Here is a 70,874-nt window from a genome sequence, read left to right as displayed (position 1 = left end):
GTAAAATGAAAACTGTATTAATATAGTTAAGTGTCTCTTAATCTATCTTTGTAAATGCTGACTTAACTATAAACTAATACTAAACATGTAAATGAATTCTTATCTATCTTATCTTGTAACTCTCTTTGATTACTTCTACAGCTGATTAGTCTGCGGAATAAATAGACATAATGGTCTATACCTATTTATGGATAAGAATTCAGGATATTACTATATAAAGTAATATCCTCCAAATCTACCTTTTAGATAATATATTAATTAACAACCTTTAAGTGTTAATTTCATGTAACGATGCACCCCGTTACACATATTAAATGTTATCGATAGATATAACATTTTAATTGGTAAAAATAGGTATTTGTGTTTAATTCTATCAAATATAAATCAGTCTGAAAACTACTTCCTACTTGGTAAGTGCGCACAAGGAGACGGATTACCGGTCCCCTGACGACACTTAACCAGAGTACTTAGTGTGTTGGGTGAGGTCGCTTGCGCGCCCACCACAACTACCTCACCGCACGCAAGAGAAGCAGGTTTAACCGCTTCCTCGCTGTGATAGGGTGTGTGTCTAAGTAGAGCGTGGCCGCATTACGACGTGCCCGCCTACATATAATGGCCTATACCTATATATGGATAAGATTTCTGAGCATTACTATTTAAAGAAATATCCTCCAAATGTTATCTACCTTTTCGATAATATATTTATTAGCAACCTTTAAGTGTTAATTTCATGTAACGATACACCCCGTTACAACACTAGTACGTGCAGAGGAAGACTCTCTTTAAAACACTTGCTTTACAGAGGGTTAAAAGTAAACTGTATTTAGTATAATTAAGTTCTTTTGATTCTATCTGTTTTATACTAACTTAATTAAATACTAATACAAAACATGTAAGAAAGTCTTATCTGTCTCTCTCTTTGCGCGCGTCCAGTGCTGACTGAACCGCGAAGCTAGTAGATATAATGGCTTATATCTACCAATGGATAAGCTTTCCGAATATTACTATGTAAAGTAATATCCTCCAGATAATATCTACCTTTTAGATGATATATTAATTAACAACCTTTAAGTGTTGATTTCAGGTAACGATACACCCCGTTACAGCGTATACTTATGTTTTTTACGATGCATTTAACAAGATTTCACGGACCGATGAGGTATTTGTTGCTTTAACTTGTGAAAACGGGTACTTGTAGGTGCATCTCAAGCTCAAACTCCGGTAACCTTAGAACTAAAAAAAGCTTGTTTTCTCTCCTAACAGATGTGTCCAGCGGATAGCGTTTGCCATATTGCGAGACGCGTCATTTAACAAAAGAAAGACATTTTGTCACGTCGCTTCGAAAATCCATAGAAGTTTTCATAAAACGTATTTATTTTCCGGAAGAAAATATGCAGCAAACCAGTACCACTTACTCATTGCGCAAACTTTACATTTAGAAGGCGAGGCAACCTCGTTTGGCTTTTAGTACGAGGACATCTTTTGTATTGCACAGGCTCACCTGTAGGTCATCAACGTCGCAATCGCAGCAAAACGGCCCGCTACAATTCATTTCGAAATACCATAATGGCGGTTACGTGGGTAAAAACGGCGAGGCGCTCTGAGCGGAAACGTAGAGTCAAAGTGTGAGTCTCGCCTGATCTCTACGCATAAGAACGGGTAGAGATGGCGCATGAATAACATTATGATTATAAGCTCTGCACGAGCCTTAATATGCTGGCACGGCTATAATTCTCAGCCCTAAGAACGCCACTGCTCCTTTCCCAAATGGTAACAGATACAAATTTTGTGTCGCCTTAGCGTCCAGCGATCTTCAGAATCCCTATGATTTGTAGTAGTGCAGATAACAAAAATCTTCTGTAAAGCGGTTGTGAACGTGGCAAAGCCAGCAGGTAAATGTAAACCACTATCGTTGCTCCTGCTGGCGTCCAAAAAGGTGCACTTGCTGCATAAAATTTTTCGACTGAAAACCTTGTGTCTTCAGTCATCTGGTAAGCAGTCTCCACGGCTGGACAATCGCAACACGACTTGGCACGCCAGCTCTAACCGATACTGTGCAGCGGACATCTGGCACGCTGGCGTGCTGGAAGTCAAAGTATGAAGCGCTATGCTTTGTGTTCTCAGCTGCCTTGACATAATCGTGCGGTGGCCCCGCATTGGAATGCCACGTCTTAATGCCGTGGTGTGGTATAATGTTGATATTTTTAATCGTAAGGGATCGGTTTATATGCTACAAGACTGTTTCGGTATAGTAAATGTGCCCCCACGCCGGGAGCCAACTTGCCACTCAAGTCTTGAACCGGCTCTTTAACCAGATGCTTACAAGCGGCTGGCAATTTGGCATCGCCTGGCGACCGTACTGGAAACTCTCTCCCCAAACAATGGCAGTGCGACAGGCAAATTATATGATATCGATACAGTAGGCCGTGGTTTTTAGAGATTGGGTATTACGATTCTTTCAACCTGACAACGACGGACCAACCAACCGAGCCAGAGAGCATAACCAGCAGCACGCAGCGCAGAGCACAGCCTTCCCATCATTACATAATTTCTTTTGCACGCCGCGTGTAACGTGCCGCGTCCCGAACACTTTGATACCAACAGCACTTGCTTAACTTCAGCATCAAACGCGTCTACGTTCGGTTACTGCGAAAAAATTTAAAACTTGACGCGCTCCCAAGGTATTCAACCACGCAACGTATAATCCGCGACAGCTCCGTCTAGCCGCCGTTTGATCAATAACAAGCACGCAATCGCTTAGACCGCGTGCACAAGCTCCTTTGGCCTTTTCCCGTCCGACGAGCAATTAGCTAAGCTATGTCTATGGGCCTCCATTCTGCGCGCGAAGAGTTGGGACTGCCTAATGTGTCTTCTAGTCTCGGCATGAATCCATCTGGCTACCTGAACAGTGACATTGGACACCCACTCGCCGGTCTTCCCAAGCCCATGAGTCTGAGCCCGCGGACCTTTGGTATGGAAGACTTTCGTGATTTCTGCGGTCCCGTTGGCACGTTCAAGACGGGACTAACGCCTCGTGTCTTTAGCACGGGCCTCACTCCTCGGACAGGCTTCACGCCTCGTTTCACGACGGGCTTTACACCTCGCATAAATATATCTGGACTCAGCCAAGGGTCAAATGCCCCACCTACTGAAAGTTCGAGTGCTTACTTAAACAGACATGGCGGTGTCTATTCACCACGCAGTGCGATTGACGCGAAGAATAACAAGATCTCGCCTTCAGGCTACACTCCAAAAGACGTTTCTGGCGCAAAGGTGCCTATGCGCTTTCCTGGAGCTTTCTCCGGCAACAGTCCACCAAAAATGTCCATGACGGACCATTTTAAGCAAGAGCAGCAGGCTTCTCATCAGTCGCACATGCAACACATGGAACAGATGCACCACCAAATGAACCATGGCCCCCATCATCCAGTCCAAATGTCCCACCCCGGATTGTCAAATATGAACATGAATATGTACGACTACATGAATCGACCAACGATGCAGCTGCCGACGAACACACGTTTAAGTGCGACGGCAAGCTCAGAGCATGGCTCAGACCAGGAAGATATGGACGAGCGTCGGCGTATGAAAAACCGCGAGCGTGTGCGCAAGTGCCGCAAACGCAAGCAAGACCGTCTCAATTTTCTTGAGGACCGCACAGCGGAGCTTGAGAAGGAAAATGGGTTGCTGAAGACCAAGATGGCCCGCACGGATTCCGGCCTGAAAAACGACCCGTATACAGAGTCGCAAGTGAACGACATGCGCAAGATTCAAAACATGACATTGTCCGCGTACGTGCGTGCGTACAATGACGTCGATAGTGCGGCTTTTGAGACCAGTGCCCGGGACATCTGGAATGACCAAGCCGAGATTCTATACGGTTCCCGTGGTGCTTGTGTCGCGGGCTTGTCGGACATCATCGCGGCCAAAACGGCAAGTGCGAGTGTCTTTTCTAAGTACGAAATCAAGCAGTACGCGGTGCAGTGGAAGCATAGTTCCATGGACAAATGCCTCGTCACCTGGGAAATTGAAGTCTGTGTGAAAAAAGATGCGCCCACTAACGTCCCGCTTACGACCCCGTTCGCCGAGTTGGCCATGTACCATGAAGACCGTTGTGAGCCGTTTTCATTCCAGATGACCTCGCACATATCGTTTAAACACGGGAAGATTGTGGAGGAAATTCGTCAATTAAATCTTTGCCGTATAAGCGAGAAAGTGCTGGAGCAATTTGCAGTGGATCCTCAAAAAGCCACGGACATGCTCCGGTGCCTTATAGTGAATGCATAAGCTCTGAGATGAAGAAAGAGGAGCTCGAGTCGAGATCGGCCGAATACCGGACGTTGATGGGCACAACCAGAGCAGCTAGCTCGTAGTTTTAGAACTTTTCTCCTTGATGAGCAGTACTAGCAGCGTGTATTATACAAAAAATTACAGAATTTTACACTGTAGATCGCATTAAATATCTGTTTGACATTGACATGGCTGTGAAGAAATTAATACGTATACAGAAGTAGCAGTAGAACAAAATTCACAACGTTAAAGGAATAATTATGCAAAAGATGCGCGATTTGAAAACCAGGCCCGTATAAGTGGGCCTTGTAAAACTTGGTATTCATATGAATCAGCAGCAATAATTTTTCTATGCGCTTCAAGCTCGTCTCGAAACATCTAGCAGCAGCAAAGCCACACAAGTTCGTGAGAAAAGGCAGCATTGTTTTCATGTTAAGACGATGGATGTTACTGTACCAGCAAAGACACTATTAAGCGTCGATATTTTATCGGCTTTTAGGATCTCAGACGGCACATCATTCATCTCGTTAAGCTCCTACGACAAAGCAAATGTTGGAAATCAAAACATTCGTGGCACTGTAGCCATTCCACCCGCTTGACGGTCTTACCTGAATCTCCTTAAACGAACCAATATATTTTATTTGCGTGCCGCCTGCGTTCTGGAGAAAGACCTGAGGGTAGTTAGCACGGATGCCACTAGCCTCAAAGTAGCGATTGCGCGTGTCGCGATTCTCCTCAAGGCTGCAATCTATCTCCGTATATATAATCTTGTTGCCGTCCAGTAACTGCTTCAAATGGCCAATCTCGTACTTTTGCTCGGTGATTGAGACCATTGAGGAGGTCAGCACGACGCATATCTTCGCCTATTTAATTTAAGTGTAAGGGCGCAACTATTGATATTCGCAGTATGCGTGCTTAAACGCACCTCAATAGGACTCATATCGTTTGTAGGAATGCGCTCGACTAATAAATGCAGTAAATTATCGGTGGCGCACACCATCGCAAAAAGTACGAAAGGGCTACATGCCGTTAGTATTGATGAAACGCCAGTCACAATTGCTCATTTTAAAGCAGGCAGTTCGTATTTTCTGCATTTGGGATCGATTCTTTCGAAAGGATAAATTTATAAATCTCCCTCACTTTTCAAAAATATCCCCTCAGTTTGATGTAACTATATGATTAGTTAACTAATTTCCAAGCCGAAATGCCATCTTCATAATGGCTCGTTTGTATCTAGTCGTTAGTCATTTTCCACCACAATCAACTTCGTCAGCAAGAGTATACTGGCGCTCTACTATACGCCGGCATCTCTGTTATGTCCCATATATTTGCGTCGAGAAAGCTGCAAAACCCTATCAAGTGCTACAGTCGTGAGCTGATTCTACATCCGTTGATGTGCTCAGACGCGGCGCTGGCGAGACTTGAAAAGTCGAAATGCGCTGAGGTCTTGATAGACGCGGTGGAGAGTTTTGGGCGAGTTCTACTGTAGGCGGGCGCTCCTATACAGCCACGCTCTGCTTACGCACACACCTTCGGGCACAGTGAGGAAGCGGTTTGACCGTCTTCTCTCACGTACAGTGAGGTAGTTGGTGGGTGCCTAAGCGACTGCATCCATCAAACTAAGAACCTTAGTACAAGTGACGTCACGGAAGCGGTAATCCGGCTTCGCGTCCGCACTTGTTCACGAGGAAGAAGTTTCAAAACTGATTTATATTTGATTGAATTATATAAAAATACTTTTAACCAATCAATAGATGCCATCTCTCTAGATGTGCACCCCTACAGGCGAGCGTATTATCTAAATACCTCGGCTTCCGGATGACGCTTGCCGTCATCCCTTCCAATGTGAATGCACCTATGTGTATCACATAAACAAGGTGGGTGGGTCACCCAAGTGGCAGGTCTAATTACTTTACATAAAGAATTGACCATCCCGTTATGTACACAAAGTGTACTTACTGGGTTTGTGTAACATTAGGGAAACTTTAGCTCGTTAGGGCAACTTTAGCTCGTTATAATACCCGCCCCCCTCTTTAAGAACGAATTTTAATTTTTTTAAATCGTCAACGGGGGGAAGAGGGACAGCTAGCTGCTTTACGCGCACCTTTTTAGTCCTCTCAACCACTCTCAGCGACCAGTGTGTGTTCGTTCTTGTCATCACACGGCGCCTGACACGCCATCTAAAAAGGGCAAAGCTGATGGAGTCGTCTGCAATGACACCCATAAAACCTCGCACGAAGCGCACGCCCAGCTATAAACCGCAGCCGTCGACTAGTGTCTCAGTTGTAACGCCGACAGCTGCTGTTGCTGCTGCGCTAACTGGACTCACAAATCCATCCCACCTTCACAGTGAGAATGTAGATATGTCGCTTATTGTTGACTACAATGAGTCGACACCGCTTCCATCGCTTCACAGTAGTGACGATTACAGCGAGCTAATGAGGAAGGATGATGGCGCTTATTGCCCATCCAAACTTCACCATTGCTCCTAACATGGAGACGCTCAACGTTGCAAAGACCAACTTGCCTTACGTCAACAAAGCAACTGTCTCGTCGTCTGCGCTAGCTAGTGCAGCGACTATTCGTGAGAGCGCTGCCTATAAAGGCGCAGCTGCTTCTCAGTTGGGTAGAACCACAACACCTGTCGTTCAGACCATCATTCACAATGGGTCTGGCGCAGAAGAGCTTGAACCGTAAAGCCCCACCGACGGCACGTGAGCCTGTTAAGTCGGTGTCATAAGCCAGTCACACTGAACGTAGCTGTGCGACTGGCGGCATACCACCGATGCCACCTCCATCCGAATGGCCTTAATCCGATGGAACGAGTGCGTCGCTCCTAAAGGCGCTACTCTTGATGCTTATAATTATTATGGCATCTATAGTCCTTGAAAACACGACCAAGTGATTTAGGGAAATCACTTGGTCGTGTTTCCCCCGACCGCTGTCGTGTTGCATTTAAAAATGAATCAACCGGACCAATACGAAGCGGAACTCCTGCGCTGCTTTGAGCCACATTTCAATGTGGCGAAACAACGGTCGCAGCGAATTAAATTTGCTCGCTTGCGTGTGAAAGAAATCATCGGCGATACTGTACCCCCTGTTTCTACTCATCACGTCGCTTCTGCTAGTCCATACGGAACAAGCAAAGCGACAACTGGTGCTCCTTCTCATAGGCAGACACCAGGCCCGGTACGTCGACGCACAGCGCGTCGACCTGTTCCCAAGAGTCAAAATTTCTTGGGTATCCTCTTCACTGGACGAGGATTGATGTCTATGCTGTACGGAGCGGTGAGCAACCGAACTTCCAACAAAGAAGCGTTGGTTCCCAGCAGCATCCATCAGTGCGAGGTGGCGCCCGATAGGAGCGTCGATTTTGTCCACCTATTTGCGGCAGCCTATCCCACATCCGCTCAGTCGAAGGCGATGAGCGCTGATGAATAACGGATCGGGGATCTCGAAAGTCAAGTCCCGCGACTAACTTCGGATCTCGACGATGTCCGCACGAAGGATTGCCAGGGCTACCAAAGGCTGAAACTTCGGCTGGACCTTTTGGAAAAGTTGATGCTGAGAGATCCGCGTTACGCGTGTGATATCCCTCGCTCTCCAAGTCCGTATCGTGGTGGGAGGAGTCATTCATCTGGAAGTTTTTTTACCTTCCCCGCCTCCATCACTAGATCGACGCTCGACTCACAGTCGGTGTCACCATCGGTCTCCTTGGGCGGATGAGGGTATGTGTTTCAGACGACCCGCGCAGAATACGGAGTGTGTCTTCATAAACGGCGGGAGGGCTTCCAACCTCCTCGACCACCCTGAGAGGCCCGATGAAACGCGGCAGAAGTTTCGTAGGACCACCAGAAAATACAGAAACGGCCTTTATACGAGTAGCAGTCCTTGATACTACTTTTTCTCCCAATCGAAAGCGTTTATTGTAATTGCGACCATTTTGGTCTGCATATTGTTTTTGCTTGTCTTGTGCGCTTGCCATCGCGTCACGGACTTTCGTGTGATGGCTAATCGCTCATCCACACCTCGCTCACACATTTTGCATCAAACTCGCCTGTGACACTGCCGAGAGGTCGGTCATAGGACGTAGTTGTCAATAGCGAAACATCGTTACTGTTTAGGAGCACAGGCATTCCTTGCCGTGACTCCATACTGACCACTGCCAAATCGGCAGGGTCACTAGGGCAAATTTCTGTCTTTGAGATGATGATCCAGGAACAAGAGAGCTGCCTCCTTGCCTGTGATCGAGGTTGTACATGGTGCTAAATGCACCATTTTGCTCAGTCTGTCTTCAAAGACGACGAGCCCCGTCCGACCCCATGCCAAACATGAAGTCCAGACTTACTGACTTCAACAATCCTTTGAAATCGGTGACGGCCTCAGTGGCGCACTGCTGGACTGTGCAGGCTTAATGCGGTGACTCTGTACGCAAGAGTGAATATAGTTGGCCATCCATCGATATAGGTGTGGCCATCAAAACTCCTCTGACACCCGTAATAAAGTCTCTTTTCACGGCCCAGATGCCCACTAGATGGTGCATCATGGAAGGATCACCAGATTGAGATCTGTGTCATGAGGCATATAGATTCTCAAGGGATTACATGGTGACAGCTGATGCCATAACAGGTCATCGCTGACACTAAAGCAATTTAGCTTACTTTAGGTGCGACGGAAGGGTACCTTTCGCCCACCAAAGTGATTTAACAGCAGGAGAAAATGTTCGCCCTGACTGTAGCTCTCTTGTATATCAGAGGCTAACGAGCTCGTCACCGTGCTATAGCACTAGACACACTTTCCTGGTGTCTAACCTCGAAGTCTGGTCTGCGCGGTAACGCGTCAGCCATGATATTCGACTTACCCGGCTTATATTCAAATATAAAATTAAATTCAGAGAAGAATGTGAGCCATCTAGCCATTCTAGGCGAGAAGAGCGGTGAGTTTATTGCGGTCCGCAATGATGTGTGATCCGTACAACTACAAATGGTTTGGTGCCCAATAGGTGCACTCGACACTTAACAAGAGCATACTTTATTGAAAGTGTAGCTCCTTATCATGCACAGGGTAATTTAGTTCCGTGGCTTTTAAAGCCAGGACTGATAAGAGATGACACGGTCAGCGCCGTCATCATCCTTCTGCATGAGTGCGCTGTCGATTGCGAAATTGCTTGCGTCGCAGGCAAGGCTAAAGGGATTATCCGCTTCTGGCAATACCAAGATCGGTGCCTCTACAAGAGATTGCTTGACTGATGCGAACGCATCTACTTGTTCCTTTGACCAATACCATCCTTGTTTCTTTTCAAGGAGATCAAAAATGGGCTTAGTTCGCACTGCATAGTTCTTGCTATACTTATCAAAGTAATCAGCGAGTTCTAAGAATTGGCTCAAATCCTTCAGTTGTCGTGGTATTGGCCATTTCATTACAGATTTTACCTTGTCTGGGTCTGCTGGTACACCATGTATACCTACGATGCAGCTCAGCACAGGCATCCCGGGGACCCTATGACGCACTTTTGCAAGTTGACATACAATTGAACGTCCTTCATAGTCTGCAACACAGCGTCTAACTGACGTTTGTGCGACTCTATTGCGCTCAGCCCGTCCTCGGCTCTACTATGGACGAATACATCGTCAAAACTAATGGGGCGCGTAGCGACGGTGCTGACGCATTACGTGAGCCACCACTCGGTTTATGTCGCTGGTGGAATTTTCAAATATTGCGGCATCACAAGCCACTTCCAAAGCATATCGCTTGGGATGCCTACAGCCGTTTTGGCTACATCGGACTCTCTTATGAGTCACTGAAAGTAGCCATCTTTTATATTCAACGCAGAAAAGATAGTTCACTTTTCCATGGAGTTAAACAAGACATATTTCCGAAGGATTGGCGTTTCCGCCGGAATGGTGGTCCTCTTATTGTAAGTGTGAATCACGCGCTTACAATAAGCTAAGGATTTCTCTTTTCACTTGTTGCGGTACGACAAAGGGCCTCTGTGTCGAGCGTGAGTCCGCGGCAACGACAACTCCACCATTGTAGATAAGCCAATGTGCTTGCTCCTTCCGCAAACTTGAAAAACTGTTCGTTATCGTCCGTGTACGCGACCTTGAAGTGTTCGTGCGAGTACGCTGCCGGGACCGAGACGGGAGGCATATATCAAATAATGGGAGTTTATCAAAAAGAAAGAGATTACTGATATATTTCATTCTCCTTTGACGGGAGATTAGTAATTACTTTCATTCTCCTTTATTATTTCTTACATAGGAAATGCACTTTTATGTAACGGACACACCGTTCTTTTATCTGTGCTGACTATCTCACAATTAAAAAAAATAAAAGCTATCGTCTAGTTCACTGTTAAAATAGGGAACCGTTTATCTCCCTTCAGGTTTTGGTACAGTCCCCTCAGTTTGATATGATTGGTTATTTTATGCATGCATAGTGCTAACCTACGCCTAGGTAGGTAGGTAGCAGAAGATTTGATAGCCCTGCCTGCTCCTTCTAGACGTGTAAACCTATTAAGCAGCAATGGGGACAGCATGACCTTCGTAAAAATTGACGTGATAAATGCCACATGATCCCTAATTGAAGCTGTGAAATAAATGCGCGCTCGCTCCTTTCATGTCTCTCTTAGCTGAGCCAGTGATGTTTTGCAGCTTGGACAATTTCGATGTCCAGCCATAGGCACGCAGCGACACAGAATCGTGCGTTTTCCATCTTCAACTAACTTTCAAAATTAATAATTATTTCCCTAGGACGCATCACATATCACTCACTGCAACCAGCATTGGAATTGCGTTTCTATATCTTCTCACAATGTCTGGCTAAATACGCACAGGAACTGTAGAGGAGCTACCTTGCTACTTTAGTCAGAGGAAGACTTGTAGACTCGGGGAGTCACTTAGTTCCATAGAACTAAAAGGTTCAACAACTCAGTGAGTTGTACAAGCTCGTAGAGCTTAACGACTCCAAATTCAAGGGATCTAGGGGTTCGTAGAACTAAGTGGCAACTAGTGCCCGGGAGCCTATGCATTAGAAAGTTTATTGTCCTCGCAAATTAATGCGCAAGCCTTAGGAAGGCACTAGACGCTGCAAGATCAGAAGGGGAACTGCAATTTATTTAGTTATTTAAATAGAAACCTCACCTTAGCCTAATTAAAATAGATATCGGCCGCCAGATTTATATCTGGCGGCTGCCACATATGTAACCCATATAAATGGGATTTTAGTGATTAACTATTTTATATATTACAAAACGATATTTTACCCATAAAGTAAATGTACCACAACCACGGTTCACCAACCGATGTGTGCCCCATTACAAGACCAATGCTCTTGTTCTTGCACTTATTCCAGCAGGAATGTGCATAAGAAAAGCGTGGCTGCTACAGTAGCGCCCGCCTACACTTGGTAGCACTAGTAGTCCTTCAAACCATCCGTCTCTCTGAGAACGTCAGTGAGGATGCACGGACTTGGTGAAAAAGCCCTAGTTATGCTCTTGGGCAATCCTCCTGAGCAACGTGTTGCCCAGTTGGAGCAGTTTGAGGCATTTGTGCTCGGACAGCGGAGATCCGCATCCGAGGCACAGAACCATGCTGCGGCGGAGTCCGTCACTCAGGCTCAGGATGAGCTGAGGCATCAGCAAGCTCGGAACGAGGCTCTCAACAGGACTGTTGAGATGCTCTCTGCCCGGCCGCATCAGCTGAGGCCCATTCGGATGGACCCGCCAAGTTCGATGGAACTGCAGCACACAGAATTGTCCACTGGCTGTTAGCTGTGGAGCAATGCGGTGTCACGCAGCTCATGTCGCACCCGCGCGGTAAGGCCTCACAGTGGGCTTACTCGGTGCTTCTGGCGGACAGAAAGGCGTTTGCTACATGGGCGATCTTTAAGACAAAGATTCGCGCCATGTACCAGCCGCCGAACAACGAAGTGCTGCTTCAGGCGCGCTTCTTTGGAGCGCGACAGGCGAGACGATCTCTGCAAGATTATGTGCAAGAGATGCGCTCGCTGTCGGCATCCATTACCGTAGGTCCAATTCCGGAGCACATAACGGACTATGGCATGGCCCATCGCGATAGGCCCTTTTCAGAAAGGTGCCATCGACGATGGAAGATGCAATCCAAATTTCTTTAGATGAGGAGCAATCCTTCAACAGTGCCTCGGCGACTACTTGGAAAAAGCCGTCGGCCGATAGGTCGGATGTCACTCCAATGGATTTAGGCAATGCAGACGTAGTCTGCTACAAATGCGTCAAGCGCGGCAATTTAATGGCTCGCTGCTATGCCAGAGTCCCTGCTGGGACTAAAACGCCCAGCAAAAGGACTCCCAATTCAAACGGTGATGGCAAGAGCCAGCGTGCGAGACGCGTGAGGTCTGTATCGACCACTGAGGGTTCGGGAAATCCAGAAGCGCAGTAGGGGCGGGATGCCCTACTGACGCGGACTCTGAAGCCACACCTAAGCTCAAAGTTATCGAACAAAAATGGGTAGCATAGTCTCGAAATTTCGGACTCAACCCTGCTGGTCTATACCACACGAGTACGAGGCTATGGTCATGAGATGACCCTTCTCGTGGATTCGGGATCATCACAGAATTTTGTGAAACTCGCGGCTGCAAAACAGAAACCGGGCGTTTGATTCGCTTTGGCAGGATGACATGATGGCAAGTGAGAAGAGGCGACGGTTCGTTTAGCGAACGGTGCGCTTGTTAAGTCTGAGGGAGTTCAGATAGAACTCGCCTTCAGCTTTAGTGACTTCTCTTGGCAAGAGAAGTTCACAGTGCTAGGTATGGAGAGTCCGTATGACCTCACCATAGGCATGCCATGGTTGGCAAAACACCAACCATGGATAGACTGGCGTACACGCACAGTTGCTACTCTACGCAGGACACCGGAAAGGATGTGAACCTCCGAGAGGTTTATGCAACTGATTTCGTGTACAACACAGTTGAGGGTTCGTTGACGGGATGTAAAACATCACGAAGTTCTACCCAGCTCGAAAATATTAAAGTAGTGAAAAGGACACTGACACGGAGTCATGCGTCCATTGGTCTAGCACAGAGATGAGAGCCTGTGCCAGTAGACAGCTAGCTGACAAGAAGTAAAGCGTCGCAAGAACCGGCGCAGAGCTTAGAGCCTAAGGCGGGTGGAAGTTGTGCGTTAGCCGAGAGAGCAACAGCACCGCTTCCAAGTCAAAGGTCGTGGTGGCTCAAAAAAACGAGTACTCGACAGATAAGGACGATCAAAAGCACGTCTAAACGAGTGAACTTTGGTTCAGTCTTGACAAAAGAGGACGAAACTATGTCGAGCGCGTTACAAGCGGTAGCGGTTTCGTATACAACTGAATATTCTATTTACAAGAGACGTCGTTTGCTGAACATCATAATCGGCGCTCTATAAGCCGCATGTGGTGTCATTCATCCAGTATTTGTGATCTAAAGCATGTCGTGCCTTCCTTATTCTTACGCTGCCATTATTTAGAGTACTAAGCCTTTCTAAGGTAAACACTCTTGAGCACTTTTTACCAATTGGTTCTTCGAATCTTTGGCTTACTGAACTCGGACCTTTTAAAGCTACACTAGCTTTGTGACTCTCTGCGCTGTCACACTTACTAGTTCTACAGAACTAGGTAACTCTTTGAGTTCATAAGTTTTCTTCTGATTGAAGGAGCAAGATAGCTCCGTTTCACGTGGTTGCACTTGTCATCAATCTACACCTGAGTCTTAACAAGACTTACCCTGTGTGGAATTGAATCGTTCCAAAGTTGTCAGAGGCTAAACGCTCAGCGTTTGAGCAGCTTAAAGCCTTGCTTTTGGGCCTGTGTAAATAGATCATATCCTGTCTTAGGCTCAAATGTGCTTAATGCAATGCTGTAAGCCTTTATGCGCTTTGAATCCACTCTGACGGACAGGCCCATGACCATTTGACGGCATACCTGCCAACTTGGTACTAACCTGTTTCGGATCAGAAGTATAGGGCTCACCCCCTTGTCTTGAGTGTTAAGACTTATGAGAGCAAAGAAGGGAAAAATCATCTTTTTTAGATCAGAGAGGTGGAAGTGGCCATGAACTCGGCTATGCCTTAAACATAGCAACAGCGAGTCAGTTTTGCAATCAACAATCTAGTTGGCAGAGTAAGAAAGTGGGCTCTTACATTCAACACATCTATACACGTTGAATTTTCCACGTAAACCACGCTAAAACAGCAATTATTCTGCGTGTTTTAACCGACTAATCAGGCTTATTGCGTACATTCGCGCCTCTTGTCTTCCCATCAGGGTAAAAAGAAATTGGTGGACTATGTCCAGGAATTGCAAACTCTTTTGCTGCTATACAGCTTGAACCATTACCAGAAGCGATTCTAGTTACTATTTTTATGGAAAGTCTTAACACGGGTGTGGCCAGAACGTAAGTTTTCCAAGTCCACCCGCTACAATAAAACCGGCCGTCGTTATTGTAGAACGCCGAGTTCAACTTCAAGGCCGCTCACTTTAGCACACACGAACACCTGAGTACTAAAGTGAGCGGCCTATAAGCACATCTAGTTCGTTCACTGACCGACTATTGAACATCAGCCTCAGCGAGATAGAAGAAGAAGCAGAGCTTCAACTTCTGAAAAGCCACGACATAACCGTAGTTTTTGTATTTGCGGTAGCGCGAGACACTTCCGTCAGGCGTGTCCGTTGCGCGAACAAAGCTGAGTTCAAGTTTAATTCCCTCACGAAGCTACGCAAGAGCATTAGTATTTAGAACACATCTGGCCTTGCCGAGGAAGAAGCCTTCAAGCTGTGGATCAGCAAAGAAGCATCCGTAGGTGCTTTATGTGCGGGAGCACTAAGCACTTGTGTCCGGCTTGTCCGTTGCTCAAATTGCACAAAGCTCGAAAAGGCAAAATCACCACCTCATACCAGGAATCTGTACAGTGCGGGAAAACGCCGTTGCAATGGAGGGCACCATACTGGAAAGAGAACTTAGCAATACTGAATCTCAAAGAGGTGAGGATAAAGAAGGCCTGGTCCCAAATAGCTCTTTGCTCAATGGCACGGGCCGTGAATACAACCACGGCTTGTTTGTCAAGAAGGCATCTGTTAAGGGCTGTAAAAGGCATGGTCAATTCCAAATGACTCAGGAGCGTCTTGCGTTTATGGTCGACATTATTTTCATGAAGGGATTCAGCAATATGCCCTCAGGCGCTAAGGTGGTTCAATCACTGTACGCTTAGCGACTACGACTCGTGTCATAGTCGTTAAAGTTCCTGTAAGATTAGCCATCAAGGTTTTAAACTTTGATAGCATAGAACACGGTTTCGTCCTCGATATGAATTCAAGAAATGATCTCATCTTTGGTATGGTATGGCTTGAACGCCATAAACATGGATTGATTGGATATCTAAAAACTTAGGTGCAGTGCGCACTGTTTCTAGCAAAATTTTTGTCATAAAATGAACCAGGCAGCAAAGCGCTTTTGGTGTGAGCCACTGAAGATATTCGTCGGTATGATAGACATCGGAATCTCTACGTTAGTAAGCTTCAATGTTGCGATACCATGACGCATTGATTGCTAGTGGAACGGCACGTATTCTACTGAGCGATACCCTTTGTGATAACGAATCACTGAATGCTTAAAGCATTTTGGGGTCAAAGGCCATGTCATCGAGGGTGTGATTCCTCATATGTACGTAAAGTGGTACGTTTTAATTCACTGAGTGAGGTCGGACGAGATGGCACCATGTTGAGTGACGGTTATGACACAGTTGGCTATGCGCCAAGGCATTCCGTACTAGACTCGTTTGATGCACGAGAATAGACATGTGAATGTTCGCTGGATAATGAGTTTGATTTACATCACTCCTCATCGGATGTCGGATTGGACATAGGCTCTCGTTTAGATCAAAGTAAGGTTAAAAACTATTAAACATGGATAAATGGATGTTTCGGCCTCTATTGAGTGGATGGTCTCATCATCGAGACAGCAGAGACAAAGCCGGGTTCTGCGGGACGCAAAACGTCTGTGATGTCATAGAGTGATAGTAGCGAATAGCTATATAAACTCGTCAATAGTACGTTGATGGCGATGTTAGCCTTGAGGCGATCCCATCGCTACATGCTCTTTATGAGCTAGATAGAATTTTTGTGGATGAGTTCGATCAGTCCTTTAGGGCTGGCGACGTATAAGACATTGGTGTCATTCGACCAAATAAATAAACTCATCATCGCTTCTCGATGATGCCGTCTTAGAGGACACAAAAGCTGCAGTTAGTGCGCCAAGGGATCATCGATCCTGAAAAAAATCTCCAGATCCATTCCTTTTTTTAGATTACTTCCAAGACGTATTAAGTCGTTCCTAATAGAGATCTACGTCACGAAATTGACTTGGTTTCTGAAACCAACTACTGTGTAGCACGGATATGGTCTTTACCAAAGGAACAGTGTGACGTCATTGACGACTTTTTATGTGCTAAGCATGAGGCTGGCATGGTACGGGAAAGTAAATCTACCTATACGACACCGACAATTTCTGTAAAAAAAAGCCAAATGGCAGATGGCGCACTGTGCATGCTTATAATAAGCTTAATACTGCTGTCATAACCAGCACATACTCCTTTTGCTAGATAGGAATCTTCAGGACAATATGGTGGGATGTACAATGTACTGTTCGATGTTTACAATCAGTTGCTCATGCGAGGAACTCATTAACTGTTAATATGGCTGAGATCAGCAAGCCGATCGACCCCCCATTTCCACCACACCAAACAATAAACCACGTTGTGGTAGCGTTGACAGAACGCGTGGGTGTGTGAGATTATTCAAGTAGAGCGAAGTATAGCCTACAGAGGCATGAATAGCATTATTCAACGCAAACGTAACAGTCGTAATGAATCCATCGAATGAATTAGACTTCATTTTCGTTCTTCGATCGTAACTAAAACAAATGGAACTTATACAGGATTTGATGCGTCAATTTCTTATCATGAGGAACTACAATGCGCGGATCCGCAGCATACGTACAGCAACACAGAAGACCATAATCGATAGAATATTAATGTCGCCCCGCACGCAATTGTGCCGATAATTAAATGTCCGAGTCCTCAAACTCATCGCTCTTAAGAGCATGTATTAAGGTACGCACTGTCCGTACTTGCCATGAGCCGAGCGCAATAAATCAGTGATCCGACGTTACAGTTCTAATATCAGCGAACTATGATCCTGTAGGCGTGAAAATTACATCAGCCAACGCATTTCGCTCTTTTTGTTTATACTTCACCTTGAAGTTATATTCAGCAAAAAATAAAAGCCAGCGGGCCATCTTCTGTGGGGATTGAGGCGACTAAGCCGCGATCCATAAAGAAGCACGATCATTATAGATCACAAAAGGCTAAGAGCCAAGCAGATGTGCTCTAAATTGACGATTGGATACTTCATAGCAAACAGCCCTATGTCATGAACGTGGCAGCTCTTTTTGGCAGCCGTAATCTGCCTAGCTGTCCAGACTCAAACACAATGACGCCTTCCCGTCCATCAACAAATTTCTGCAACAGCGCACTGGCGAAGGCAAAGTCTTATGCGACACAGACGACACTGAAAGGACGAGTAGGATTAGGCACTAAAATTGGGGCATGGATGACGCTATTCTTGACCGCTTTCGTCGTTTCAGTGTTAGTTTAGCACCAATCCGGATCCCTCTAAAGGAGGTAGAATAATGACCGAGCCGTATCAGGGTAACTTTCGCTGTATTTGTAGTAATTAGCTCGGCCAAGCCACTTCCGCAAATCATTATGGCTCTTATAAATCGGCCAATCGAATAAGGCTTTTTTAGCAAGGTCTGCTCAAAGACCTCACCTTCCAATGAGGCACCCTAGAAAGAGATTCTTGCTGAAGATATGTTTGTGGGGTAAGGTTCAAATTTACTTTTTTATTTTGTGTTGAATTACTTGGTATAAAAAAGGTTGGTAAAAATTCTGCATCAATCATTTGATTATTTACTGGGTTCTATTTATAACCCAATAAATAAACAAATATTGATGCAGAATTTTTACCAACCGTTTTTATAGCAAATAATGCAACACAAATCAAAAAAGTATGAATAATGATTTAATATACTCATAAAAATTAAACTAACTGATTCAACTTTAAATCAACCCCGCCAATCGTTACAAGACACAATGAAGCGTCGCGCAGGGGAGGCGCATTTTTATTTTGTTCATATAGATATTTATTTATTATTGGCTAGATAACATAACGGTAATTTAAGGACTGCAAATCCTTTGATGACGATTCGAACCCGTCTCTAGCTTTTTACAACTTATTTGGGCGCATGTTGTCGAATACTGCTTGCAAATGGTCTATTTGAATATCCTCAACCGACCGAACCTGCTCCGCACGGCTGTGGGCAAAGCTGTCATCTAAATAATAAGGAGCATAATCTTGATGACGGAACAGTTGCGTCACTAGACGATTAAAAGTAGCCAGGGCATTAAAGCCCGTATTATCAACCACTCCCATATCATGCCGCTTAAAGTGATAAACGCTGTAAGTGGATGTCGTAACGATTAAATGTCTTGCGACACGTGTGTGATACAATGGCTTTTTGTCAAGACAGTCAAAATAGCAAGAGAATATGCTAAAGGCAGATGCTGTATGATTTTTCTGCGGCCGGTCATCGAGTCCTGCTACAATATAAAAACCTACCTTTAAACGTAATAGCTGCGGTAATACGACCAATTGCGTCCGCGCTTTATTGGACCATTTACGGTCGTGGCCAAGATGGGCCTAGGTAATACTTCCGTGCAAGCTGCGCACACACCCAGTGCTCAACGTTGGGTGTGTGCGCAGCTTGCACTGAAGTATTATCCAGTACACCCAGTGCTCAACGTTGGGTTGCTAAACCCAAATTGAGATCCTATCCATGTGAGTTTGAAGGCTCTTTCGCCGAGACAAACGGCTGTGCCGCAGATTGTTACATCCTAATCAGAATGTTCAGCAGGCTCTCTAAACGTGGTTGATGACGCTCCAACGCCAAAAGATGTTTTGGATCGCGTCGAGGTTGCGCTCAGTTCGAGCAAGAGTCTCACGATTTGAAGCAACAAAAGACTCGACCGATACTATAGCCCCTCCTGCGTTTCTCGACGCCCAAGAATATACAGGATTGTCACGTTAGTAATCTTGAAACCAACGTCGTTGCAAGGGTCCATACCAGTATCTGGTGAAGTGAATTCGGTATCCCTTTTCGAACTACGCTTGGAGGACGAGATACCCCTTCGAAAGATTGCCTTTACAATGTTGACATATTCGAGCGCCACGCTTGGGGTCAACTAGCTTCAGACGACGCTTCCCATCAATAGATGTGGGAATGGACGGATCCTCGACCATATTGTGGCTTGGATCTGCGGTTGCATGTACAACCGAAGCAAAAGAGTGCTAGCTAGGCATAGCCTCGTTTTCTCAGCTGATACGCCACACTTAATTAGCATTTGGCTTCAGCTTCGCCACATCAAAGCGAAGTTTTTGCTCTAAAATGTCGGCGACATCGTCAGTGTCGCCAAAAGACCCAAAAAGCGACGAGCCGAAACTTTGTGCTCTAGCGCTTTGGTATCTCATCGCGTACACTGCGCAGAACGTCTTCAATGACGCAATTGACACGTTCGATTTGACCATCGGTCTGCGATGATCCGCTGTAGACATGCCCAATCTGGTGCTAAGCATAAGATCGACTCTCAGAAAGCACCCCTGAAACGGGAGTCTCTATCGGAGACAATTGACCCTGGCACAATGTTTTGTCGCGGTACACGATTAAAAAACAGCTTTGCTGTATCTATCTATACCTTCAATTTATTCTGGCACAGGCACTAGATGGTCATCTGATGAACAGAAAAAACGCATATAAATGGATCGATCTGCCAATCTATACATGGCTCGTACTTTCTGATCCATGGTATTCAAACGATCATCCAAATCCAGCACGATGAGATCATCATCGCACTGGTTATGTCGCTAAATCAATAAGGCGCTTGCACATTCTGACCCCAACCATTTTTATGATCAGCCTACCCTTGCGATTTCACACCAGCGTCGGATCTGCGTTCTTCGCTTTTATCAGCGGGAGGTCGATCGTTTCGCTCAGTACTTCTTGGCACTGGTCGTTGGCACTAAATACATAGGCGTAGTGCTTTGCCTTTTGACAGCGACTGCACCTTTGCAATCGCTTGTAGTTAAGCGAGGGCTCGCTCTCTATATATGAGAGGTCCATAGGTTCTAGACCTCCGACTTGTTGTCTCCTTGGAGTACGATAGTAACCTTTACGAAAGCATGTTTCAGCCTTAAATCTTACCTTTCGCTAAAGAGATCGCTTAATCGAGCGTTTGTAAGTTTTAGGCGGACAAGTAGGTCTTGACGGAAAAATGCCGACTCCCAGCAGGTGCCAAACGCTATACTGGGAATGAACTAGGCTTTGTAGAACCTCGTGGAGGTAAAAACTAAAGAGCTTAGCCCCAAAGAGCTCCGTTACCACTCGCGAAGCCCTTGATAAACACAGTTACCTGTGTCTGCTCAGCAATTACGATACAAAGTATTGTTTGTGCTGGGCATACGCTTGCCCTGCTCAAATCCAGGAGCTCTGCTCGAGCTCTGAATTCGGCACAGTTGGACATGTCAAACTGTACTTAGGTCATATCATTGTCGATGGGGCAAGCTTCAATGGCATCGTCTACTTCGAAAAGCCATCTAAACAAGGAGTCGTCTTCAATTGCCTTGAACTCGGAGATATTAATTAGGATGGGGTAAACTTAGGTTGGTAAACCGCTAATATGGTACATTTTACACTTGAGACCATAAAAATAAAAAATACTCATTTTTCTATTTAAAATAGGTAATCTCATTTAAATCTCATTTATAATGGGTGATAGGAGTGCTCGCCACCAGATAGATATCTAGTGGCCGAAGTCTATGCGCTGCGATCGCTGAGAGTAATAGGCCTTCCTAAGGTACATACTCTCGGGCATTAGTTGCCACCTAGTCCTACGAACCCCTGAATCCCTTGAACTATAATTTAATGAGTTTGTACGACTTTATGAGTTGTTAAACTTCTTTGTTTTTTATAGAACGAAGTGACTCGATGAGTCTATAAGTCTTTTTCTGACTCGATGAGTCTATAATTCTTTTTCTGACTCAACGAGCGAGGTAGCTCCGCTACACCTGGTAGCACTCTACGCCTGAGTCTCTATAAGCGTGAGCCTCTGCTTAAATGGAGACTTTCCCCGAGCATTCAAAGGCGAAAGCAGCGTTTGAGAAGATCAAAGCTTCGTTTAGAAATATATCTTTTCCCAGAGCGCCTGGATGCAAGAATTGAACCCTTCATGCAATCCTCTCTTATTGGACAATACAGGACCACTTAGCGGCATCGTTGCCGACTCGGTACACATTTGTACCTGATCCAGGGCCCTAAGGCACGCCCTCTTGCTGTCAATAATTTGACATATGAGGGTCAGGAGGATAAAACCTTCCTCTTCTGGATCAAGCAGATGGAGATGTCTATAGACTCTGCCATATTCTTAACAGAACGACAAAAGGTGGCCATGGTCATCTCTAAACTCGGTAATATAGCCATGGAATGGGCACTAACGTGCAGTACGTCTATGAATGACGCTTTCCCACGTGGAATTTGCTGAAACAGCAAATGACAGGCATATTTGCCCCGCCTGATCTGGCGCTTTGTAATATGCCACATTACAGGGAAAAAAATAATAATAATTACATTTGTAGGCAGGTGCTGTGCCCGGATAGCGGGCACAGAGTAATTAAAAAATATTGGTTCATTATTGGGGGGAAGACCCAATGTGGACCAATGATAAATAACCTGAGAATAAGTAATTATTGAAAAGCGGGAACACGGTCGTACTTAGTACAATTATAAATCTTAAAAAAATTAATTAAATTGAATTTAACTTGGTACCTAATACGTAGGCTGAAAGCTTCCTGTCCAGTGCTGACTGGCGGAGCAAGTAGATGTAATGGCCTAGATCTACCAATGGATAAGCTTTTCGAATATTACTATGTAAAGTAATATTCTCCAAATATTCTCTACCTTTTAGATAATATATTAATTAACAACCTTTCAATGTTAATTTCATGTAACGAAACACCACGTTACAAGACGTGTCATGAATATAAAGTATTAATTATTGTTTTTGTATGCGAGTTTATTGCTCGAAATTTTTAGATACGATAATAGAAAATGCAGCTGTTGTTGCTCGACTAATGATCAATAACGTGCATGGTAGTCAAAAGCAGAAAATGCAGGCATTATACAGCAAGCCAAAGAGTAAGAGTTTCAATCTTTCAAAGACGCAAATATTTTCGTCTAATAGAGCAGGAATGCAAAACTCCTAGTGTGTGTGTGACACACATACCTAAAATTCTTGTATTCCGCCGGGGTGGCAACAAATATAAGCTAGTATGTCCGCAGAAGCCAAGGCTAAAGATTTTCTAGCGCAAGGCGACAAAGCGTTGAAGAAAACATCGTTCTTCTCTTTTGGCTCGAGCTCGCAGCGCAACGATGATGCAAGCGACTTATTTGAAAAGGCTGCTAATCAGTTCAAGATTGCCAAGAATTGTAATCGTCGCAGCCTCCTCGTTCAGCTACACCTTACTAACGAAATTGTGTCTTCTGTAACGCAGGGCAGAAGGCTGCAGAGGCTTATGAAAAGTGTGCGCGCTGTCAGGTGCATATATATATATTTTGGTACATTTCATACGCTAGAGAAGACTCAGCACTGGGCTAATTTTTGCAGACCCGCATGAACGAGAATTCCTGTGCAGCCCAGTTCTACCAGCAAGCGGCTGACGCGCTAGCAAAGGTGAATCTTATGGGTACGTAAGCTAACAAATGACGATATTTATATATAATTACGTTATCAAATTGTTGCTTTTAAAGACGCGATGGTGCATTACAAGACAGCCATCTCGATGTTATGCGATGCCGGACGTTTCTCGAATGCTGCCAAACTACAGAAGCGAATTGGTGAAATTTACGAGCAGCAAGAAAACAAGGAGGAAGCACTTGACGCGTATCGCCAGGCCGCCGACTATTTCAGCGGAGAGAACCAGGAATCGTCCGCTAACAACATGATGCTCAAGGTCGCGCAATTCTCTGCGGAGCTCGGAAAGTATGTGATTGGTGGCATATGCAAGTCATTGGCTGAACTGATTATGAGTACGCCTTAGGTACGATGCGGCGCTCGAAATTTATGAAAATACTGCCAAGTCTTCGATGGAGTCGAATCTGCTAAAATTTAATGCGAAAAATCACCTCCTAAATGCTGGAATTTGCGCATTGGCGACCAAGGACATGGTACTTGTGCAAATGAAGTGGGACCAGTTTCAGGATATCGATTATACGTTTGCAGATAGTCGAGAGGGCAAATTCTTGCAAGCCATGACTCAAAGCTACGAAGAATTTAACGCTGATGCCTTTGCGGACGCCGTCTTCCAATTTGACAAAATTTCGAAGATTGAGCCATGGAAAATCACACTGTTGTTGCGTATAAAGGAAGGTATTGCTGGGGAAGTGGATGTCGCTCAGGACTTGACATAAGCATGTAAGGAGATTGCGACTTAGCCTTTGTAGATATCTGTCAGCAGTTAGTAATTGGCTCATGCAGACCGGTGGAGAAAAATAATATTGACATTGGCTTACTATGTGTCATTAAGTTTTAGTCGTCATCATCGTCACCGATGATGCTTTTCTTTTCTGAAAACTTTACAGATGAAGACACTAGCGGACCTTGAAGATAAAAGAAATACTTCTGGTACGCCAAAGGAGACAATTCTCCAACTACAATTGAATTTTCGGTTGTTCTCGACTCCTTCGTAACTTTTGCAATGCTCTTGGGCTCGATCAGTTGCGCTTTTGCACTGCTGGATTTCATTCCAGGAAAAATCTCGCCCTTGGTCAGTGCAATTCGCTCCATTTCCTGCAATACCGTTATGAGTATCACACTATCAGAGTTATAAAAAATTATACCGTAAGTCGTTGATGATCGATAAACCATGACGGCAGCTCTTGCGGCAAAGTGACCAAATCCACGTCAAAAAGCTCAATAAATTGCTCATTTTCAAATCGCGTCTTGACACTGCCTGCAATGTTACGATACTGCTTACAGCCTTAATAACTTTGCTGTATCTATTCAGCATGTCTACTTTATATAGACCTTATCAATGGTCGATGTTAAGCTCCAATTCTGTAGGCGTCGCAAACAGCCAATCATCGTTCCAGCAAAGTGCACGCCTGTTCTATGATGAGCAGGTAAAACATAATCGAGGTCCTTAGAAAAAATGTGACAATGGCCTTACTTGCACATCACCAAAATTGGGTGCAATTTCTTGTCCAAAATACACTCGATGGCATCCTTTGCCATGCCTTCTGATATGCCCTTCCACTGTGACGATGGTGTGCGGTACTTCATGCCAAGGTGAATCTATCCACAGCAAATACTTAGAGCTAATCAGAAAATTGTGCATTTTCGATGCGCCGACGACTTAACGCACGACATTAATATTCTTCTCAGTGAAGAAGACGGTTAAATCGCGCGAGAAATCATCGTAGGAGAGGTACACCACTGTATTGAGCTGCAGTGTTCCTAAAAAAGAGAACGACGATGTATCGCATTTGTTTGAACGATACACTTGGTCTTCTACAATTTCAAAAAATAGTGGAGGATTCATGGACGGCAGCGTAGTAGCAATCGCGGCATCCGAGTTAGTGTCAACCATTTTGTCAATACGCAAGTACCGTTAAATACCCTTGCTAAACCGATTCATTAATAAATCTCGAGTCAGTGTCGCAAGATATTTGAGCTGTCTATTTAAATATCAAAAATTGCGCACTCAATATGATGACAGGTACAAGTAGTAGACCTACGATGATGATTCGCGATTCGAGTAGATAAGCGAAATGATCTCATTGGCGTTTCCATGTAAATAAACACATCTGATACAGCTGTCAGGAGTCTAGATGACGCAGTTTTCGTGACCTTGCAATTTTGATGCGTCACGTAACTTGATGAGAAAATGTCGATTGACCACATAGCACAACGTGTTAAGGTAGTTGAAAAAAGATAGCAATATGTATATTTGTACATTTTTTTCCTATAGGCGAGAGCAGGCTCTGAGCGAGACCCTGAACAGAACTGTTGAGATGCTCTCCGCGCGACCGCATCAGCCGAGGCTCATTCAAATAGACCCGACCAAGTTCATTGGAACTGCAGCGCACACAACTGTCCACTGGCTGTCAGCCGTGATGCAATGCAGCGCAGCTCATCGAAGACGACACCCGGATGGTGTCCTTTGCCATGCCGCGTCTGCGCGGTAAGGCCTCAGAGTGGGCTAACTCGTCGCATATGACAGACGGAAAGGCTTTCCCTACATGGGCAATCTTTAAGGAAAAGATTCCCTTCATGTACCAGCCGCCTAACAACGATGTGTTGCTTCAGGCGCGCTTCTTTGGGGCGCGACAGGCAAAGCAATCCTTGAAGAGTATGTGCAGGATATGCGGTCGCTGTCGGCATCCATTACCGAAGGTCCGATTCCGGAGCTAGACCGCCATAGCGGACATAGACACGGGAGAACAGAGAATGCGGCCCTCCAAAGGCTATGTCAGCTCCGAATTATGGAGGACGCGTGCAACTTCATTAAGCCAGGGGCCGTGGAAACGCGGTTCGCCGCCTGGACAATAAATTCGTTTATCGGATACGGGGGAGCCCTATGGCCTTTAGGATGACAGTGCGCCCCAACCGGGCCGTAGCATTGTTGGATTTACTCGTTGCGGCGAGAGTCGGGGAGTCAATTAGGGCAGCAACATAGGACAAATTAGCCTAGGTGTGTAGCAATGCAAAAAAAGGTGAAAACAATTGACGCGCAATGGCGAAACACGATTACTTACAAGATCCGCACGCAAAACAGATGGGACGAAATAGGAGGAAGGAGCTTTTAGAAGTCAAGGTGTCAGATCAACGGTGCCGCGTTCAAGCGCGTATTCGCCATTAGCTACAAGACCTGCAATAAGAAGGGATACTGACGCTGAGATGTCACATTTGGGTTGGAATAAACACCAATTTTTTGAAGCAGCGCAACGCATCACGCCAACGGCGCAAATGGTGGAAGAGTTTGATAAGCTGATTCATATACCGTGTCCCCGTCGGATTTCGCTAGCGGCCAATCCGCACCTCAAGAATGAGATACTTTAACCGAGGTCGTCCACGCTATACATGCACTGAAATCGTCATAAAGCGGCAGGCGCAGACGATCCCCCAACGAAATAATGATGGTTCCCGCAATGGGTTTCACTAAGGAATGAGCTCCTCAATGGAGGTGAGCTGCCTAAGCCATTTTAAGAAGGGTTGGTTATTCTGCTACGAAAAAGGGGGACTACGACGACGCGATGGACTACCGACCTATTGCATTTGTAGCGGGCTAAAGTTGCCCTAACGTTACACAGTCCCCGTTAAGTACACTTGGTGCACTTAAGGGAATGGTCAATTACTTAAATAAAGTAATAAGACCCACCACTCGGTTGTGGCTCACATTTGTGAGCCAACCCTTGTGTATGTGATGCACAGGTGCATTCACATTAGAAGGGATCACACCTAGCGTCATCCGTTACGCGAGGTTTCTAGAAAGATACGCTCGCAATACATATTAGTGTTGCCTACAGAGATGACATTTCAATTGGTAAAAATAAATATTTAAATTTAATGCGCTCAAATATAAATCAGTCTGAAAACGACTTTCTACTTAATAAGGGCGCACGAGGAGCCGGATTACCGCTCCCGTGACGACACTTTACTAGAGTACTTAGTGCGTTGGGTGAGGTCGCTAAGGCGCCCAACTTAACTACCTCACTACACGTAAGAGAAGCTGGTCTAACCGCTTTCTCCCTGTGCTAGGGTAGGTGTCTAAGTAGAGCGTGGCCGCATTACGACGTGTCCGCCTACACTTGGTAGCACTTAAAATCGATCCCACAACCCGCATCTCTGCGTGTGTACGTGGAGGTTGAGCATCAATATCGATTGGGCTCATTTTTTCCACTCTCCGAACATCATCGGGAGGTGGCAGGGCACATGGCGCAGGGACTTGGTGAACAAGCCCTAGTTATGCTGGGCAGTCCTCCTGAGCAACATGTTGTTCAATAAAACAGTTTGAGGCATTCGTGCTCGAACAGCGGAGAGCCGCGTCCGAGGCACAGAATCATGCTTCAGCGGAGTCCTTCACTCAGACTTAGGATGAGCTGAGGCATGAGAAGGCTCGGAATGAGGTTCACAACATGACTATTGAGATGCTATCTGCCCGGCCGCATCAGCTGAGGCCCATTCGGATGGACCCGCCAAGTTCGATGAAACTGCGGCGCACACGATTGTCCACTGGTTGTTTGCCGTGCAGCAATGCGGTGTCGCGCAGCTCATGTCGCACCCGCGCGGTAAGGCCTCAGAGTGGGCTTTCTCGGCGCTTCTGGCGGACGTTATGGCGCTTGCTACATGGGCGATCTTTAAGACAAAAATTTGCGCCATGTACCTGCCGTCGAACAACGAAGTGCTGCTTAAGGCGCGCTTCTTTGGAGTGCAACAGGCAAAACGTTCTCTGCAAGATTATGTGCAAGAGATGCGCTCGCTGTCGGCATCCAAGACCGTAGGTCAAATTCTAGAGCACATTAAGGTGCCCATGTTTATGAACGGACTATGGCATGGCCCATCGCGAGAGGCCCTTTTCAGAAAGGTGCCATCGACGATGGAAGCTACAATCCAAATTGCCTTAGTTAAGGAGCAGTCCTTCAACAGTGCCTCGGCGACTGCTTGGAAAAAGCCGTTGGCCGGGAGGTCGGGTGCCACTCCTATGGATTTAGGCAATGCAGACGTAGTCTGCTACAAATGCGTCAAGCGCGGCAATATAATGGCTCGCTGCTATGCCAGATTCCCTGCTGGGAAAAACGCCCAGCGAGAGGACTCCCATTTCAAAGGGTGATGCAAGAACCAGCGTGCGAGACGCGTGATTTCTGCATCGACCACTGAGGGTTCGGGAAATGCAGAAGCGCAGTAGGGGCGGGATGCCCTACTGACGTGGACTCTGAAGCTACGCCTAAGCTCAGAGTTATCGAACAAAAATGGGTATTATAGTCTCGAAATTTCGGACCTCAACCCTGCTGGTCTATACCACACGAGTACGAGGCTATGGTCATGGGATGACCCTTCTCGTGGATTCGGGATCATCACAGAATTTTATGAAACTCACGGCTGCAAAACAGAACCCAGCGGTTATTAATTCGCTTTGACAGGATGGCAAGCCAGAAGAGGCAACCGTTCGTCCAGCGAACGGCGCGCTTGTTAAGTCTGAGAAAGTTCAGGTAGAACTCGCCTTCAGCTTTAGTGACTTCTCTTGGCAAGAGAAGTTCACAGTGCTAGGTATGGAGAGTCCGTATGACCTCATCATAGGCATGCCATGGTTGGCAAAACACCAACCATGGATAGACTGGCGTACACGCACAGTTACGAACTCTAAGAAAGAAACCGGAAAGGATGTGCTCCTGCGAGAGGCGCATGCAACTGATGTCGAGTCGAACACAGTTGAGGGTGCGTCGAAGGGATTTTAAACGTCACCAACTCCATCCTAGCTCGTGGAGACTGGGGTAGTGAAAAGGGCAATGACAACTAGTCATGTATCCCATATTCTTGCGACACGAATCAGAAAACTATTGCATTTGGGCACTTCAACAAATAAGACACGTTTCCAAGACAGAGTCGCTGGGCCTATTGTAATCGTCACTGACAGAGAATTGGCATTGATGGCGGCAATCTCACTGATTCTACCTCACGCAAAGAACACTCCTTGCATATGGCATATTGATAAGAACTTGCTGACAAGTTCTAAAAAGCATTTCGTAAAGGATGAAGACTGGATTTTTACACAAAGTGGTGCAAGCTGTATCACTCAGTCACTGTAACGGAATTTGAAGTTAACTGGATGCTCCTCAAGGAGGCTTATTGTAAGACTGGCTATGCATATTTGCTATCTAAATGGATTGTACACAAAGAAAAATTCATTCTAGCATGGACAAAAAAATGAATAATCTTGGGAATGTAGCTACATCTCGCGTTGAAGGTGAACATGCAACTTTAAGAAATGGATCGCAGTCTCAACGGGCGAGTTGGCAACAGTTTGTGAAAAATTAGTACTGGTAGCTCAACAGCAGCGTCAACGAATCAGTCAAAACGTTGAATAGATCGTTCCCACATTTTTATCCGCCTTGAGGGGAGCTTCTTACCATATGCTAACAGAAAGATTAAGCATCATGCGTTGAACGAAGAAAGCATAGCTACCTTTGGCATTCAGTTCCGAAGCAAAGCAAATATGTATGATTTGACCACATTTTGCTTCCTTTAGGTTCTCAAGCAGTCCCAAAAGGCTCTATCAATGGAGTACAATGATGGGTGCACTGGAATTTTTACAAGCGCCAAATTGCCGTGCTCCCACACAGTCCGAAAGCTGCAAGAGATGTATTAACCATTGCAGAAAGATCATTTGCAACAGCACTGGTGGCTTAGCCAGCCTAAAAGTCCCACCCTGTACCCTGCGATACCTTCAAACGATAAAATATTTTTTTCGGACATAATAGCCAAATTTCAAGAGCATCATTCAGGCTTGCCCCCGCGAAGGCAACGCCCCCTGGAGCAAGATCTTAATAATCTCGCATCTACTTTAAGCACATCGGTAAGTTATCCGGCCTCAGTGGCTACACGTGGACGGCCAAAGGATCAAAGAATACCAAATGGGATCCGTCAGCATTTAAGTACATTGAAAGGACGGGGCAAGGGCTACAAAAACGAATATGCGGGGTCTGCGATCGAGAAGGTCACAACAAGCACACGTGTCGTCAAACCAAAAATAATCACTAAATCTACGCCGTGCTACTCATGTTACAGGATTTGGTCTCACGAGAATTGTAATATTTTTATATGCAGGTACCTCGAGACAATTTTCGCTTAGCAAGCAGCTTCTCGCGTGGAAACCAAAGACGGAATCTCGAATTGCACCCGCGTTAGATAATGAGTTGTAAGAAATGCCCCCCCCGTAGTAAACACATTACGTCATAAGCACTGAGTCATCTTGAAGAAATATAATGAATTGGTAGCAGGCCGCATAATAGCAATATACGTATGATTTTTCAATAATCCCACCTGTATCTAAAGAAATCGCCCACGTCCAAGACTGTGTAGGCCGACTGCGTTCTGGATCAATTCGGCAGGAACGGCCGAGTCAGCGGAAACTGTAGAGCTAAAGCACGAATTTAAAATAGCGGTAGCCTTTGCGATCTCCTTTTCCATCGTCGAGTGGTACGGCATGTTAAGCGGCATGGTGAAGGAGGCCGGATATGAAGCAATATCGAATTATTTAGGTGTAAGCGGGTGTGTGTGACTATACCGGCTCCCTAGTATTAACCTGTCACTCCACACTAGTCACTATTGTGACTCTTGGTTAGGGGGGGGGGTGATGTAATGGCGTGTCCTGTTACATAAATATTATTTCCTGTGAGAGGAAATAAATTTAAGAAGCACAAAATTATTACCTTTATTAATTTTGCCTAATAGTTCCAAAATTACCAAATTTGGTAATATTAACGCAATATGACATTAGCTCTATTGAATGGTTAATTTAAGTCCAAATCAATCCCGTCAATCGTTATAAGACACGATTGTGCAGTGCGCAAGTAGGCGCCATACATAATTTTGTGATTAATATAATAAAGTCAGTAGTAGATAGAGAATCGTTACGTAGGGTCTTACTTTATTAGTACATTTTCTTAGTTTTTCCGTATCTTAAAGCCTTACATTTAACTTTTCGTAGGTAAGACTTCTTAGCTACCTGTAATCTTCGTCTGCACGTCGTGTGCATGAAGTAACTGAGCCACCCCACCTTCACTGTAATCAGAGTAGGTTTACTAGTACTGTTGTCAATATTTACAACGGGTGTCTTGTTACAAAATGGTTTCGCATTCACCACTCCGTTTCTCTAGGAGCCAGTCAGGAATCGAGCTTAGATTCTTTATATTCATTCCAGTCTTGGTCGATGAGTATACCCACACCATGCGCCATTTCTAGACCGTGTTCATTTAACATGTTAACAATTCTGAGTTCCTGGTCATATGTGTATCCGTAATCTTCCTTGTATCGTATGCGTAAGCACAAAACTTACGACCACATTCGAGTTTCTTTACCGATAGAGAAGTAAGCTCATCGAAGAATTTTCCACTTCGTTGTAATCAATTCCAATTATTAAAAGGTCACTCACGTGTACGCCGACAAGTATTATTTGTTCACTTGTCCATTTAAAAGGCCCACACATGTATGTTAGGTTTTATTGGAGATCAATATCGACCAGCTTCTGGTGCAACCGTTTTTTCCACAGTCTCCCTGCTTGCTTCAAATCATAGGGTGCCTTTTTTGGCTCCAAACCCATCTCATTGTTGCTCGAGGTACCTAGCTTGGTTTACACCTCCTCCGCAATCTGGATTCCTTGCAAAAATGATAAACTAATTTGTTCGTTTTGCTCAAGCGTACGAGTAGACTTCGTCAAAGAAAGATTTCTCGGAAGAGATTCGTTTCGGAGCGCTCGGGACGAAATGGCAATGACGCGCCTTGATGTCATTCATGCAATGAAGTTGGCTCATCTGAAAGCAGCGTGTCCAAAGCACAAGCGTTCACATCGAGTTCAGCCAACTTTGTCGCTGGCCATTAATGAAGTGTCCTGTAAAGGATTTTTAGATTTTAGATACTGGATCGAGCAGACACTTGATCAGTGACGAGTCGTGGCTTGAAGATGTCTGAACTAGGTAAAGCGGTCTGCTTACAATCTGATGGTAAGCCACTTAATGTGAGCAAAAGGGGGGGGGCTTTGAATGTTATGCTTGTTGTATTGTACGTGTGCTGGCGCTAACGGATGCAAATTTGCTGAGGTGTTCAGCACAATTTAACTTCGTATAGAAACCTGGATGAAATGGCTTATACTCTTGGGTACGATAATTCGCGAACGAGTATTGATATACAAATCATCTGGTTATGTGGCATTTGATGTTAATTTAAGTGTTAGTAGTATATTTTTGCATTAAGGACGATACTGCGGGACCGGTAGGTGCTATTATGGCTATTATAGATGAAGAAGTGAGTCGGGAAAGCGATGCGTCACACGATGTTCAGAAGAGCAATTAATTGGATTTCACAGACGTCTACGACACCTGAGCTATGTCACCACCGACGATTAGCTCGTGATGCATACTCCGACATTTTTTTCACGGCAAGTGTCGGGTTAGTTGCTAAGGTGTGCGCAAAAAAGCAAACCAAGAGTCGGCAACCGAAAAAAATACGGCCGAACACTCACCTATCGATCGGGTTATATGCTCGGACAATATAGGTCCAATGACGCCGAAGGACCTTTTTAAATAACCGCTACATGGTAAACTTTGTTGATCATAAAAGCATTTTTTTCAGGTTTTCCTTGCACGTACGAAGGATGCTGCAGCCAAGAATTTTAAGCATTTTTGGTGTTTTTCAAGAAAAACGTTTGATTGTCGTGTGCACGTACTCAACACGGACACAGTATGAAAATAACAGAAATTGATTTGTTCTGTATGAAGACGCGTGTGTCGAGGCGACTCAGTGACGCTCGCAAACAAGCTAACAATGAAAAGCCGAGAGGATGCACAGGACCATTATTAATATGGCTCGCTCTATGACTTTTGCTTGTGGTTACCACTAAAATTCTGGGGTGGCGGGGAGGAATATGCTGCCCACTTATTAAGCAGGGATCGTACAAGTGCAAATTTTGGTCGTGCATCATCGATAAAGACGTAAACCAAGCAAAACCCGTCACTGATTAAAATTGCTGTTCTGGATCGCGATGTGCTGTGTACTGAGACCTAAAACATAAAGGTTTGTAAACGCGGACAACATGGAATTATTATCAACATTGGTGAAGAGACCGAGGGAAACCGAGTCTACCTACCCAAGGATAAAGAGGTTGTCGTAAACCAACATGTAAGAAATATTGAGGCTTTGAACAAGACTTACAACTAAAAGGTGCATGTACAGTATTTGAAGAACAATATTGTTGCTGTGTCAGATAAGTCCGCGCGAAACGTTTGACAAAATTGCGATACAGCTATACCGCAAGAAGTGGTGGAGGTGACGAGTCACCATCGCAACAATACGAATTCCAAGTACAAGATTCCGTGGGCGAGGAAGAAGGACGTTGTGACCAGATCGTTGAACAAGAATAAACTTACTTAGACCAGGAATTTAGAAGTCACGAACAAATTGTCAGAAGGATAATATCGTAAAATTTGTTACTGATGCTGACCCGAGCAACTTTGCTGAAACTATGCTTTTATACCTAAAGGGGGCCATAAAGATCCAAGGATCACAAAGCAGGGTGGATGAAGGCAATTTTATAAGAACTACAAACTTCAGAAAGCAACGGAGTATGAAATGTTGTCAAAACTCCAGGAAATGAACGATGAAAGTGTGCTTCAAGTTGCTCTAGGACCTGGAGCTCTTGTTATATTGCTTGAAAATGGTGGATAAGAAATTTGCATCGGAAGGAATGCGAATTGTTCTGCTGGCCAAGGTGGACCACACACGTACTTTGTTGGCTCATCGCCTTGAAGCTTGCCTTTCAACAATTCATGTCCTCATTTAAATTTGCTAAGAATTGTAATGCTTGAATCGAGTTTCATTATGAAATATTCGTAAATAGAAATAATAATTTTATTTGACCAGAGAAATTGTGAATTATTCAGAGAGACGGATTTGGAAAATATATTCTGTTGAATTAAACTTAGAATTAGTTTTTATCTCATTCTGTTGAATACACTTAGAATTAGTTTTTATCTTCTGTTGAATTAAACTTAGAATTTATCTTTATCTCATTAAGGCTTTATTTTCAACCTTAATCTGCGGCCAGCACATCCATCACATTAAGTACGTATTTGATTTCCCAATTGCTAGACGCAGTCCATGGGGCGGAAGAAGAAAGGAAAGAAGAAAGGTAGCTATGGATCTTTTGTATATTTCAGCAACGTGAATAGAAGCATTAAATTGATGTGTTGACGAACGCTTAGACACACAAATTGTAGCCCTAACTAATCCTCCGACAACTTATGACGCCGCTACTTTGGGCAAAGCGCGGGAGCTCCAAGCGCAGGAGGTAGAGGTGCTGGAAGCAATCTTTGATCAAGACCTAATTATTCAAAGCTCAACGCCACTATACTCGCATATCTTTGCAATTCGTTTGCTGTGTGAAACGACACCAAGCTCCGCTACGACTGCCGAGGTGCTACTTCATTTTGACTTTCCAAAAGCGTACCCACTTACGCAGCCGCCAAATATTACAGTAGAACCCAAGCACGGATTATCCAACACGGAGACCCTTAAGCTAGAGTGCAATATGGTAAGAATTGCGCTTGAAAAAATTGGCGACGCTATGGTGTACGACCTTGTCGTGTTTGCCACGGACTTTATTCAGGACCATCTAAAGGACCAATCGTCGTTTTTTGACCAAATGATGACACGTCAACAGGATAAAAAAAATCAAGAGAAAATGGCGGAAGTTGCTTTTTCACAGCTGGAACAGGAGCGAGCAAATGCCAAGAAAAATGAAATTCTGGCACTTATTGAAGCAGAAAAAGAAAAGAGAGAACGTGCACAACAGAGGCAACGATATCGATCGATTAGTGATGGAGATCGAAGCGATTTTAGCAAAGAGATTCGCGAAGACCGGGAGAGTCTGGATCAACAGCAGACCGACAAAAATCTAATAAGGTGTTCGTCGAGTGAATCGGATGCTGACTCTCTATTGTCGGATGGTGGTTTTGTTGCTGGACGATATTACTCGAGGTACCGGGGAGACTTTAAGGAACTTGGTTTATTAGGTCGTGGAGGTGGAGGTGAAGTAGTCAAGGTACAGAATCGACTGGATCGACAGCTCTATGCCGTAAAGAAAGTTAAGCTTAATCCGGATGATAAAATTATGAAAAGAAAGATTTTGCGTGAAGTCAAGACGATTTCACGAATGCAACATCGACACATCGTGCGGTATTTTCAGGCATGGATTGAGAGCAAGAGTTGGTGGACAAGTGATGAGAAAGAGGTTTATCATCTCGGTGACAACGTCTTGAGCGATGATGAGAGCGAGCAACTTAACGTTGGAATAAATGACGCAGACGGTTTGTATGAAGATGATAGTCTGTCGTCTGATGACTTAGAATTATTGGCATCTGCTGACGAAGATGATTGGCTGGGGAGAATTGACACCAGCGCTGGACTGTGGTCTGCATCTCGTAGCGTAAGGCGCACTCTTCGCAGCAGCAGCCACTCCTATCAGCTTTCTACACATGATCATGAATCCGAAAATTGTGGTGATAATGATTTCGAGTGGGAGGCACTTGAAGAAGCTTCTATGTCTTCCAAGGATGAGCTTAGTGTGACTTACTGTAATGAAACGTATCGAAAAACAAGCCCCGTGCTTGACAAGAGGCACAAGTTCGAAATATTGTACATTCAAATGGAATATTGCGAGGGAAATGCACTTAGAGAAGTGATTGATAAAGGAACGCTTTGGAAAAATGGCGACAAAATTTGGACATTATTTCGGCAAATTCTAGAGGCACTCGTGTACATTCACCAGCAGGGAATTATTCACCGCGATATCAAACCGCCAAATATTTTTCTTGACGCGGAGGGAACCGTCAAATTGGGTGACTTTGGTCTTGCTGTTCGGCCTAATAAGGTGCATGAAGATGACAATAACAGCATCGACAAAAATACATTTGAAAACAGCGCAACAGATGCTGTCTTGTCCGATTCAACTGGTTCTTTAGCTGCTGAGCTGTACGGAAAGTTGAAAGTAGCAACGTTGGAGAGCACTAGAGTAAGCCGATTAAGTAAACAGAGTAACAATCTCATGACAATTACGTCAGAAGATGTGGTGGATATTGCAATTACGGCGGGCGTTGGTACAGCATTTTATCGAGCACCTGAGCAGGAACGAGAAGGGCAGCGATATAATCAGAAAGCCGACTTGTTTTCATTAGGAATTCTTTTTTTTGAGATGTGGTCACCACCTTTTTCCACACAGATGGAGCGAGCTCAAGCACTTACTGGACTGCGCGAAAATCATGAACTTCCTGCAGCCTTTGATGCTTCTGATGACGTCAAGAAGATTATTTTATGGCTTTGTGATCGTAACCCTTCTAAACGGCCGGATGCGAAGGAGTTGTTGATGAGTACTTTGTTGCCTCCAAAGATGGAAGTTGAGGGAACTTATCTTCGCGAGGCTTTAGAGACTCTTGCGAACCCACAGGGCAAATTTTATGGTCAGCTTATTGATGCGCTGGTCGCACAAGCGCCTCTCACCCATATTGATTATACATACGATCATCTCGAGTCGATCAAAATGCGCAACTACGAGGTACAATTGCGTACAAAAACTTTCGTTCGAGACACTTTGCGGGTATATATTTTCTTTGCTGCGTGGTGAATTGTGTAATAAGTATGTGTGCGTGTTCATGTATTGTCACAGCAAATCTTTGAGCGCCATGGAGCGGTCGAACTATCGACTCCGCTGCTAATGCCACGTCATTCAGAGCAGACGTATCATGGTGTTGCCTGGACGGCTCCACTAAACGCATCAATGATCTTAGATGGCAATGGTGTGGCAGCATCGCTACCATTTGATCTGACTGAGCGGCTTGCTCGCTTTGTGGCACGGCACAATGTGTCACGACTTAAGTGCTGGCAATTCGATCGCGTGTATAGGAAGAGCGTGGGTGGAGGCCATCCTCGCGAACTTACTGAGTCGGATTTTGACATCCTTTGGAATAATGAAGGCTCCTTTTGCTTCTTAGAACTTGAAGGATTAGAAGTAGTTTCTAGCGCAATTAAGGCATTGCCACGTATTGGACCATACTACTTACGATTTAATGACGCTCGAATCACGCGTGGAATTATTGAGCTGTGTCGTGTTCCGAGCAGTGCGCGTCGCGAAGTTTTGCTCTTGCTGTCGAATGAAGTCATGTTTTACGTACACGCTGGTGCTCCTTCCATTCGAGTTCCAAGCTTCAAACCGAGTCATTGGAAATTTTGTGCTAAGCGACTAAAGCACTACGGTGCGTCTCCAAACACCATCGATGCATTAAATCCTTTTTTTCGGTTGCCGGAGGACGGCCTAACGTCACTGAACATGATCGAGCTTGAAATACAAAAGCTCTTCGCGACAAATCGAAATTTTGGAGCTGGTGACTCGATAAAAAGGTCGGATAAAGCCAGTGCTATCCCATCGGCCGATCCAAAGCATTTCCTCAAACGAGATTTGCAGCTACAACGTATTGTCAAGGAAGTGAATGAAGGACTAACGTCGTTGCGGTTATTACTTCAGAGTATGCAATATCTTCAAGTCTCGGGTCCAGTGTGTACACGCTTAGACTTGGGCCTAAGCCCGCGTCCCGAGCGATATACATCAGGTTTTATTTTTCAGGCGATTTTACTCGATGAGACGTCGTGTAAGGAAAATGAGTCGGCGTCACTATTGGTGACGGCGACGGGTAATCGGATCATCATCGCAGAAGGTGGCCGCTATGATGCCTTAGTTTCGCGCTTTCAACTTACGACCGCATATGCTAAATCCTCGACAGTTGCTGCCATGGGAGTTCGCTTCGCCATTGACAAAATCGTATCAATGCTCGCGGATTCCATGGTTCCAACATTATTGGAACGCAAAGCGTTAGCTTTAAAGGATTTGAGAGGTGGCTGTAGGATTTTGGTTTGCTCCGTAGAAACGACATCCGACACGATGTTGTTTCGAATGCAAATAGCGATGCTTTTATGGAATCATGGCATTGGTGCGGACTATCTTCACCCAGAGCCTTTAGATTTAGAAGATTTAGAAGTTCACTGTGCCCAGCAAAATGTGAACTGGATGGTGATTGTGCAACTGCGCACGATAAATGAGAAGCAGCAAGTCAAAATACGAACGGTTAGGAACTATACTGAAGCTGATGTGGTTGTAAGTGTGGTGTCATTACCCGAATACATGAGCGAGTTGCTGGCAAATAGCGGAAAAAGTGGCTATGTTGATTGTATGGCTGGTGGGCGTGGAATAACTCATGTTGGAGACGCCCTTGCTCGCAACACTAATAATGGCACTATTTGCGTGTCTTCATCGAGTGGCAGCACACCGCAGCCTATGTTTGAGGTGAGGGTGGTCGATGCAAAGTACCAAACAAGGGATAGAAACTACCGCAATCATCAGCTGGATACACAGAGGGTCCAACGCCGTGTATCAAAATGGATTTCCTCTTGCTTTTCATCGCGCGGGGACGAAGCAATGAAGGTAATTTCGGTGGATCTTCCATTTGCGCTAATACGTGAGATGTCAACAGCTTTGATGGAAATAGGGAGCGACGGCATTAATACGGTATGCGCGAACAATCCACGGTATCGAAAGCAACTCAAGTATACGATGGAGGAGCTCTTGGATTTGACGCCAGAGTCGACTTCACGAGGACGTGTGCGATATGTGCTGCTGCATAGTTTAGTTGACGATCGGTACGATATGATGTCTCTTGGTCCACCATCAAAAGGTGGTGGTCGTAAAGCGATGAAGAGTTTTGGTGTCAGTCAATAGAGAAAGCGGTAGATTGTGACATATCATCTAATAATGCAACATATTCAAGTAATTTCACGAAACCTAATTGTTAGATGATACTTCTAGCTTACCAATGCTAAGGCTTTATCCCGTGACCAACTCGTTACGGCTCGCCTAAGTATGTATCGCGTTCGACTCATAGACCCTTAAAAGGTGCTATCACCTGGTCATAGACGCCTCATATTTGTAAACGGGTCGAAGATGTCCGGCGATTTACCAGCTTCACAATATTCATTACAGCGTACATCGCCAAGTTGGTAACTATGGAATCTTGCCCTTTGAGTATAGACCTCTGAATAATTCGATGTGCTTTGCGAGAAAACTCAGTGTCATCAACGTGCTCCTTCTCGACATGCACGCTGTTAAACAATCGTTGCGTCATTTAGGACTGTTGTACATTTTATCAATCAGCAAATTCATTGTAGGATACAATCCCGAGAAGCTCCTGGTATAGCTTAGAGCAGCTAAGAGCAGTGACATCTGCTATCCGTCAACTAATACTGGTAACTGCTTGAATGGCAATTCGGATTTCACCTTGCCCATCGGGTCCTGTTGCATAAATATATTTTTTAAAGAGGAATAACAAATTAAAATTACTTTCTATAAGCGAGAATATAATAGTATAAATTTTGGGAAATGTTACTGGCACCATTTCGGTTAACGGCATCCCAGAAGTAAATTTATATTTAATATTAACCAATCGGAATAAGTATTTGACACCCTTGTGATTGTTAGAAAGAGGAAAATGAGGAAGGGTTAAACTTGAATGACTTTGAAGTTCATGATGCGGAGCAAGTTTCCATGTCAGTTCTTGTACGTTGTAAAAGTATAATTAGATTCTGGCATCACAACTTATCTCTCTGCACTCATACCATACGATCTTACAGGCACGCGATCCTTCCACGCGTCGCGACTGTTCGCACCACGCCATTGCGACTGCTCAAAGCGTCGGTGGCCGAGTGGTTAAGCACTGGAACTGGGACCGGGAGATACGTGGATCGATACCCGCGGAGGGCGGTACGATGACACATCGCCGGAGATAGGCTAAAAAGCAGACGAGCAACCATCCAATGGATGACCGCCCTGCCAACCCGCACCGAAGGTGTGTGATAGTTGGGTGGGAGGAGGCCCTGTAGCCGAAATTCCCCATAGTGTAATGAGGGGTGCGAGGCTCCAATAAGAGAACTTCCTCAAAATTGAGTTTCTTAAAGCGTCGCATACGCCATCGCGACTGCTCACTGCGCTCCATCCTGCCGCCGCGACTGCTGCCGTACGTCGTCTACTTCTCCCTTTCCCGCTGCATACTGGAACTCAGTGTACCCGATACTGACCTGTCGCATCTTCAATGCAACTCTTGCGATTCAAACAGAGCGACTTCTTCCAACACTCATCCTCGGGCACCTGGGTTCCACGTCTTGGCTTACTAGCCGACACGTAGCAGCCCTCGTAGCGTCGCCATCTTGGGAGGATCGACCACCTTGGTGAGCAAGTCTGCCAGCATGAGTTCTGAGCGCACGTGCTGAGCCTCGATCACGCCGCGACGAGCGTAGTCACAGAGAAACTTCAATCGGATGTCGATGTGAGTCGCTTTAGTCGATGTCGCTTCGCCGTTGATCTGGCAAATGGCGACCTGATTGTCAATGCGCATCGTCATTGGTAGTGCTGGCTCCATGCCGATCTCACGCAGCATTTCACGGATTCCCAGCAGCTCCTTTGCCACTTCGGATGCAGCCACGAATTCGGCTTCCATGGTGCTGAGTGTGACGCCACCTTGTTTTTCCGCGTACCAGCTCACAATCATACCGTTGAGTCGCACAATGCCGCCGGTGATAGACTTGCGATCCTGTTTATATGCTGCAAAGTCTGCATCACTGAAGACTCGAGCGTCGGTGCGTCGCCCGCATCGCGCTCTGGCACCATCTCTATCTTCATCGCGATCGTTCCCTTTAGGTATCTTGCGATTCTCTTGGCAAGTTTCCAGTCGTGCACACGCGGTTGGTGCGTCTGTCGTGTTGCTTTGTGTACTGCGAACGACACGTCCGGCCTCGTGCATCGTGTAATCCAAAGTAGCGAGCCGACTAGAGACTGGAACGACCGGATCGTCGCGTTCTTGCCTGGGTTGTTTGTGCCGAGTAGTTCGCTGTCAGCATCTTGCACTTCGTACACGTCTGCTCCTATCGGCGAACGCGTGGTATTCGCATCACTTAATCCATGCTCTCGCAGCAGCTCGACGATGGCCTCCTCTTAGTTCAAAACGTGACTCCCACTTTCCGTCTGGTTCATACGCATTCCGAGGAACTTCGTAACTGGACCAATATTTTTGATCGAGAGGCACTGCATCACGTCGAAGAACTGCTTGACGACTGCAGTAGACGTTCCAGTGACAAGTATGTCGTCGACATAGACGCCTGCATCACGAGCTCTGCGTCCACTTGCCTGTAGTATAAGCAGCTGTCGCTGGTGCACTGCGTGTACCCGCCTTTGACGAGTCGCTGGTGCAACAGCTGACTCCAGAGTCGGCCGGCCTGTTTGAGGCCATAGAGACTTTTGCGTAGCTCTAGAGCCAGGTCCTTCGTGCTCGTGACGCCGAGCTCGCGCATGCGCGCCGCTGGTACGACCATGCCGTTCGGGATGTGCAGTAAGATTTCGAGGTGCGGCTCCTTCGATGCTTTGACATACGCATTCGGTATGTAGCCGGGACGCCCCACGTTGCAGCAAGTGCCAAGATCACTTTCACTGTGGACATGTCCATGACCGCACCGAAGGTCAGGAACTAATCAATTCCCAGAACTTACTCATTGCCACAGGCAACCAAGCGGGCTTTGCGACGTTCGAGGTCACCGTCCGCGGTCGTTTTGGTCTTAAAGACCCACTTGGAATGCAAGAAGTTGCTGCCATTCGGACGACGGACAACTGTCCACACGTCGTTGGCCTCGAGAGCCGCGAGCTCCTCGTCCATCGCCTTCATCCAGTTCAAACACTGCGTGCTCTAGATCGCTTCGCGGTAGTTCTTCGAATCCGGTTCGAGCACGTGGCTCACCACGTCAGTGCTACGAGCGGCCTCGTCCCGGCTCGTCGCGGATTTCTTCGACGCTGAACGTGTGGCGATCGGTTGTCTCGTCCACTCGTGCTTCTTCTTTTTCTTCATACCAGACGCCTTGTTCTTGTGTTGCGTCGCATGGACTGTATCTTGAGCATCGCTGCTGGTGTTCTCGTCCACACGGTCGTCGCTAACGAGCTCGCGCTGCAGCTGTGCGTTCTGTACTGTTGGCAGTGTCTCGATATTCTTGACATGTTGTGTGAAGATAACAACATTGTCCTTGCGCAAATAAACACGAAAACCTTTTGTCTCGTGGCTTCGACCAACGATGATGCCAACTTGAGCGCGGTGCGCGAACGAGTCCTTCCGTGGATCACGGTACACCGTGCAATGCGAACCAAAGACAACAATCTCGCGTAGGTCTGGAGCTCGCTTCGTCAGGACTTCAATTGGGGATGCGCGCTTCGGGTTCGCGCTCGTTGGGCTTCTGTTGAGTATGTATGTCGCATACTCAGCAGCGTCTCCCCAGAAAGTCAAAGGCAGTCCCGACTCAAAGATCATCGCCCGCGTCATGTTCAACACCGTCTGGTGCATACATTCGGCTTTGCCGTTGGACGCCTGATTGCGCGTCTCACTCACTTGGCGAGCGACACCAGTCTGCTTGCAAAATAAGTCGACGTTCTGGTACTCTCCCCCGCCGTCTGTGCGCAATACGGCGACCTTACAATTGAATTCTAGCTCGAAAAAAGTGAGGAAATGCTCAAACTTTCTTGCGGCTGCATCCTTGGTCTTTGCCAGGAAGATGCGGCAGTAGTTACTCTTATGATCGACGAAATTAACAAGATATAGGTTCCGCAAGCGAGCAGCCGGTGTCAATGGCCCTTTGAGATCGGAGCATATCACTCCGCCGACACGATCAATTGGAGAGTGCGCGCCGGTGTCCTTCTTGCTTTGGCTGTTCTTCGTCTGTTTGCTTTTAGCACACGTCATGCACGTCAAACGTCTGTGATCCGTGATGCGAATGCCACTGCCCGGGTTCTTCGCGATCCTCTCGATCGTGTCATACGACAAATGCCCGAACCTCTGGTGAAAGTTCACGAGCGTCGCTTCTTGCACATCGGGCGACACATCTGCCGTTGCCTCCTCCTCAAGGGCAGCAAAGATCACGTCTGCTGGCTTGATCGCGCTGGACGTCTCGACGACCAGAACGCTATTGCGCATCGTAACGTCAAACGCGACGTGTCCATCTGATCGCCGTACAACTTCACGCCCATCTTCAGTGTACGTGAGTGCGTACCCAAGCTGCTCGAGCTTTCCGTAGCTGATGAGATTGTGCGCAAGACTTGTCGCATAGTAAACGTCCGACAGCTCGATCTGACGCTGCTCGCCGCGCGCTGTCACAAACAGGCGCACCCGTTCGACCTTCGTGAGCACGAGCTTCTTGTTGTCAGCAAGAGAGATCTCGTCGTTGTACTGCTTGCTGTCGATGAGTATACGATCGTCGCTCATGATGTGGCGGCTGGCGCCGCTGTCAAGGATCCAGTCGGTGCTCGCGTCTGCTCGGCTTTTGTTCACTGCCAGCAGTAGCACTTCTTCGTTGTCGTCTTTGGCCTTCTTCTCCTTCCTCTTGGAGCGGCAGTCCTTCTTTAAATGCCCCTGCTTCTTGCAGTTGTGGCACGTGCGCGTTTCCTTGCGCTGTGTCGGGTCATGGCGACTGCGACGACCTCGCGACCCAGTGACTTGCCGGCACGACTGTCGACCTCGACTGCTTGAGCAAAGTGCGCAAGCTCCTCCGCTTGGCGCAAGTAGTCGATGCGTCCTGCGTCGAACTTCGCCATGAGCACCGTCGACAGATCCGCCGACGCATAGTGTACTATGTTGTCAAGTACCCGCGCCTCGCGCCTCCTCCACACGTGTCGCTCACTGCGACCATGTAGAGATAGTGTTCAGGCCACGACCTCTTGTGGTCCTTCTTGGCTGTGAACAGCTTCATCGATTGCGACGCTGTGATCGTCGTCCGAAACGCTTGATACATGCGCTCCAAGATGTGGTCGAGCGTCGGGGATTGCTCCCACCAAACATGGACTTGCTTAATGTAGTCTCTCTCGGCGGTTCCGCCAAGGTAATGCCCGAAGAGATCAACTTTGACATCTTCAGCCCACGGGAAGCCGCACGCCGCCTGTGAGAAGTTCATTGCACGGATAAACGAGTGTCCCCAGTCCTGAAATCCGGCGCCGAGTCCTTGATACAGTTCGGAGCCGCCAAACTTCCGGATCGCGAGATTGCGCTGACGCGCGTCCGGCGTCTGATACCCTTGCAGCACTGGCGCAGGTGCAGCAACCGGTGATGTCGCTGCCTGTTGTTGCATTGGTGCATATGCTTGCTGTGCGTATGCTTGTTGCATCGCCGGGGCCTGCTGCTGGTGCGGTGGCGGTATTCGCAAACCGAGCGGCTCGAGAGACGATTGTCCCACAACCGGAACTCGCAGACGTGGCCGCGGAGCTGCTGGCGGCTCAGGCGATCATCTTGGCGGCATGAACCCGAGTGCTTCGCGGTTCATTGGTCCTCCACCAATCCCTCCGCCGAGAGCGGAGTCAAACAGTCCACTGTCGATGGCACCGCGTAGGCGCTCGTTCTCATCGATTTGCATCTGCGACATCTCAAGTCGGTCCATGCGGCTCGTCATGTTCTCGAGAGCACTGAGAATCCGAGGTCTCGTCCCTTTCGTGAGCGGGTGAATTGACGACCGTCGCAGCCGCATGCGCCGCTGGTGTAACGGCCGCTGGTGTAGCGGCAGCGGCAGCTGGCAGTGCGACTGTCCTTTCGTGACCGTCGTCAGCGACGCGTGCAGCAGTGCTTAACGTGTAGTCCGTCTCGGAGCCAGGCATTGGGCTCATAACCTGTACGTTGTAAAAGTATAATTAGATTCTGGCATTCACATCTTATCTCTCTGCACTCGTACCATACGATCTTACAGGCACGCGATCCTTCCACGCGTCGCGACTGTTCGCACCACGCCATTGCGACTGCTCAAAGCGTCGCATACGCCATCGCGACTGCTCACTGCGCCCCATCATACCGCCGCGACTGCTGCCGTACGTCGTCTATTTCTTCGGTGTGGCAATCTACAACGCACAAACGGCAAGCCTTAAGATGCTGCAGCACCAGATTATAGACAATCGGAGCTAGAGGAGGTAAGGTAGCTAGCTTTTCAATGATCATGACTAATCTGAAAGTCAACTTTTTAAGATCATTGAGCGCCTGTATACGCATTTGAAATGAATCACGTAATATTTTACTCCAAAAACGCCAGTACATATGGAATGCTTCGAATTATGATATGCATCAGACAAAAACAGCAATCAGAATTTGGAATGTGTCGTACTTTTTTTGCGTTTGATCGCCTGTCCTTGTCATTTAATAACAAGAAATTTTTTGTAGCATTCAGGTACAGTCAAAGAATTAAAGTTGTCGTCTGTTGGTTACACTCTAGTTGCCGAGCAGATTTCAATTATTGAAAAGGTTGTCAAGCGATTGAGCATGTTCAAATTGGAGCTGTTTCGAATGGGTATAATTCTTGGACGTCGCGGTAAGTGGCATTTCATATCTGAAGTTTCCTTAAACGATGAGTTTCAGTTTAGTTACGAAATGATTGAAAAGACGAGAAGAATCTACATTTTTTAGGGAGATTTTCAACTTTGACAATTTTCAGCCCATACGCGCTAAAGGCCGTAAAATAAGCTCATTGAATTATCCAGCTTTGCGCTTAACGTATCGTTTTGCAGCTTTATTGCTCTATTTGCTCACCGAAAAGGTGCCCAACGATATTCAGAGCAAGGAAGCCTGCTTACTTTCTTGACAACTTCTCGTAGATTAGAAATCAGTTGGACGACGTAGAATCTCTACATCTGTCAACTGTCGAGCAAGTCACCCCTGACGGCTTTTTTTTTATGTATACTGATTAGTCCACGCTAGATTAGCGGATTTCATGACTTTGTAAGTGCTTGGCTTGCAAATATCTGCACTGGCATTCACTGTTCAAGGGCATTAAACTCCATACTTGGAATCAGTCAAATAGGGTAAAGGGACTGCGTTTTGCGCAAAGCGTGAAATGCGTTGTTTGAAACTGAGAAGCGGAAGCGAGGAAAACGAATCTAAGGGTGTAAACAATTATTCTGATTGGTCAATATTAAATATAAATCTACTTGTGGTTCACAATTCTCCATCGTGCGCCATCGTGGTAATGATTGATTCACCGTACATTATATACTTTTGATTAAATAATCAGCTTGTACAATATCGCTTTATTATCAAATTTACGACCACGACCTTCAAATTCGGAAAAACCGGTGATAAATTCCATTAACACGACATCCCAGCCCGAATCAACATCGTGGGAAAAGATAAATGACTTTCCCTTGGAGTTCAACAAAACGTCTTTCTACGGGATTGTCGTTTGCTCCGGTATGGTCGCCGTGTTAAGCTTGTTGTAAGCACGAACCACGCGCCATACACCTGTGGCTTTTACGCACACAAAAGGTCGGGTTGCAGTGAGGCGATTTGCTCTCACGCACATGTCCCGCCTTGGCTCGCTTGTCGAAAAACTCATCGATATAATCGATTTGTTCTTTCGGCAACGGCCATTGCCTGGTCACTCAGTACTTGGTGCTAGGTTCGACGTCTATTTCGCGACCGATGCCCCTATCTGCTGGTAGGCGGCTCGGCACTTCTTCTGGGAACACATCGCAATGTTTCCACAGTACCTCAAACGGACTGTCTCTCAAGGCATCCTAGCCTTGAGCAGCGAACGTTTATTTTTGTCCGTATCTAGGACGCTCTCGTCCATAGTGGACGACTAGGAATAGTCCATCACGTTCTCTTCTGCAACTGGTATGACTATTTCGTGGACCTTTCCTTCCTTTAATTCGGCAAGGAACAGATCCCACGACATCTCCGGGAGATTTGTTATCTCTCGACAGATTTAAAGACTTGCCGGAGCACCTCAACTGAGGATGCCTCCGCAATTTCGTCTTTGACAGCCTCAAACACCTCGTTCGAAGGCCCGTATTCTTTGATAGGATTTGATCCAAAGGTCACTCGTTTAGACGTGCCTTTGATCGTCCAAATCTGTCGGGTACTCGTTCTTCGAGTTACCACGATTTTTTCTGGGAAGCGGGTGTCGTTGCTCTCCTAGCTAACGCACCCCTTCCAACCGCACCAGGCTCTAGGCACTGTGTCGGTTCATGCGACGCTTGACATCCTGTCAGCTCGCTGTCTACTGCCACAAGCGCTCGGCTCTGTGCAGGACTATTTAACGAAGGGAATATGACTGGTTTGTGCATGCCACACCCATGGCATGGAGCAGTGAAATTGAAACCTCGAGATTTCTCCGCTCTTAGTACAAATAAAGTCTATGTTTAAAACAATTTACTCACCTGTTGGTTTTGTATGTCGAATCCACTATAAGAACGCCTTCTAAAGAAAAGTCCTTATCTGTTGAGATACAAGACTTTGATGCAATAAAGATGCGTGTGAGTTGATTCGACGATTGCTCTCGATCAAATTCATGCCGAATTGCATTTTTATCCAGTGTGTCTAGTACCGCTACAAGAGGGCTATGCTCAAGGAGAAATTCTTCTCGTTCACGTTTTTTTCACATTGTAAATATCATGTCCAGTGGCTAGAAAAGCTAGATCTGATCGCATCCAAAAAACTCTTTTTTTCGTCTTCTAAACCCCGCATAAAAGCTGGGATTTAAGGGTGCCTAAAATACTTAAAATACTTAGAGTATTAAAAAACAAGTAAAAAGAAATCCAAAATTCTGTGGATAACTCACTTTGTTTTTTTGTATTTTTAATTTGAAATTTTTTGAGAGATTTTTTCTCATGTTCGAAATTTTGTTTTTTTTACATTTAGCAATAATTGAGCAAAAAAAATTGAATAAATATAAAATAGTATGATATACCATTTCAGAATTAAAAATTCCATTAATTATAAACTATGAATAGCCCTTTTAGTCAACTAAAAACAACTTATAAAATTTGTTTTAACACAAATTACCAATATATAGAGCTTTTTGAGAAGTTTTTTCCTGAAGATGAAATTTGTGGTATCAGTCTATTTTTTCAGATCCGAGAGGAAACGTAGCGAGTTTATCTTCTATAACAGTATTCTGATTATTTAAAATTAATCGAGGTGGTCTACCTTTGAAATGTTCAAAATTTGCTGCTTCTGCAACTGATTTAACGCTCTGGCTTCCGGAAATGCTGCAAGATCAACGGGCGCCTCATGATTGTGTGTTGCAACGACCACACTTACTCTCCGTTTTTGCCCAGCATTTTGATTCAGTTGTCGCTGAATAGTGACTTCTCATGAGCACATAAGAAGCCTTGTTGGCGTTTGACGTATCGTTGTGCCCTTGTTTATATACTTACCACCATAAGCGCAAGCAAGCCACACCTTCCTAGTTTTTCGGTATTTGTCAGCCTTCGTGCGCAATATCTTCGTTGAATAACCTTCTTGCAACGCAAACGTTGTTTACCCCCTCTTCCTCATGGGTCTCATAAATGCGTTCTGGAGGTGGAGCAAGCAGCATGGTGAAGACCGATTATTAATGTGGCTGAGTTGTAGCAATGCACACCCTGGAATAAACGCAATAATATTTTGCACTGCAAACGGGGTTGTAAGCGGGCAAAGGATGCCAAAGCTTTGTTCCAAGCTTGGACGGCATTTGTACAGAATTTGCAAAGCATAGGCCGTGAGGTCTGGCTTGACAAACTGGATGCTCTTCGTGAACGATTCGAAAAACGCACCGTGGTCGTTGCACGCTACAAGCTGCACCGTTTGTCTAGAGAGACAGGGATACATTGCCTCTCGTGGGAATCTCATATCCATGCTGTTATAAGGGCGCAGGTAATGCCCCTAACGAAGCATTCTCTTGTGAGATGCGCGTGGGAATTCGAGAACCTCCAATCCTTTTACAAATGCGGGAAGCACTCGTTCTCTGATAAACCCTCTGTCGAGAAGATGGGTCTCGCCGAACTGTTGAACGAGACCCGGGACGCGCGAGGGTGGATACCCTCGCCAACGAACAAGTTAACTTNCTTATCTCTCTGCACTCGTACCATACGATCTTACAGGCACGCGATCCTTCCACGCGTCGCGACTGTTCGCACCACGCCATTGCGACTGCTCAAAGCGTCGCATACGCCATCGCGACTGCTCACTGCGCCCCATCATACCGCCGCGACTGCTGCCGTACGTCGTCTATTTCTTCGGTGTGGCAATCTACAACGCACAAACGGCAAGCCTTAAGATGCTGCAGCACCAGATTATAGACAATCGGAGCTAGAGGAGGTAAGGTAGCTAGCTTTTCAATGATCATGACTAATCTGAAAGTCAACTTTTTAAGATCATTGAGCGCCTGTATACGCATTTGAAATGAATCACGTAATATTTTACTCCAAAAACGCCAGTACATATGGAATGCTTCGAATTATGATATGCATCAGACAAAAACAGCAATCAGAATTTGGAATGTGTCGTACTTTTTTTGCGTTTGATCGCCTGTCCTTGTCATTTAATAACAAGAAATTTTTTGTAGCATTCAGGTACAGTCAAAGAATTAAAGTTGTCGTCTGTTGGTTACACTCTAGTTGCCGAGCAGATTTCAATTATTGAAAAGGTTGTCAAGCGATTGAGCATGTTCAAATTGGAGCTGTTTCGAATGGGTATAATTCTTGGACGTCGCGGTAAGTGGCATTTCATATCTGAAGTTTCCTTAAACGATGAGTTTCAGTTTAGTTACGAAATGATTGAAAAGACGAGAAGAATCTACATTTTTTAGGGAGATTTTCAACTTTGACAATTTTCAGCCCATACGCGCTAAAGGCCGTAAAATAAGCTCATTGAATTATCCAGCTTTGCGCTTAACGTATCGTTTTGCAGCTTTATTGCTCTATTTGCTCACCGAAAAGGTGCCCAACGATATTCAGAGCAAGGAAGCCTGCTTACTTTCTTGACAACTTCTCGTAGATTAGAAATCAGTTGGACGACGTAGAATCTCTACATCTGTCAACTGTCGAGCAAGTCACCCCTGACGGCTTTTTTTTTATGTATACTGATTAGTCCACGCTAGATTAGCGGATTTCATGACTTTGTAAGTGCTTGGCTTGCAAATATCTGCACTGGCATTCACTGTTCAAGGGCATTAAACTCCATACTTGGAATCAGTCAAATAGGGTAAAGGGACTGCGTTTTGCGCAAAGCGTGAAATGCGTTGTTTGAAACTGAGAAGCGGAAGCGAGGAAAACGAATCTAAGGGTGTAAACAATTATTCTGATTGGTCAATATTAAATATAAATCTACTTGTGGTTCACAATTCTCCATCGTGCGCCATCGTGGTAATGATTGATTCACCGTACATTATATACTTTTGATTAAATAATCAGCTTGTACAATATCGCTTTATTATCAAATTTACGACCACGACCTTCAAATTCGGAAAAACCGGTGATAAATTCCATTAACACGACATCCCAGCCCGAATCAACATCGTGGGAAAAGATAAATGACTTTCCCTTGGAGTTCAACAAAACGTCTTTCTACGGGATTGTCGTTTGCTCCGGTATGGTCGCCGTGTTAAGCTTGTTGTAAGCACGAACCACGCGCCATACACCTGTGGCTTTTACGCACACAAAAGGTCGGGTTGCAGTGAGGCGATTTGCTCTCACGCACATGTCCCGCCTTGGCTCGCTTGTCGAAAAACTCATCGATATAATCGATTTGTTCTTTCGGCAACGGCCATTGCCTGGTCACTCAGTACTTGGTGCTAGGTTCGACGTCTATTTCGCGACCGATGCCCCTATCTGCTGGTAGGCGGCTCGGCACTTCTTCTGGGAACACATCGCAATGTTTCCACAATACCTCAAAGAACGGACTGTCTCTCAAGGCATCCTAGCCTTGAGCAGCGAACGTTTATTTTTGTCCGTATCTAGGACGCTCTCGTCCATAGTGGACGACTAGGAATAGTCCATCACGTTCTCTTCTGCAACTGGTATGACTATTTCGTGGACCTTTCCTTCCTTTAATTCGGCAAGGAACAGATCCCACGACATCTCCGGGAGATTTGTTATCTCTCGACAGATTTAAAGACTTGCCGGAGCACCTCAACTGAGGATGCCTCCGCAATTTCGTCTTTGACAGCCTCAAACACCTCGTTCGAAGGCCCGTATTCTTTGATAGGATTTGATCCAAAGGTCACTCGTTTAGACGTGCCTTTGATCGTCCAAATCTGTCGGGTACTCGTTCTTCGAGTTACCACGATTTTTTCTGGGAAGCGGGTGTCGTTGCTCTCCTAGCTAACGCACCCCTTCCAACCGCACCAGGCTCTAGGCACTGTGTCGGTTCATGCGACGCTTGACATCCTGTCAGCTCGCTGTCTACTGCCACAAGCGCTCGGCTCTGTGCAGGACTATTTAACGAAGGGAATATGACTGGTTTGTGCATGCCACACCCATGGCATGGAGCAGTGAAATTGAAACCTCGAGATTTCTCCGCTCTTAGTACAAATAAAGTCTATGTTTAAAACAATTTACTCACCTGTTGGTTTTGTATGTCGAATCCACTATAAGAACGCCTTCTAAAGAAAAGTCCTTATCTGTTGAGATACAAGACTTTGATGCAATAAAGATGCGTGTGAGTTGATTCGACGATTGCTCTCGATCAAATTCATGCCGAATTGCATTTTTATCCAGTGTGTCTAGTACCGCTACAAGAGGGCTATGCTCAAGGAGAAATTCTTCTCGTTCACGTTTTTTTCACATTGTAAATATCATGTCCAGTGGCTAGAAAAGCTAGATCTGATCGCATCCAAAAAACTCTTTTTTTCGTCTTCTAAACCCCGCATAAAAGCTGGGATTTAAGGGTGCCTAAAATACTTAAAATACTTAGAGTATTAAAAAACAAGTAAAAAGAAATCCAAAATTCTGTGGATAACTCACTTTGTTTTTTTGTATTTTTAATTTGAAATTTTTTGAGAGATTTTTTCTCATGTTCGAAATTTTGTTTTTTTTACATTTAGCAATAATTGAGCAAAAAAAATTGAATAAATATAAAATAGTATGATATACCATTTCAGAATTAAAAATTCCATTAATTATAAACTATGAATAGCCCTTTTAGTCAACTAAAAACAACTTATAAAATTTGTTTTAACACAAATTACCAATATATAGAGCTTTTTGAGAAGTTTTTTCCTGAAGATGAAATTTGTGGTATCAGTCTATTTTTTCAGATCCGAGAGGAAACGTAGCGAGTTTATCTTCTATAACAGTATTCTGATTATTTAAAATTAATCGAGGTGGTCTACCTTTGAAATGTTCAAAATTTGCTGCTTCTGCAACTGATTTAACGCTCTGGCTTCCGGAAATGCTGCAAGATCAACGGGCGCCTCATGATTGTGTGTTGCAACGACCACACTTACTCTCCGTTTTTGCCCAGCATTTTGATTCAGTTGTCGCTGAATAGTGACTTCTCATGAGCACATAAGAAGCCTTGTTGGCGTTTGACGTATCGTTGTGCCCTTGTTTATATACTTACCACCATAAGCGCAAGCAAGCCACACCTTCCTAGTTTTTCGGTATTTGTCAGCCTTCGTGCGCAATATCTTCGTTGAATAACCTTCTTGCAACGCAAACGTTGTTTACCCCCTCTTCCTCATGGGTCTCATAAATGCGTTCTGGAGGTGGAGCAAGCAGCATGGTGAAGACCGATTATTAATGTGGCTGAGTTGTAGCAATGCACACCCTGGAATAAACGCAATAATATTTTGCACTGCAAACGGGGTTGTAAGCGGGCAAAGGATGCCAAAGCTTTGTTCCAAGCTTGGACGGCATTTGTACAGAATTTGCAAAGCATAGGCCGTGAGGTCTGGCTTGACAAACTGGATGCTCTTCGTGAACGATTCGAAAAACGCACCGTGGTCGTTGCACGCTACAAGCTGCACCGTTTGTCTAGAGAGACAGGGATACATTGCCTCTCGTGGGAATCTCATATCCATGCTGTTATAAGGGCGCAGGTAATGCCCCTAACGAAGCATTCTCTTGTGAGATGCGCGTGGGAATTCGAGAACCTCCAATCCTTTTACAAATGCGGGAAGCACTCGTTCTCTGATAAACCCTCTGTCGAGAAGATGGGTCTCGCCGAACTGTTGAACGAGACCCGGGACGCGCGAGGGTGGATACCCTCGCCAACGAACAAGTTAACTTGTTCGAACCTTCCATATCTCACGGTGGTTCGAGATGCGTTCAAATGAAAACGCTTCTCACCACTCGAATCCATCAATGAATGTGGAGGGTAGGGCTAAATCGGGTTCGCCTCGTTCGACGAACACGAATCAACATCGTGATCTGGATCACACCCTTCAATTTTTGAGGGAGGACATTGACCACGAGCGATCCTGTCGCCGAAAGTTAGCGATGACGGTTGATAATAATTTTCGTGACCAGTCAAAAAAATTGTGCGCAAGCTGCGACTGGCCACGTGGCGAACGAAAGGACACATCAGTCCCTTCAAAATGAGCTGGTGACAGCTCGTTAAAGCTTTCTTTCATGGAGGAAAGAATGGATCGTATAGTTCATTAGAACCCGACTCGGTCCCGAGACTATTATTCTTTAGCTCGGGACCATCAGGCTTTAGCAGACGCCTTTGACCGTTCCGGGGCGATTCGGAATCGGAAGAAGCCTCGCACTGATGGTAAGGGTGGAGACGCCTAACATAAACGTAGGATGCGTACGTATTCTACGAGGCAGTTCGATCGTGTACGCAGTGCCGTGGCGATGTAGTACCCGAAACGTGCCGATATACTTGGGCAGTAATTTATTACTTACCACATTCGTCACTACATGTTCTGGTAGGTTTACCATAGACAGTAGGACTAGGTCCTTTACATATGAAAGAATGTTTACACTCCCATTTTTGTCAGAGTTCCATTTCTGTCGGTCCACCGCATCAGCGATGAAATCCTATACGAAACGGACCAGTGTTCCCCTGGCCAGCAGGAATTTACCCGCTGACTCGTTTTTTTTTCTTCTTTAGTGCGACATGTCCGCACTGCGGACATGTCATTCTCCTCATTAGTGAGAGCATTCTTGTTCCCACTAATATTATTGTTTTCGATGCTGAGACTTTCAGCTTCGTTATCAAAGTCAGTCAAAGCATTATTGATATTGCTGAGTCCGTCCACTTTAATGTTGATTCATTCAACATTGGTATCCTTCGCATTGACCTTAAAGCCAATGAGTGATGAGCACGAGCTTAAAATTTCTTTGCTCGAGCGAGACCCTCACCTCTACGAAAAAGAGTCACTTTCAAACAGGGAAGGTATTCGTGGGTAAGCCATTCACGAAAAATGGTGTATGATTTGTAGAAGCATGCACTGAATTGTTGATGGCAAGTTCTACCATTGGCAAAAACTCGCTCCAACTCTTAAAAGAGTGGACGTATCCGCGAAGTATCTCTTCGAGAATACGGTTTGCACGCTCCGTCTGACCATCTTTTTCAGGATGATCAGAAGTTGACATTTTTTACTGTGTTCCAAGTGATTTGAATCAATTTGCCATCATTCTGCCGTCAATTTAGGGTCTCGATCTGAGACCAGTTCAACATTTTTCGTCAACAAAGAAGAAAGATGTACTGTGATTTCGGCGTAATTTCTTGAGTACTTGTGCAGGCACGCCGCTAAGCCGAGGAAATTTCAAAGTTCCTTTGCATCGACTGGCTCAAGCCAGTCGGTGATCGCCCGAATCTTTTCCGGATCCAGGTGTACACCGCGTTTACCACCGGCGCACCCAAAAAGTGGTATCTAGCTTGTAGCGAGTGTAAACTTCTTGAAATTTGCATACAACTTGTGCTTACGCATAAGTGTAAGAGCCTTTTGGACGTGGGTACGATGTACTTCAAGTACTTCAACGTGCGACTTTCCGTTTGTGGCTCTGCTATTAACGAAGACGTCATCAAAATAACTCGGTGCAAAATCCCGCACCGATCTCAACAGATTGATTACATATCTGTTAAGTTTCCCAGGGGCATTACTAAGTCCCTGTGGAATGACTAGCCACTCCCATAGCATACCTCTTAGGCTGCTTACTGCTGTGAGCGGAATATCCTGTTCACGCAAAAGAACCTGATAGAATCCATCCATCAAATTTATTGAGGAAAAGATAGTACTCTTTGACATGCAATTAATGCGGCATCGGCGTTTGAGCCGGTACCGTTGCAGCGTTCAAATTATTGAGCGCAGCACAATCGGCCATCCTCTTGTTGCTCCACGCAAACAGAAGGTGGGGTTACCCATAGAGTCGAAATATTGTGTTAACAACAACACGAGCACAGCCTTTGGCTGTGATCGACTCCGGTACTGCAGCAAGATGTTCCACTTGCTGAAACGATAAACAAAAATAGGAACACATTAATTCTTATGATCGTCGTCGGAAAATTTGAAGACGAAGTCCACAGTTACGGACTGCCGACACTCTGCCGGAAACAGGCAGAGGTTGTAAAGAAGCACGGGGTGAAGCACTGATCTTCACACGTTTTAACAACTCGCTAGCACATATGTGCTTGCGGGCAAACATCCAGTGGCGTGGCCAGTAGAAGTCGGACTTATCGTGAGACAAGTCTTCTCACGTCCACGACGCCCACTTATTGGCGCATCGTGACACTCATAATGCATAATGCGTAAACGCTTATCATTTTGAGTGGGGATGACGACACGAGGTGTGTTGCCAGCAATGGCTGTGTGATACAGTTAACCATTGCGTGTCGTGTAGCGATCTGTTGAAGGTTTATACAATTTCGACAATCCTTTTAAGTATTGTTAGAATGTATTTTTAAGGTAATTTATCAACCCTTAAAGAGCATATTTTTGTTTATAAGCTCGTCTTATGTCGTCAAGTAATGTTGACGACGGAACATTAATTGCAACAGTGGCCTTATGCTCACTGTTGATTTGTGCAGCCGGCTAATACTCGGGCCGGCGCGAAAGGGCATCAGCGACGACGTTAAGTTTTCCTGGTTTATACTCCACGGAAAAGTTATACTTCGCGAAGAATGGTAACCATCTCGCCATTCATTGCGAGAGGTGTGGACTGTACGGCCGTGCGTAAAGACGCATGGTCCGTATAAACAATAAACGGTCTATCTCCCAAGTTATAGACCCTAAACTTAGCCAGTGCATATTTCATGGCAAGGAGTCGTTTGTCATGCACTGGCTAGTTGCGTCAGCTGATTGAACCTGACGGAATTGATAACAGACGACGCGCCCTGCGCCGTCTGTGTCATATAGCATTAAAGCTCAGCTGATTGCAAAATCGCTGGCACCACAGACCGCATGAAATATTCTGTCTTTGTCCGGAATCATCTAGATTGAATATTACGTCAAGCTTTGCTTGATACCCTCAAAGCAACGCTGACAACCAGCGCTCCATGACCACTTTTCGGAGAGCTATGTGGGTATGTAGACTCCCTCACATGGCCCGCTGCTAAGCGATCGGCAAAGAATTTGTCGATCGCTAAAACTTGTTCATGAGGGTATGGCCACTGCTTCATGACACTGTATTTCAAACCTGAAATCAGGTCAATTTTCGTGTCGAGTGCCTTTATCCTTAGACAACTCGCACGGTACGGACTCAGAGAATACATCCATGAATTCGATAAAATCTTTATACATTCGAGTCTACTTTATCCTGCTGACGAGCCTTGCCTTTATCGTGACCAACATCCGGATCGCATAATTCGAGGGACTGTCCATTCCATTCGCCACGCTTTTGTACCTCGCAGTATAAATTTTTATCTGTTGGTCGCCCAGCCACCGGCTGAAGAAGGTCTTGAGAGGGTTGCGTTTCCTCACGATAAAAAACTGACTAAAATGAGCCTCATTCTCGGCCTTCTCAATTACTTGGCCATACCGATTTACTCCTGTACCCGCGTCCTTAGTCGATTCCTTTCTAGACATCTCACTTGGGAGGCCGCCGCACCTAGCGTCCGGATTCTCTATGGTGCGTGGCTGTACCTTGGCTTCCTAAGGCTAGATGCACAAAATTTTGTCCACCCTCCTGCTCGACGGTCTCCTATTAGACGTTTTACGATTGCTTACTGACGGTAACGTAATAAATCATGCGTTGTAATTTTAAAGAGCCATGTGTGTAACGGTGTGGTCATATCCAGTTTCTAGAAATAAGCACCTGCAAAAGTTACCAGCGTTTTGACTCGTAAAGTATTATGGCATCACTTTATATCATGCTAACAACTAACGGCGTACTTTACTGAATCCTAATTATACTGCAGCTTTAACAACTTTCATTTTTAATGTCGTTGTTAAAATGCACCTAATATCAGCGATTACATCGTTGAGCCACATCTTTTGACGTCTCGACGCGCCGACGAGTTGCTTTTCGTGGGCGGTATCCGCTCCAAAAACATCGTGTAAGTTCTAAGCGAAGTTATTTTACTGACGGATAAGTTTCCACTAAAATTAAATTATAATACGCCATCTCGGTACCGTTTGGGTAACCTGTAGCTATCAAGCTCATTGTCAACGCGCTAATAATTGGCTTCTGTGTGCGCTTCGAGATAAAAGAAATCTATTATTGCACGGATGTCGATACGAGAAAGAACATAGACTAAGAACAGGTAGTGAATGCAATTCCAAATTCGCCGTTTGTCCTGATGAACAGCTTGTGAAGCTGCAGCGTTTGTCAACTCTTAAGGTACGCGTTGTATTAGGGCGCGAGATTGCTTTCTAAGGTTCGATATAAAAATTGAAGTACTGCATGGGAGGATGATCTAAAAACCGCCTTTGATGTGCGAAGCCATCATTTGTAACGGGACACCTCTCGCTAGTACTGCCTCAGTAATAGCTAAATTACACTGATAATAGTTAAAGTAGAGTTGCTTCCGAATACTTCACGTACACGACATGCAGAGCAAGGGAATTAAGTTGCTTAGAAGCAACTGAAGGTCAATACTAAGGAAGACTTAGTATACAGAAAAAAGTAAAACTGTACAAATATAATATGGCCACTGCTATATGTACACCCCCTTTGCTATTTGTACCCCCCTCGACTTATAGCCAATCATAACGCATAAAAGCACAAATTTATCCTGTCGTCAATCTGAGAGCGTTATCACCTACCACCTTCATTGACAATAGAGCCGTGAAAGGAGCTGCGTTTTGTATGCAGTCTCGTGTATCGAAAGGGAATCAGATTAATATTCCTGGACCGAGACGTGAATATATGTGGTAACACAACCGAACCAGGAGACGGTAGCGTTGGCCCAGGGAAGAGTTATCTTCTCTTTTTAACAAGCATATCCTACCTTGGAAACGGATTATTCGGTGATAAGGAGGATGCCTTGGCAAAGCACTTTATTTTTTGTTTTCCTGATTAACTTCTTACGTTAAAATCAGCTGTGTGACTTCCGATACTGATATTGCTGCTTAAATTCCCGTTAATATAACGCATAAGGATAGTATATATATATTAGTTGATACGTGTTATTGTATAGGAGTGAGCTGGGTGAGAAGGTACTCCTGGGTTGAACTGTGCCGATACAATCAAGGAAACAAATTACATTCGTTGTGAATGAGGTAGTTAAGGATTTGCTAAATCAGATTGAACAAAAGACGCCCGTAGGCAACGTGAGTCAATAATCTCATGACGCTCCTCGAAATTACCTGTGCAGAACGAGTAGTGTTTATCGCGAACGCATGTCGAATTACTATGGTCCATCGTCTACAGTCTCTAGCTCTGGTTTGCCGAACTGCCGTACTTGATTGCGGACGAATTTCCATCGCACCGAGACAGGACTCGAAATACTCAAGCATTATGACCGATTCGTCCCCGATATCACCAAAGTACGCCGTGTATTCCCGAGGTATTCTTACTTTTTTAACGCAAATTAAATAAAAGTCTGCTGTAACGTATAATTCCTGCAAACGCAAAAGTCGGAGCAGAGATCGTTCGCAGAAGGGACTGCATTGACAAAATTCCCAGCTAGCAGTCGGTACCATAAAATACTTGAACCTATTTAAACACGCTATCACGGAGATCAATAGTGTGGTATATAGGCAGTGGCCAACATCCAAGCAGTCCGCACGACTTAATGGTAGCCACAAGTTTGAATATTCTCAGAAGCGGACGCAATACACCACTCAAACGGCAAGAAAGAGATTGAAAAATATTCAATAGAACGGCATGTTGGTACGAAATGCCTCGAAACGCTCCTTCCTGTTCTCGAGATGCTCACATTCTTCACGACGACTCGTATCTATAGCGCGGCGCTTAGCAACGCCGCCTTTGCAGGCACCCATCCCACTGTTTTCTAGTGAAGCAGTTACTAATGGATACAATGCAAGCTCTTGGTGCTCCATGAGGTGTTGTGTAAGTTGCAAAAGAATAAATCGTAAAATGTTTACGAAGCTTGGAAGCAGTGTTAAATAGAGTGCGATGAAGTTCACCATGCAGTACTGGGCCAATGATAAAGACTTCACCCGTAAGAGTTGTGAGCACGACGATCTGGACAGTAACTTGCGTTGACATGTACACGCCAAGCCCAAGCAGACACGACGCAGTCAATATAAATGCAAAGGTGGGGCAAACTGCGTAATATCTAAGCTTCATTTGCTTAAACTATTGCCCATTTTATAACAACCAGTAGCCGAAATAGATACAATAAATTATAATTTTTTACTGCACCATCTCTCACCGCTTGTGTGTACTGAGACGTGTCAATAAATTCAAGTCTGTTTTGCTGGAAGCCTATATATTGAATAAGATAGAGCATCAATTGAAGGTTGCCGGTATAAAAACGAAAATGCCGTATTCGGCAAACAACACAGGTCAAAAATCGGGAAGGCCAGCTTGCGCATGCACGAGTGGTCACTGTCCCAGTAAATTTCAATTAGAGACACTGAAAAGCTTGGCACAAAGTGCGCCGTTGAGCCAGCACTCGCGCTGTGAAATCAACTGATCAGTTCTAGTTAGCCTTACACTGATTACAGTGTAGGTAAGGTGCCTCGAGACTTCACATACACAAGGGTACAGAGGAAGGTTTTTAAGTAGCTAAGGGGCTTTAGCTACCAAAGGTAATTCAAAGGATTGGAACTAGGGAGAAGTAAATTGTTTTAATATATTTAGTTTCCTACGTAACGATCTTCTATCTACTACTGAACTTTTGTATTAATATCTTATTCAGTATGGCGCCTCCCCGCGCACCGCACAATTGTGTCTTGAAACGATTGGCGGGGTTGATTTGGACTTAAATCAACCAATTAATAGGAATAATGTCTTATTACATCAATATAGCTAAATTTGGTATTATTGGAACTATATAAGTCAAAATTAATAAAGATAATAATGTTGTACTTCTTAATTTATTTCCTCTCATTAAAAATCATATTTATCATTCCTTTGATAGGAAATACTAATTATGTTGCGGACACCCCATTTCGAACCTATTCTTGGAACTTCACTGGAAGCGAGGTTTTAGACGCTTCACACCGAACTGGGCGCTTTCGAGCCATCCGTTCGGGAACATGTACCTCACAGAAAAGAGAATTTTGACATTCGAAGTTGTGACAAGGATGAACTGCAAGTGGACGTTGCATTATGAGAAGGATATGTGGCTCGAACTGATCTTCCACAAGACCTTATTGCGTACTAGTGAAGGGTCCCCCGTAACACCTGGTAGCACTTCGTAGTCCGTTCAATGACCTACGCATGTTCCATCCAACATGGACATGTTGGATGAAGAAGGAGAAAGCTTTCCAGCCCCTCAAGAAAGTTATCACGCCCGCGTGGAGGGTTTATTCATTTGAGTGACCTTGAATGGAGAGCGATCGATCAAATGAGTTCAGTCGTAGGCGGGCCAGTCGTTGTCGCCATGCTGTACACTCTGGGAAGAGATGAACAGCATATGGCCATAGCCGAGTTCATACAACACCAACCCTACGCGGCCCGAGAGAAGTAGCCTTGCTTCACCAGCAAGGCTCTCAACCTGCGGAGGTGTTGAGAGAACAGGGTGCTCAGCAATTGGAACTTCTGAGACAGCATCATTTAAATGCTGCAAATGGACCGACGTTTCCGCGTCGACTCGAAGGCTTAAAGATCGAAATTTTTAAGTTTAGGGCAGTTCTCTTTTGAGGAAATTTGTCGAGTTAGACGACGCCATAGAAGCAGGCTGTATTAGTGATGATGCGACGAAAGTGAAATTTAACATGTCCAACCTGATCAGTTGTATCGTTAGTTTAAACAGACACAGTTGCCTGTGTTTCTTAAAGGTCTTGCAGAGACCTGTTAAGATCCACCTATTCCGGCTATAATTGTAGCCGCTCGACCAAGCGATCTCGATAGCGGAACAGGAAGAAGTCAGTTTCAAACAGGCTTTGCCCACTCTGGTGCTTATTGTCCACCCAGACGACAAGAAAATGGAGGTCCAGAATCCATGGATTTCTCGTATGTAGAGAGCGAGAAAATCGCTTTAAAGTTGAAATGGTTACAAAAATGTAATCGTTGTCAAAAGACGGGCCACAACGCCTATCAGTGTAGTGCCCCATGCCCCACGACCAGTGCCTAGAAACACTGGGCAAAAAGATCGACCTCCCGCTAAGAACAGCGGAGGACGTGGATCCGACATTGTTGCGAAATCGCAATGGCGAGACGGATCTTAAAAAAAACGGCTGGAGTCAGCCGGTGCGGAGCGCCTTACCGATCCAGCAACGTCAAAAGCAATTGCAGGCCTTTTGACGAAAGTTGCTCCTCACCCAAAAATTGTGTGTAACTGCCCCAGATGATAAGGAGTAAAGTGTCAAATGAATTGCCGCTTAAGTCCCTAGTCGAGTGTGGGCGTCGACTAGTTTTATAAGACGCCAATCGCTAGAAGATCGCAGACTCAAAATTATTCAGCGCGATATCTCTTTAACGAGGAAGATAGTGTGCCTAGCAACATGCGCATGTTTAACGGTTAAGAAACGTGTAGTTGGCATCCAATACACGTTAAAGGGCAAACAGTACGATGATGATTTTATCGTACTAGATTTGGATGACAAATTTGATGTCATTCTTGAATTACCATGGCTCAGAAAGTTTGAGCCATGCATCAATTGGCAATACCAAGCCGTGACGATGTCTGCTTCTTGTTCATCAGATGACCAACTGATGAACGTTGGAGCGTCCACAAGCGTGTGGATGTCCTACGAGTGAGTGCGATGGCCTCACTTGTGGGTCGTTTGTTTGCATGACTGCACAAGACCTCCGTGTGAATATCCAACACACTGTGGACTTACTTCCCGACGGCTGTGCACAAACACAAGCACAGGCAGCGTCGACGTTCGACCACTCGAATAAGTTGAGTGGTACGAAACAAGGATTCTTGCTGGGGAAAGTCATATTATAGAAACGTCTGTCTAGAAGAAGCGGTGCGAAAGTCCCAGATCGACTGGAGAGTCGATCGTATAGGATCTTTCTGTGTTAGCGCAATCACAGCTAGAGGCAGATGGGGAGGATACTCCCCTAAGAAAATCTGTGAGAATAAGTCCCCGGAAATCTGTGGTCAAAGGTTTCCAGGTACCTTTGGAAATAAATTTTAAAGCGGAATCTGAGACAATAAATGTATTAGTATACAATGAATCAAGTGTAGGCGCTTATACACTTGACTGATAGCGCCTCCGAAGTGAATTTCGGAAATAACTCAATTGTCGACGCTTGAACCGAAACGTTGCTTGCGTGATCTGCGTAGTGGCAAAGTCAAGCAGATCTGCGTACTTGTCACAGGTGACAACTACGTGGCCGATATTCGGTCGGCAATAGTATTTCCTGAGAACGAATGGATTACTCTTCAATGAACTAAAGTGTCCTCGATGGGAAGACTCGAATTGAACGTTTTACGTCCCAATCCTGGGAGAAGACAAATCCTCTATATAAAGATTTGATAGAATTCAAGGATGTCTTCCCTAAATCAGTACCGTGTGAGTTGCCTAAAGACAAATGCACTCGACACGAAATCGATCTGATACCAGGTTCGAAATACTGTGTCATGAAGCAATGGTCATTGCCTCGTGAATAAGTAACAGCGATCGACAAATTCTTTGCCAAACGCTTAGCAGCGAGTCATGTGAGGTAATCAACTTTCCCACATAGCTCTCCGACCTCCTGTGTGCATAAAGCAACAGGAGGATGGCGGATTGTGCATGCATTCAATAAACTGAAACGCTGCAACTGTACCGGCTCAAACGCCGATACCACGGAAAGACGTAATCATTGATTGTATGTCAAAGAGTACTATCTTTTCGTCAATTGATCTGATGGATGGATTCTATCAGATTCTTTTGCGTGAACAGGATATTCCGCTCACAGCAGTAAGCAGCCTAAGAGTTATGCTATGGGAGTGGCTAGTCCTTCCACAGGGACTTAGTAATGCCCCTGCAAAACTTAACAGATATGTAATCAATCTGTTGAGTTCGGTGCGGGATTTTGCACCGAGTTATTTTGATGACGTCTTCGTTAACAGCAGAGCCACAAACGGAAAGTCGGACGTTGAAGTACTTGAAGTACATCGTACCCACGTCCAAAAGGCTCTTACACTTATGCGTAAGCACAAGTTGTATGCAAATTTCAAGAAGTTTACATTCGCTGCAAGCGAAATAGCACTTCTTGGGTGCACCGGTGGTAAACACGGTGTACGCCTGGATCTGGAAAAGATCAAGGCGATCACCGACTGGATTGTGCCAGTCGATGTAAAGGAACTTGAAAATTTCCTCGGCTTAGCGGCGTGCCTGCACAAGTACTCACGCAATTACGCCGAAATCACAGTAAATCTTTCTTCTCTGTTGACGAAAAATGTTGAACTGGTCTCAGATCGAGACCCTAGATTCACGGCGGAATTTTGGCAAACTAATACAAATTACTTGGGAACACAGTAAAAAAATTTCAACTTCTGATCATCCTGAAATAGATGGTCGGACGGAGCGGGCAAATCGTATTCTCGAAGAGATACTTCGCGGACACGTCCACTCTTTTCGAGTTGGAGCGAGCTCTTGCCAATGGTAGAATTTGCCCTCAACAATTCAGTGCATGCTTCTACAATGCATACACCATTTTTCGTGAATGGCTTACCCACGTATACCCACCTTAATTTGAGAGTGACTCTTATTTGGGGGGGGGGAGGCTGCCCGATCAAAGAACCTTCTAGCTACTGTTCATGATGCATTAGCACTAAGGTCAAGTCGAAGGATTCCATCGCTGGTCCGGAGCACCGACGGAAACGGAACCCTGACAAAATGGGAGTTCAAATATACTTTTATTTAATGTTAATGACCTAGTCCTACTGTCTTTGGTAAACCTACCAGAACATGTAGTGACGAATGGGGTCAGTAATAAATTACTGCCCAAGTATATCGGCACGTTTCGGGCTACATCGCCAAGGCAATGCGTACATGATCCAACTGCCCCGAAGGATGCGTACGCATCCTTAGTTTATGTTAGGCGTCTCCACCCTTACCATCAGTGCGAGGCTTCTTCCGATTCCGAATCGCCCCGGAACGATCTAAGGCGTCTGCTAAAGTCTGATGGTCCCGAGCTAAAGAATTATAGTCTCGGGACCATGTCGGGTTCTCATGAACCAGACGATCGACTCTTTCCTTCATGAAAGAAAGCTTTAACGAGCTGTCACCAGCTCATTTTGAAGTGATTAATGTGTCTTTTTGTTTGCCAGTTGGTCAGTCGCAACTTGCGCACAATTTCTTGACTGGTCACGAAAATCATTGTCAACCGTCATCGCTAACTCTCGGCGACGGGATCGCTCGTGGTCAATGTCCTCCCTCAAAAATTGAAGGGTGTGACCCAAATCACGATGTTGATTCGTATTCGTCAAACGAGGTGAAACCGATCTCTCCTTCCCCACCACATCTATTAATGGATTATGGTGGTCAGAAGCGTTTTCTTGTTGAAAGCTTCTTGAACCACTGTGAGGCAAAGGGGGTTCGAACGAGTTATCTCGTTCATTGGCGAGGGTTTTCACTCTCGCATGATAGTTAGGACCCTTGTTCCCAACTGATGTTGAACGTTTCGGGTCTTGCGTTGACGTACGACGAGACCTATCCTCCTCGACAGAAGGCCCATCAGAAACGAGCGCTCCCCGCGCTCGTAAAAGAATTGGCGGTTCTCAATACCTTAACGCATCTCGTAAGAGATGAGAGTTCTCCAATGAGGATCTTTGAGGGAATATGATTTTGTTAGGGGCATTACCTGCATCTTAAAACAGCATGGGCAAGAGTCCCCTCACTAGAAGCAAGGAATCCCTGTCTTTCTAGACAAACGGTGCAACTTATAGTGTGCACCGACTACGGCCCGTTTTCCGAAGCGTTCACGGAAAGCATTTAGCTTGTGAAGGCATACCTCACGACCTGTTTTTTTTTACATTCTGTACAAAGGCTGTCCAAGCTTGGAACAAAGGTTTGACATCCTTTGCCCGTATGCAAGAGTACCAACGATGCCGGAAAAAGCATCGATCAAGAATTCCGTCTCATCCTCACCAGGCTTGTGAAGCCTGGATGAGTCGAATAGCGGAATATGATATCGATCGTTGGTCATACCTAACCAACGAATTATGTTATCCTTAGAGGTCAAGCAAGGCCTCTTTTCAGGAGCGAACCGCAACGTATTGCGGTCCCTCTCCTGTTGGCTCATTTTAACGAAACGTTAACTTGGTCCTTGGAGCAATCCCTAGATTCACTCCTTCCCTGGTGATTCAAACTAGCACCACAAGCAGCACTCTACCCTACGCGATCACTTAGTTCCTGGTGACGTACACTAACGTCAGCAGAGTGGTCATTGCCCACAGAGTTATCTGATGATGACTCCCCACTAAAGAGGTTCGACGAGTCAAACAACCTCTCTGGTTGTCACGTTGGAACCCCAAGGTTTAACGGACTCGGCCCCGGGTGATCCGGCGGCTTTTTCTATAGCCACTGAGTCGGGCGATGTCGGTGACTTGGTCCAGTCACCTAAATTGGTGTAGCAGGTGGCTTGTCCCCGTCACCTGCAATGTCATCAACAGATGACATATCCCAGTCACCTCCAATGGGAGTAGAAGGTGACTTATCCCCTGCCGTAGACGCATTAGCGTCTACTGAAACATTTACCTTGCTGACAGCTACACTGATCCGTGCAGCTACCAGCTTAGCGGCCTCACGGCCACGCACACAGACTTATTCGTCGCCATCTTGATTTTGGTCAGAATCAATATTGCAAAATTCGGTATTTTGAATAAAATTAATAATTCAAATGAAATCGGTATTTTGATTAAAGCCGATGATGCAAATTACAGGGAAAGCCATAATAGTATTTCCTGTCACCCTACGTCTGTCACTATAGTGACCGTTGGTTAAGGAGGGGATGAAACGGTGTGTCCCGTTACATAAGCATTATTTCCTATAAGGAATAGCAATAATTATTTCCTAAAAGAGGAAATAAACAAACAAGAACAACATTATTATCTTTATTAATTTTGACTTAAATAGTTCCAATAATACCAAATTTGGTATTATTGGTGCAATAAGACATTAGCTCTATTGATTGGTCAATTTAAGTCTAAATCAACCCCGCCAATCGTTTCAAGACACGATTGTGCGGTGCGCAAGGAGGCACCATACTTAATTAGATATTAATGTAGTAAGTTCAGTGGTAGATAGAAGATCGTTACGTAGGAAACTAAATATATTATACAGTTTTACTTCTCCCTAATTTTAAACCTTTGAATTATTTATGGTAGCTTAAGTTCCTTAGCCACTCAAAAAACTTCCTCTGTACCATTGTGTACGTAAAGTTTCGAGGCACTAATCTACACTGTAATCAGTGTAACGTTAATTAGTGCTGATCAGTACTAGTGAAGGGTGCCGCGTCACAGGCTTCAAATCGGTAGAGCGAGAAAGCACCAGGAAGTACGCCGGAACTATTGATCGTAACACAAGACCTCGTTGTGCTGTCCGATGGCTTTCAGATACGTAAGCATCTCATCGCGTATTTGCTCGCGACCGTCAGCCACGATGCACACTAAAACGTTTTGCCAAGCGTCTTCACCTGCGTAGAATTTCCTCTTATCTTTAATATTATGGTCCATGAATTAAGCCAAATTCTTGGCAAGTTTTGTGAGCGTTGCCTGAAGCTGTTGAGACCTTCATTGTACATGGTGATGCGGGTTTCGGTCAGTCTCTATTATGGGACTCAGCGTGCATTTATATTGTTATTGGCTATAAGTCGGGGTCGGGTGTACAAATACCAAAGGGGGGTACAACTAGCAGTGGCCTATATTTAAGTTCCTACGTGTTGCAATCTTCTTAGCTGACTTAATACACAATCTAATTATATATTGCGACTCCTCCCATTCGCGCGTTGATCTAAGGACTTAAATTAACAAAAGAAACAGAACTGTTACATTGCCACTACAATATTATCGTGTATTGGCAATATTAAGAATAAAGATAATAAATTTTATTACAAAGACTAAGGAGGAATAATATTTAGGTAACACATTCTCGAATGGAACGCAATTCAAGTTTTAGGAAACAGCTACTTCTTGTATTCACGTTGTAAAGTATACGTTTTACTTCTGAAGCTACTTTATCGATAAAATGGAAGAACGCATAAAGATAGCCGATTAAGTGCAAAAAAGCTGTCTAGTCCATAGTCAACCCAAGTATTAAATTGAGGCGACACAAAGACTGAACTTGTGGACATGATTAGCAAGTGTAAATGTGTCGCATCAGCAAGCTTCCAACTATCCTAACAAATTGCGGCGCAACAAATAACACGACGCAATTAGGATATTATATCTTTTGCTGATAAAAAGTCATTATCACACAATCTGTCGTCCAATGATGATCGATAGTAGTAACACATGCAACATATGGCTACCCGGTTCCACAAAGCGAGCAAAAGCCTTCGAAACCGACCCTCCAAGTGCGAATCGCGCCCAGAACACCCATTACGAGGCCGCTGACTCCGACAATGAAGGCAATAAAGAAGATGACCAGTGCTGACTTGCGGTACTTCTTGATCAAGTAGGACATTCCCAGCTGTCCGATGAGACCAGCCACAAATCCAACTACGCCATGCCACAATGCGTGATCTAGTGACAGCGTCCCTAAAATAATAAACTGAATCGTCGTCGCAGAAGAAGTAAATAATATCATCGAAGAAGACGTTGCCGAGGACACCTGAGGCAATAACCCCATATCAAGCAGTATCGGGCCTTTCACCATGCCACCCCCAATGCCCAGCAAGCCGGCAGCTATGCCAGCAACGGTACACAATGCGGGAAATTTGACAATAGCTTCCCTTGTCCAGACCATTTCACCCTTTATATACAAATAATCCGATGACTGCAAGATCGTATGAGAACGATTAATTTTCATGCCAAAATATAGTGTCACGCTCATGAAAAATGAAAGCGATACAAAAGTAAGCAGCCAGTAGCTAGTACTTCCACAAGACAAGCCTATGACGCTAGGCGTGCCATGGCCGCCTCTTGTCATCGAGAATAGTACAAGCCCGATCCAGGTTACGAAAAGAACGGCCAAGTCTGCCTTCGGTACAGAGCGTCTTGCGTGAGAAATTTTTTCCACTGAATAATACTTTATTGACTGCTTCTTTTCAAGCTTCCTACTCATTAAATATTCCCACTCATTCTCATCGTTGCTAGCCTCATCCTCGCTACTCGCCTCCGTGATAGTTGATGAGCAATGAACGTCGACACTACTGCTATACTTTTGTGGCAAAATATTCAATCGAACTTCTTCCTTTTTTGGTGACTTGTACGTTTTCCACTTTAAATAAGCTCGTGCAACAATTTGAAATTGCTTCAAATTTGGCTCATAAGGCAATAATTTCCAATAGGCCACAATTTCTGCGATAATGTCATTCTCCGCGTCTGCTTCTTCTTTCCATATCTTTTTGCCCTTGTGATACATACGAATGGTTGTTTGGGTCAGCAACAACACAATAAGCATTGTAATAAGCCACTCAGGAAATACTGCATTCAGGTTGACGCCGACAATAGTTCCGGCTAGGGTCATCGGCTCCATCAGCAGCATCGTCTCATAGTCAATCAATGGGCGGCTGTGCACCAATGGGTGTCGCTTCTTTACATTTAAAAGAAAGCTAGCGATGGCGCCACCAAAAATTGTAGACTTGGACAGCGGCACAGCCTCGTGCGATGACATGGTCATAATCAGGATATATAGCGGCACTAGCAGGCCACCGCCGCCAAGGCCAGAGCCTGAAGCTAGAATGATCGCTACGAATGCACTCATGGATCCAAAAATCTCTTTGTTAGACAGAGGAAACAAATCATTGTTCACACAGACGCCATTGCGACAAGTGCTGTGTTTGAGGCTCTGTAATATACAGTCGGTGGCAGCCTCGCATCTCACGTCGGAATTCACGTTTATCAATTCATTAGCAGCTTGCGCAATTACTAGGTTGCATGCATGCATGCAACAGACCGTCAGAAGCAAAAGGCGTCGACGCGACAACATGGTGTTTGTGCGGCAAGATTGGACACCAAGTGATGGCATACTTGCACATTTCTAAAGCGTCATGGAGTTTACATTCGTGGACTGATTGGTAAAGCTTTCAGCCAATCATAAACTAAATTTTGCGGTGGCCGCCGTAAAGGTCGGAGTAGCTATAGAAGGGTGTCTAAAAAGTCAGTTTATTCGTTAGAATTACAAGGTGTCTCATTAACGTTTTTTTCACTGTAACAAGTAATTGTCTCAGTTTCTGATGAAAACACACCGTAAACGACAGTGCAGCTGTGGACAAGTAATGTTTTGTTTTTGTGGTAAAATGTGTCTCACGAAACCATTCAATTAAAATGGTCTAGCACATTGCATTAGAGGAGTCAAACTCGTCAATCAGTTCTTCCTAAAAAATCTGCGATCAAACGATAGTGGAAATCATCAAGGCGACGGATCAACAGTATGCTACCTGTATAGCTCGAAATGCGCATACAGTCTCTCATGTTCTTCGCAAGCTTGACTGGAGCAAAATGGTGGCAGCCATGTCGATGCTTTTCCCAGAAAAAAATATGTCAAGGCGGATAAACAACGGATCCAAACTTAATAGCGAAGACGGTTCAAACTTGAATTTGCCTTAAAAGAAGAAGAGCGTTCAAACCACAACGTGTGCTTTCCCATCGATCAAGCTAACATATAGCGGGGCGCGCTGAAGCCAATCGTCTGGCTTTTTACATTGTGTAACGGGGCACTACGACTTGTACTGCTTCAGTAGCGAGTGGTGCCTTACGTTATTTCACGTACACCAGTACGTGCAGAGGAAGACTTCTCTTTAATGTAACTAGCTTAAAGAGGGTTAAATGAAAACTGTATTAATATTATTAAGTATCTCTTCTATGTATCTTGTGAATGCTAACTTCATTATAATCTAATACTAAACATGTAATTGAATTCTTATCTCTATCTTATCTGTAACTCTCTCTTTGATTACTCCTACAGCTGATTAGTCTGCGGAATAAGTAGGTATGATGGTCTATACCTATTTATGGATAAGAATTCTGAATATTACTATATAAAGTAATATCCTCCAAATATAATCTACATTTTGGATAATATATTAATCAATAACCTTTAAGTGTTAATGTCATGTAACGATACACCCCGTTACATCACCCCTCCCTTAAACGACAATCACTCTGACTGTCATTGGATGGCGTGGTCACTATGTGACCACTTAATT

General features: G+C 45.2%; 8 protein-coding genes across 8 annotated transcripts; 3 read left to right on the top strand and 5 right to left on the bottom strand.

Annotated features, from left to right (window-relative positions):
- Positions 1–2,817: 2,817 nt before the first annotated feature.
- Positions 2,818–4,287, top strand: CCR75_006864 (uncharacterized protein; the record flags this gene model as incomplete). Its single annotated transcript, XM_067964929.1, has 1 exon — positions 2,818–4,287. One exon carries the CDS (start codon positions 2,818–2,820, stop codon positions 4,285–4,287), a length of 1,470 nt encoding a protein of 489 aa, XP_067814731.1.
- A 206-nt stretch (positions 4,288–4,493) lies between these two features.
- On the bottom strand, positions 4,494–4,712 carry CCR75_006863 (uncharacterized protein; the record flags this gene model as incomplete). Its single annotated transcript, XM_067964928.1, has 1 exon — positions 4,494–4,712. The coding sequence occupies one exon, from the start codon at positions 4,710–4,712 to the stop codon at positions 4,494–4,496; it is 219 nt and encodes a 72-aa protein (XP_067814379.1).
- Positions 4,713–4,717: 5 nt separating this feature from the next.
- CCR75_006862 (uncharacterized protein) lies at positions 4,718–5,290 on the bottom strand (the record flags this gene model as incomplete). Its single annotated transcript, XM_067964927.1, has 3 exons — positions 4,718–4,825; positions 4,899–5,147; positions 5,216–5,290. 3 exons carry the CDS (start codon positions 5,288–5,290, stop codon positions 4,718–4,720), a joined length of 432 nt encoding a protein of 143 aa, XP_067814380.1.
- A 17,446-nt stretch (positions 5,291–22,736) lies between these two features.
- On the top strand, positions 22,737–25,076 carry CCR75_006860 (uncharacterized protein; the record flags this gene model as incomplete). Its single annotated transcript, XM_067964925.1, has 6 exons — positions 22,737–22,893; positions 22,959–23,002; positions 23,072–23,150; positions 23,215–23,446; positions 23,505–24,577; positions 24,636–25,076. 5 exons carry the CDS (start codon positions 22,737–22,739, stop codon positions 23,872–23,874), a joined length of 882 nt encoding a protein of 293 aa, XP_067814742.1. The 3' UTR covers positions 23,875–24,577; positions 24,636–25,076.
- On the bottom strand, positions 23,993–25,052 carry CCR75_006861 (uncharacterized protein; the record flags this gene model as incomplete). The annotated part of the gene is made up of 5 exons (XM_067964926.1): positions 23,993–24,253; positions 24,304–24,432; positions 24,491–24,572; positions 24,633–24,757; positions 24,828–25,052. 5 exons carry the CDS (start codon positions 25,050–25,052, stop codon positions 23,993–23,995), a joined length of 822 nt encoding a protein of 273 aa, XP_067814381.1.
- A 9,260-nt stretch (positions 25,077–34,336) lies between the features above and the next one.
- On the top strand, positions 34,337–39,627 carry CCR75_006859 (uncharacterized protein; the record flags this gene model as incomplete). Its single annotated transcript, XM_067964924.1, has 3 exons — positions 34,337–34,367; positions 34,441–36,830; positions 36,900–39,627. The coding sequence occupies 3 exons, from the start codon at positions 34,337–34,339 to the stop codon at positions 39,000–39,002; spliced, it is 4,524 nt and encodes a 1,507-aa protein (XP_067814453.1). The 3' UTR covers positions 39,003–39,627.
- A 19,678-nt stretch (positions 39,628–59,305) lies between these two features.
- CCR75_006858 (uncharacterized protein) lies at positions 59,306–59,494 on the bottom strand (the record flags this gene model as incomplete). The annotated part of the gene is made up of 1 exon (XM_067964923.1): positions 59,306–59,494. The coding sequence occupies one exon, from the start codon at positions 59,492–59,494 to the stop codon at positions 59,306–59,308; it is 189 nt and encodes a 62-aa protein (XP_067814646.1).
- Positions 59,495–68,029: 8,535 nt separating this feature from the next.
- Positions 68,030–69,655, bottom strand: CCR75_006857 (uncharacterized protein; the record flags this gene model as incomplete). Its single annotated transcript, XM_067964922.1, has 1 exon — positions 68,030–69,655. The coding sequence occupies one exon, from the start codon at positions 69,653–69,655 to the stop codon at positions 68,030–68,032; it is 1,626 nt and encodes a 541-aa protein (XP_067814452.1).
- Between the last annotated feature and the right edge of the window lie 1,219 nt (positions 69,656–70,874).

Source organism: Bremia lactucae, linkage group LG10 (genome assembly GCF_004359215.1).
Source record: "Bremia lactucae strain SF5 linkage group LG10, whole genome shotgun sequence".
Taxonomy (NCBI): Eukaryota; Oomycota; class Peronosporomycetes; order Peronosporales; family Peronosporaceae; genus Bremia; species Bremia lactucae.
Note: the sequence above shows the minus strand (reverse complement) of the source record. Positions and strands in the feature narration are given on the sequence as shown.